General features: G+C 45.4%; 1 protein-coding gene across 1 annotated transcript; it reads right to left on the bottom strand.

Moving 5' to 3' along the window:
* Window positions 1-12,991: 12,991 nt before the first annotated feature.
* Window positions 12,992-35,910, bottom strand: LOC146808964 (putative G protein-coupled receptor 33). The gene is made up of 2 exons (XM_085615764.1): window positions 35,664-35,910; window positions 12,992-16,973 (listed from the first exon to the last, which is right to left on the bottom strand). Exon 2 carries the CDS (start codon window positions 16,952-16,954, stop codon window positions 15,764-15,766), a length of 1,191 nt encoding a protein of 396 aa, XP_085471890.1. The 5' UTR covers window positions 16,955-16,973; window positions 35,664-35,910; the 3' UTR covers window positions 12,992-15,763.
* Between the last annotated feature and the right edge of the window lie 25,038 nt (window positions 35,911-60,948).

Raw genomic sequence — 60,948 nt, 5'->3', positions numbered from 1 at the left:
AAGAACGATGGATTTAGGCACAGATCTCTGTACTGGGGTGAATGTATGACATTGTTCTGCATTCTGTCCATCAATAGTTCATTTTTCAACAATCTTTAAAGGAGAACAGTGGTTGATCACTTTACTATTAGGGCCACATTTATGAAAAGTGATGCATCACTGCGTGAAAGCAGAAATGCGTTACTTTCCATTGCACCCTCCTTGTGACATGCTGAATGCCTCATATTTACAGTATGACGCATCATGTCGCAAGGAGTTACAGATACGTCAGTATTTCTGACGTATCTGTAGGCACAAAAATGACACATTGCTGGAGTGTGTCACAAAAGTGACGCAACCCCAGCAATGTGTCCTTTCACATGGGGCAAGCCCCATGTGAAAGGGCCTGCGTCAGTCTTACGCCTAATGTGAGGCAGGCGTAAGATATTGACACAATGGCGTCCTAGAAGTGACGCAATGAAATCTCATAGATTTCACTGCGTCACTTCGACGAGGCTTACCTGCGTGGGAACGCCCCCTTGCATACATTATACCTGACGCAGGTATAATGTAGCGCAGGGGTTTGCAAAGTGACGCGTCTGCTTAGATGTGTCGCTTTGTAAATAGGACGCAACAGGGGACATTTTTTAAGCCACCGTTGCGTCACAAAAAGTGACGCAACGGCAGCACAAAACTGATGCAAGGCCTCATAAATAAGGTCCTTAGGGGCATGTTATCAAGAAACAGCGTTAAAATTATCGCCGCTTTAGCGGCAGAAACCATGCGCTAAAGCGGTGATAATGGGCTTGATAATATGCCGCAGAGAATTCCCATAGAAGCCCATGTTCTGGAGTCAACATGGGCTTCTCTTGGAATTCTCTGCGGCATATCAAGCCCATTATCACTGCTGTAGTGGCAGTTTTATGCTGCTAAAGCGGCGATAATTTTAACGCTGTGCTTGATAATATGCCCCTTAGTTTTTTTAAAAACGTATTACATTCAGCCATCCACACTTCAGTAAAACCTTCATTCCATGTACTGTAAAAAAAATAGATATTTGTATTAGTTTTATACATTCAACATATCACATGCCGCATGATACAAGGAATAACAAGATTTTCTCTTTTATATTTGAGTTTAGAAGGTACAGTGGGAGACCGTCAGTGCTGCATCCAATCCATCATCTAACTGTCCGGTGGAGGGGGGCAATGACAGTCGTAGGATGTCCTCCATCAGTGTAAACATTCCACATCCATGTCTCTCAGCATTGACCATTCTACATTCCACTCCTTCACTCTGCCACACCGAGCATCAGCATCCCGCATACCCCTCACCAATCTCCCCAGCAGAAGGGATTGGCCCATGATGTCATGACAGCCGATGGCTCGAGGAGTACTTGACTGACGACTGACCACTGCTTCGTTTGCCCAAAAAGCGAAGGTCCTAATTCAGATCTTGCTGAGGGGGAATAATGCATCACATCCATCACCCTTATATCCTATGGCGATCGTAATACGGCCGACGAGATATCCGTCACGTTTGCCATCCCCCGAGGTCTCAATAAAGCCCTGAATACCTATTGTCCTGTAAAGTGGTCTTGTCTCATGACCTGGGCGCAATTTCCTTGTTTATGGGAAGCTGGTGTCAAACAGCACTGTCGGTTATCTTGCCAAAGAAGGGTACCTTCCAAAAGGGATATAATGAGCCCTTGGGGTAGCAGGCTAAGTATCCTATAAAGTTGCATAACTACTGCTCACGTCAGTACTTCTTTATGATCCCTTTCTGTAGTCCCATTTTGGCTGCCACCTGTAACCTGATCTCTATGCGCCTGACGCTGCCATGGACCGCTTTTCCTGTTTTGTGTTGAACTGTTATGAACCTCTCCAGTCACTGATACAAGAATGTGAGTGCACTGCTGATGTGATGTCATACTCAATGATAGTAATATTTCGTAACTAACGCTTAACTCACAACAAACACTAATAAAATGACAATAACCAGCACTGTTGGACCAGGCCCTGAAGGGCAGGGTCACCCCCAAAACCCCTCCTGTTTTTCTGAATTTGTATTTAAGCCTCTGTGCACTTTGCACCTGCTTACCAGAGCTAAAGTGCTCGCGCTTTCTCCCTAAAACATGGTAACATTTGCCCACACTTGAATGCCACAGATTATTTACCTATAAGTCTCTAGTTTAAAGTACTACATGTACCCAGAGCCAGTACATAGAGGGGCCGATTCCGATGTCGGACGGACTCAGGTCCGCCCGACATCGGTCAGGAGCCGTAACCGACCAACCTGCTGTCGTCAGTTATGGCCCTGCTAGTACGATGCGACCGAACAGGGTTCGGTCGCACTCGTATACAAGACAATGCAGGCACGGATTCCGAGCGGAATGCATGCCTGCATCGTTGAAAGCAGGGGTGCAGTTCATCCCTGCACCCTGTGGGTGGCACACCAAGGTGCCTGCCACCGGGTGCAGGGATCCACAGAGGGGCCCCCTACGGCAGCCTTGCACCCATGGGGGCCCTACTGGTGGCCCCCAAAGACAGTTTCCGACTGCCATATGGCAGCCTCCCACCTAGTTTCCGACTGCCTTTTCATGCCGGAAAAAGCGACACGAAAAGTCAGAGAAAAACTGCCATTGTACTCCCTCGGTCGCAAAGAGGCGGCCGGGGGAGTACTGGGAGATTTCCAGACGGCGGACAGGCTCTCGTCTGCAATCTGGAAATCTGTGTCGGATTCCTTTCCGACCGAGCCCATCGGAATGGCTCGGTCGGAAAGGAATCCGGCCGACATGATCCGAATCAGTGGGAAGGGCTCCGACCGTCGGTTAGAGCCATTCCGACCGAAATCGGCCCCCAAGTGTTACTAGTGGGCCTGCAGTACTCATTATGCCACACACTGAAGTAGCACTTCAAAGCAGGTCTCAGGACTGCCATTACAGCCTGTACAGCAGGTTAAGCTGCTATTTTGAGCAGGCAAAAAAAATCTTTCACAGGCCTAAACCTTTTTTTAATATATATGTTATCCCTTAGGAAAGCCCTAGACCCCGTAGGGCATGGTGCCCTGTATTTAAAAATTAAGTCATGTCGGCATACGTTTTACATGTCCTGGTAGCAAAAAACTCCTACATCCGTTTTTCACTACTGTAAGGCCTACCTCTCCCATAGACTTACACTGGGTTGCCTAATTGCATTTAAATGCTAACTTTTGATTACAAACAGTAAGGGATGTCATGTTTACACTCACATTAATAGTCATTTAACATCTTTAATGGTCAAATCTGAAAAATGATACTTTTAAGAAAGTTGGCAGTTTCTTTTCCTAATCATATGAGCCTCTGTCAGTATCCTGGGTCACATGACTGCAAATGGCCCCTCTGTTGTGATTTGTGTATTCAGCCCAGACAGTGAGACAATAGGGAACTTGATGTGGTCAAGATGGGCAATCCTGCCATGATGTTCCCTGCCCCACATGCACTTGAAAGGGCTTGCCTCCAGCACACACAATTCTGGTACCAGCCTTTTGTCACCCCAGACTTCTTGGAGCCTTGGTAGGGGAAGGGAAGAACTTTCCAGAACTAGATGTGAGGATAGTATAGGGCACCCCTCCACTTCAATGGCTAGCAACAAGTATAAATAATAGACCCTTAGAACCACTCTTCAGAACATTCCTGGACCTGTAAACATTGTAAAAGAAGGTCTGCACTGCAATCAGAGGACCGCCCTACTGCTACAAGATGATTGCCCTACTGCTTTAGGACTGCTTGCTCTCTGGGAAGGAACATTGCACTTTCTCCCTTCATCCCAGGCTAACATGAGTGACTTCAAGTGCCAGTTTGCGAACTCCAGACTGTCCAGAATGCTGCAGTCAGACTCATCCTCAGCTTACCACGACACTACCACATCACCCATCACCTCCCTGACCTCCACTGGCTCCGTGTCGAAAATAGAGTTACCTTCAAGCTGCTCACACACGCCTACAAAGCCCTCCACAACTCAGCAACCCAATAACTCAACTAAATAATCTCCTTCCACCTTCCCAAGAGATACCTCTTCTCCACTGACCTAGCCCTTGCCAAATCCCCCGCATCCACAGAGCCAGAACGGGAAGCAGATCCTTCTCCTACATCACAGCCAAGACCTGGAATGAACTGTCCCTCACCATCAGACGAAACCCTACACTGCAAGCTTTCTGAAAAAACTCCAAGACCTTGCTCTCGCATGTCCTCGGAGCTGCCCAAACCGCCCCATAGCTCCTTGAGATCATTATGGGTGAGTAGTGCACTCTATAAATCCCTGATTAATTGACTGATTGAGTTGACTGACCTCCTCTCTGAGATACAGGGCCACAACAAGGTACAGAGGCCTCCCCGCAACTGTGTAGCTGACCCACTGTACTGGACCAGCCTGTATCTGCAACTGGGCTTGCCTGAGCCATGCTGACCTCTGTTGGAGTGAGTTCTGATCCCCAAGAGGTGCCTCCTTACATCTTGTACCCCTGGCTGACATCAATTGAGCTCCTTCTGAAAATAGAGGTGAAATCCTTAACTTGGGGCTTTTTGTAACTGCAAAGGTCTCGTTTGCACCGAGACTCTGCTGCTCCGGATGACTGCCAATACAAACTTCTACCGAACTCGACACTTCACTCTGCAGTCACCGCCAACAACAGCCCGTAATGTGAGATATGCGCTTTGGTCTACAGCAACGTCAGTCCACATTGATAGTCACCCCGAAGATCTAGCAACAGCAACAACAACCCGCGTCGCCTGGCCTGCCGTTCGTAGTACAGCAATACCCATCCTCGATGCTTTACCTGCTTATCGCGGTCTCACCTATCCTGAATGGAGCTCTTTGCACCAGACTTTGAGAGGGTCATTTTTACAGTGAGACTAACCTGGTCCATGAATCCGACCTATGCTCCATTGCGGTCAGTCTGAACTTGTGACTTCTCCCAGCCTAGCATGACGAGATGACCACCAGTGGCGCTTTGTGTTTTTAGACGCTATATCTACTCAAAACCGTTGAATTGCATATCTCAGGTTCTACTAATTGGATTTTTGTTGTTCTGGTAGTTTTTTATTTATTAAATTCACTCTATGTTCCAATATTAGAAAGGGATTTTTGCTGTGTTGTGTTTTAACTTTATTACTGTTTGTGTGCTGCATAAATACTTTACACTATGCCTCTAAGTTAAAGCTGACTACTTTTGTGCCAAGCTACAAGAGGGTTAAGCACAGGCTCTGTAACCTGAGGCCTAGAAAAAACCTGTCGAAACCTGAAAACCATGGAAGCACGGAACGACCACAAGAACGCCCTAAAGGAATATCACCAGCGCATAAGAGACACTAAACGGACCTTCATAAGAGACAAAAGCCAGACCAACGAGACCAACACCAAGGAATTGTTTAACGTCATACAGCAGTTCGCAAAACCCACCTGCGAAGCCACGGAGGTCACGCCTTCCCAGGAACTCAGCAACAGACTCAGCTCCTACTTCCATCTCAAGATCAAGGCTCTCTACGACAAAAGGGTCAGGCTCTGCTGTTACTTCTGGCCTAGCTTTTTAGCGCGTCGCTCCTCAGCGCTGTATTTTAACTAAATGTGCTTTTTATTAGCGTTTATTTTTCTTGTGCTTTGCTGCTTGGCCTGGGGGCAAGGGTCTCCACTTACCTGCATTTAAAGAGTTGATGCACCGCCGTTTTGGCGGGTCCGGGTCCCGAGGGGGCATATCTATTCAACTTTGGCCGCCATTTTGGATTGGGGCTGTTGGCGCTTTTGCGGGCGCCATCTTAGAGCGTCCTGACGCTCGCTTCAGTCCAGGGGACGCCTATTTAAGGCGGACTCGTGGGGTCTGACGGCGGTCAGGCTCTGCTGTTACTTCTGGCCTAGCTTTTTAGCGCGTCGCTCCTCAGCGCTGTATTTTAACTAAATGTGCTTTTTATTAGCGTTTATTTTTCTTGTGCTTTGCTGCTTGGCCTGGGGGCAAGGGTCTCCACTTACCTGCATTTAAAGAGTTGATGCACCGCCGTTTTGGCGGGTCCGGGTCCCGAGGGGGCATATCTATTCAACTTTGGCCGCCATTTTGGATTGGGGCTGTTGGCGCTTTTGCGGGCGCCATCTTAGAGCGTCCTGACGCTCGCTTCAGTCCAGGGGATGCCTATTTAAAGTCGTCCTCTCCGCGCAGCGGGAACGCGCAGCTGGGACGCCGTCGCTTGGCCGGAGTCGTGCCAGAGTCCTGCCCGTCTGCGCCCGTCCGCGCTAAGGACGCGCGGGACTCTGGCCAGGCCCTGCTGGTACGAGGTGCGGTTGGTTATTTCCAGCCATGTTGACATACTCTTGTGACACCCTGCGTGACCTGGGACGCCGGACTGCTGGCTGTAGCTTACCCCTCCTACATCCATTGGACGGTCCCTATCATTGTGCTGGCTGTCAGTGGTTTTTGGGGCAAGCTACTTCTATTGCCCCCACACGTCCGGTGGCAGCCGTTTGCGATACCTGCCCGGAGCATGTTCTCCGCATTTTTAGTTTTAATGCTAGGTCTCTGGTGTCACATTATCAGGCAGTATTTGACCTGTTGCAGGATGAAAGCCCGGACATCGTGGCTATCACCGAGACATGGCTGAAAGACGAGGACGCAGCCATTATTAATCTGGCATTCCCCCCTGACTATACAGTCCGTACCCTTAATCGATCTTCTAGGGGAGGGGGAATTGCCCTGGCTATTCGTTCTAGTCTTACTTGCTCCTGGACCGCACTGACCATTGCGGGATGTGAAAGTGCGTTGTTTAAGATTCTGGTTACTCCTCACTTTTCACTCTCGGGGATGGTGGTCTATCGTCCCCCAGGGAGCGAGGCGGCGTTTCGCGCCGCTTTCCCGGATGTGGTCAGCTCCTTGGTGGTGGGGTGTTCCAATTTTTCGATTCTGGGGGACCTTAATCTCCATCTCGATAGACCCAACCTACCTGCGGTCAGTGGCATTCTCACGGATTTGGAGGCCTTACAGTTGCTGCAGCTTGTTCAGCAGCCCACCCACATCGGTGGCCACACGCTAGATCCCTTCTTCACTAATTTGACAGATGCTTCTGTCACTGCCGTCTCGCCCCTGGGTTGGACTGATCACTCTTTGGTCGCCATTAGTACCCCTTTATCAGGTAGGACTGTCATCCCTCCTGCTAAGCTGATCGTAAGGCGGCATTGGGGCAAATTACGGTTGGAAGATCTGCACCGTGTCCTCGCTGCAGAGCCATTAGATCCGTTTGTAACTGTTGATTCAGGTTACGATGGGTTCTGCGCGTGGATCTCCAAAGCGCTAGATGCGCTCATTCCACTCACCGCCTGTAAGACCAGTGCCAGAGAATCTAGCCCATGGTACGATGGCGCCCTACGTGCGCTCAAGGGCAGTTGCAGGTGCGCAGAGAGGGCTTGGCGGAAGGCGTACGATTCGGGGAAAAAAGCTATCTATCTCGCCTCCGTCAAAGTATACCATCGGGCTGTGTGCCGTGCTCGGGCATTGTATTATACTGCCGAAGTCGGCAACAGCTCTAACCCCTCGAAAACTATCTTCAAATTGATGAAGGATCTTCTAGCTAAGCGCCCCGATGCTCCGACGACGGGCTCTACTGCTCATTGTGAGGCTCTTGCGGTGTTCTTTCAGGAAAAGGTCCAAAACATCTATATGACCTTTCCATCCACAGGACCCCCAGTTGAGTCTCCGATTTCCATCTGTGGAGACACAGCCCTGCACTCGCTTCCCCTGTTGACATTGGAAGGGTTTCACATCTTGGCAAAGCAGGTGAAATCTGGGTCCCCCGCCGACCCTCTCAGTTCGGCTCTCTTTAGAGATGAGTCGTTCGTGGGTCGGACCGTGGTACACTCCCTGATCAACATCTCGTTGGAGTCGGGCACGGTCCCCCGTAGCTGGAAGCGGGCGATGGTTTCCCCCATCCTAAAGAAGCCCTCACTGGACCCAGACAAGCCTGAAAACTATCGGCCTATCTCTTTGCTTCCCTGGCCTACCAAAGTAATGGAGGCCCATGTCAACAAAGTTCTCTCGGCCCACCTCATCCAGTTTAACATCTTGGATCCCACCCAAAATGGCTTCCGTGCTGGTCACAGCACGGAGTCTGCCCTTCTCTCCATGGCTGAACACCTACGCACAGTGATGGATGCGGGGCAGACAGCGGCGCTCGTTTTATTAGATCTGAGCGCCGCGTTCGACACCGTGTCCCATCCTATCCTGTTGCATCGCCTGGAGGAGGTCGGGCTGGGTGGCTCTGCCCTCCAGTGGTTTCGCTCTTTCCTGAACGATCGTTTCTTTAGCGTTGCGCTGCCACCGTACCAGTCCCAATTCCTTCCTCTGAGACAGGGGGTCCCGCAAGGCTCCTCGCTGAGTCCCACGCTTTTCAATCTGTATGTGAGACCGCTGGCTGAGATCGTCAAGCAATGGGACATGACTATGGTCTCGTATGCTGACGATACTCAGCTAGCGGTGACTATCAGCGGGGATGCGGATCGGGATGCCCCCAGGTTTCAGAGTGGACTTAGGGCGGTGGCAAGCTGGATGAAGAACAACTGTCTCCAGCTCAACGCGAAGAAAACCGAGATCATGATCGTTGGCAGGAAGGCGGAACTGTGGGGGGACAAGTGGTGGCCCATTGAACTGGGGCCGGTCCCTCTCCCGGTCACTGAACTTAGGAATCTGGGAGTGTGGATGGATCCCGCTCTCAGTTACGAGGGCCACTCGAAGAAAATCGCGGCCGGCTGTTTTGGCATCTTGCGGTCGCTGAGGCCCATTCTTAAGTTCTTTGACCGTGGTACCAGGCAGCTGATAGTCCAGGCCACGGTATTATCTCGCCTGGACTATGCCAGCTCGCTTTTGGTAGGGACCAACGTGGCGGAGACTACCCGCCTTCAACGAGTGCAGAATGCCGCGGCTAGAGCCATTGTAGGCTTACCCCGAAGGAGCTCTGTCTCAGGTGTCTCGAGATCCTTGCATTGGCTTCCCATTAAATCACGCATCCAGTTCAAGGTGTTGTGCTTGGCGTTTAAGATCTTGAGGGGAGTAGGTCCGCCAATTCTTGCTGACCTCCTGTCGTGGTATGTTCCTTCCCGCGCTTTGAGATCGGGTAGCCAAGCGCTCGCGGTGGTCCCCCGATACAGGTTGTGTCGGGCTGGTGGTCGCTCTTTTCGTGTGAGGGCGGCTGAACTCTGGAATTCCCTCCCAGTGGACTTGCGGCTACTGACTGACCTCTTGGCCTTTCGCAAAGCTCTGAAAACGTTTCTTTTTTAAATAGATCTTTTATCTGTGTTGTGTTTCTGCTATCTGTTGCACATTGCCTGCCATGCGCCAGGACGCCCCTTAGCTGGGGCAGCTGTGCGCAATACAAAAGTGCATAACATAACATAACTTCAGTGAACCTACGACAAGTACCACCCCCTTACCCACCACCGACAATAAGCCGGCCATCACAGCCTGGGATCCCACTACCGTTGAAATCATCACAACGACCATGAAGGAAACCCACTCAGGAGCCCCAACCGGCCCTTGCCCTCCGCACATCTTCCACAGAGCCGCCACCGTCATCGCACCTGAACTAGGACACATCATCAATGCCTTCCTCAGTTCAGGCATCTGCCCAGACGACTGGAAACGGGCAGAGGTAAAACCTCTCCTCAAGAAACCATCGGCCGACCCAACGGACCTGAAAAACTACCGGCCCATCTCTCTCCTCCCTTTTGTGGCCAAAGTCACCGAGCGACTCGTGAACACCCAGATGACAGCCTTCATAGAAGATAACTCCATCCTAGACACCTCCCAATCTGGATTCCGCAGCAACGACAGCACAGAGACCACCTTCCTCACCGCCACTGACGACATCCGCACGCCACTCGACCAGGGACACAGCATGGCTTTAATCCTCCTAGACCTCTCCGCAGCCTGCGACACCGTGTCTCATCGCACTCTCGTGGCCAGACTGCACGACACAGGAATACAGAGAGCAGCCCTAGACTGGATCCAATCCTTCCACTTCGGCACAACCCAGAGGATCCGACTCCCTCCCTTCCTCTCCAAACCCACTGAAATCAACTGCGGAGTACCACAGGGATCATCCCTCAGCCCCACGCTCTTCAACATCTACATAGCCCCCCTCGCCGCCATCGTCAGACAGCATGGGCTCAGCATAGTATCCTATGCCGACGACACCAAGCTCATCCTCTCGCTCATGAATAATCCTGAGGGCACCAGACTCCGTTTCCAGGATGGTATGAAAGACGTGGCAGCCTGGATGAAGCATAGCTGCCTGAAGCTAAACTCAGAGAAGACCGAAGTCCTCATCCTTGGGCCCTGCACCTTCACCTGGGACAACATCTGGTGGCCCTCAGGAACCCACCCACCCTCACAGACCACGCTCGGAACCTCGGCATCATCCTTGACTCCTCACTCTCCATGAACCGCCAGATCCACGCCGTCACCTCCACTAGTTTCAACTGCCTTCGCATCCTCTGGAAGACCTTCAAGTGGATCCCCCAGACAGCAGAAGGACCGTCACCCTCGCACTCATCACTAGCAGGCTGGACTACGGCAATGCCCTCTATGCTGGAATCAACAAGACTCTTCTGCACAGGCTCCAGACCATCCAGAACGCCACAGCCAGACTCGTCCTTGGGACACTGTGCCATGAGCACATGACCCAACCCAACACATACGACACCTTCACTGCCTCCCTGTCAAGAAGAGGGTCACCTTCAAACTCCTCGCCCACGCCTACAAATCCCTCCACAACATCGGACCCATAAACCTCAACGAGCGACTCTCCTTCCACGTACCCAAGAGAAATCTCCGCTCCGCCGAACTCTCCCTGGCAGAGGTCCCCAGCATCCGCAGAAACAGAACCGGCGGAAGGGCTTTTACCTACATCACAGCCAAAACCTGGAATGAGCTCCCAGCGAACATCAGGCGCACCCCGACCCTGCACATGTTTAGGAAGGACCTCAGGACCTGGTTCTTCGACTGATCCAGCGCCACCCCTCCAGCGCCTTGAGACCCTCATGGGTGAATAGCGTGCTTTACAAACCTCTGATTGATTGATTTAGGGGTGAGACTTTCCTACCCCCTGCCCCTCCAACTTGCCCTCTGTTATCTCCTTATTGAAGTTTTATCCCCAGAAACATGAGCTTTCAGGGCGCCCTGGGCGGCTGCCCTGCCCAGTTCTTCTCCTAATGGTGGTAACTCATTTCCCAGAATGGGCCATCTGTGGACTAACTATGACCCACCTCAGGACCTCTTCCCCATACCATTCTAAGGATGCGAGACCCATGGGGCATACACGGTCCTGCCTCAAGGTCTGGTTTACACTTCACACCTGTCTGGTATACTGATCTGGGGAAACCAGACTTTCCACTATCATGTTCTGGCTGGCACTGGTATCCCTCAGAGCATTGACTGAGATATCATTCACATTAATGGATAGAAATGAGGGCTCCGAACCTCAGAGATCACAAGCCTAACCTATGAATCTATCTCCCAACTAAGGAAAACTAGGACATGTTCTCCCTTCTGCCCCTTGATTGTGCTCCAACTGTGAGCAATCAAAGCACTGGAATTGGAGAGGGTATGCCTGGGGCCTCTGCCCATAAGCACCTCTCCCCTGTTTTTTGGAGGGGAATGGAGACTCCCCCACACTATTCTGGGACAGATCTGTGTCATATGAGGACTCCCCTTCACTCTGAGGGGGGGAATCTGAACCGAACCACCCTCTCCAGGAGGAATTACAGGTACCTCCTCAGACACTCTGGTACCAATCCTGATGCCTGCCTTCTTTGCAGGCTCCCTTGGGTCAGTGAAATTGTGGTCAATCGGGTGTTGGCATAGCTCTGGAAAATAATGACTGAACACATGCTCTCGAGCAACTAAATTGTGCAGACCCTCATAAGTGTTTACCTCACATCCCTTCTTCCACCATCCAGTGCCTTACAAAAGTAGTCCATGAATTCCACCCAAGACTGTTAAGACAGCTTCTTACTCTTCCAGAATGTTTGCCTCTACTTTTCTGGGGGCCAGTCCATACTTTGATAAGTGTGTCCCTCATGAGTGGATACTTCTTCCTGTCCCGTTTTCTTAAGGCTCACAGTGCATCCTTCCATTCATTGAGAAAGTACCTCCAGACACTAGCTCACCAATCCTCCTCATACGTCCTGTGCATCTCTAAGGCAACCTCAAAGGCCTCAAACCAATTATCTATTTCACCCCCCACAACAAAGTGAGGTACAAGGTCTTTTGGTGTGGAGACCCTCCTGTCTCCAATGGAAATTGCGTGGCCGCTGCCTCCATTTTTTCTGGACTCTGAGTTTTATTTGACCTTTATGTCCAGCTTCTTGAGACTCACTTCATGAGCCCACAACAGTTTATTTTCCTCTAAGCCAGCTTTATTCCTGCAGGGACCTTTCCTAGTCTGTCTATACCTCAGCCCATTTTGCTTTTGTAGCCAGTTCCATCTGGACCAGCTGCAGCTTGAGCCTCCTTTCAGCTTTCCTGTCCTCCAGTTCCCCAGGAGACGGGGGTTGGTGGAACAAACTGCTTCCTATGTGGGACCCAGTAGGGGGCCTCACTTCTCATGGGCCTCCCACCCTCCTCTGGTTCTGGGGCCAGGGGCAGAAGATTTTCCTCTCTTTCCAGCTCATCCTCTTCATCACCATCCTCCTGCTCCTGTGCTGCAAGTTGCATTCTGTGGACCTCTCAGGCTACCTCATATGCCGGCTTTGGATAGACCATGGCTGGTTTCAGTCCCCTCTCCCTGCACAACCTTTTTCAGCTCAGCCATACTGTAGATTTCAATGTTGTCAAGATCCAACCCTATCTCTGCAGGCAAGAGTCACAGGTTCACAAAAGGTGGAGCAGGATTTACATTTGGAAAAAGGAAAATTATGGTCAATCAAGGAGAATTGGAAGAAAGTTGAATCTGGTATCAAATCATTTATATGGGATTTTAATGTTACACAAAATCACTGTATGGCACTGCACAAACACTGTATCCCACACTGAACACCAATGTGAGAAATTGGGCTGTTGGTTGAGGAGGCTGTGAGCCCTTCCCAGGCAACAGTCACAATCCCTGTGAGGATCAACCAAAAACGTTCTCTAAATAAACATGCGTTTGACCCTCTGGTAGCTTGGCACAAAAGCAGTCTGTCTTAACTTAGAGGAAATGTGTAACGCATTAATGCAACACACAAACAGAAAAAAGAGAAAACAGAACACAAGAAAAATGACAAACAAATTTAGAAAAATAAAGTACATTTAAATAAATTATTTAACACTAAAATGACAAAAATCCAATTTGCAAGCCCGGAGATATGAAACTTTGATGGCTTAGGTAAAAAATACTGCTTAAAAGTGCCAATTGTGGCAATTAGGTCACACGGGGTCAGGTCAATATCCAAAATTCAGGATGGAGCATCATCAGCTATGGGGATCAAGACAGACCTGTTGAGAAATGAACCTTAAGTCCTAGGTGCAGAGAGTGCCATGAAGTGGCAGTCCCAGAGAACGATGCGTGGTAGACATCGAGGATGCTTTGCACAGCAGTGGTTCTGATGGGCTGGGAATGCCATGATGCAGGCTTGCATTGAGGATGCTTCATGCAGTGGAGGTTCTGAAGAGCTGCAAGGGCTGTGTTGCAGGCTTGCTTCTGGGCTGTGTCACACTGCGTTGGTTCAGATAAAAATCTGTGAGATGCTGCATTGGGTTTGTATCCTGTTGTGTTGGTTCTGGTGGACACCACAGCTGGGCTGGCAGAGCACCTTTATCCCTGCTTCCAAGGGTCAAGGACTGGAGGGGCACCACTTGGGGTGTTAGAACCCACAGCAGGCAGAGTCTACGTGTGTGGTTCACGATTGTTGGGTCCTTTTCTGTCCCTGAGTCTTTGATCAGGAGGCCAGACAACTAGTCCTTGGAGTCACTCTGTTGGTACAGGACTCAAGGTGCAGGTCCAGTCCTTCTTACTAAGGCAGCAGAGTAGCAGGGCAGTCCTTATTGCAGCACAGAAATCCTTCTTCTGAGTCTTCCACAGGCTCAGAAATGATGAAAATATTTGGGTTGGAGGTCCACTATTTATACCTGATGCCCTCTGTGAAGTGGGAGAAGCTTTTAGAACCCTCCACCTATCAAGGTGTCTGGAATGTCCTGCCTCCCTGCCCTGACCCCAGCTTGACTGGGGACACGGCAGACCAGACTGAATCCCTTTGTGAGTGTGGTGAGGCAGAGTCTTTGTGATGTGCAAGTGTAGTAGATGACAGCTCTGTCCCACAAGTTAGAGATGGTCCATCCTGCCAACATCAATCCCACCCCCCTTTTGTCTCACTGAGTGAGGGGAATAATACACAAAGAACAACTGCCAGCTACACCTACTAAATTGACTCGGAACACAGGCTGCAGGCACCAAATGGTTGGGTCAAAATCCTAATTTTCTAAAAGTTTTCAGACAAAAGAGGGCAACCTAATATGCCTTTGAGGACTTGGGTCAATGTAATATAACAGGTGAGGGTGTCAAAAAAGGGATTATTTTCAATATGTCAAAGCTTGACATTACAACTTAATTGAAGGTTATTTTCAAACAACATAAACATAAATTAAGTTTCAAAAAGCTGGTGTATATATTCAAACATTGTCTTTATATTGAAAAAGATAAATCATCATATATACAATGACAGAGGTTCCCAAAAATAAATATTATGACACATTGACATTGGTCATTGCTTGATCATATCTAACTTCATATGCCATATAGCAATGTATTAAACAGCCTCTTCGTATATACATGGGTTACGCCCATCAAAAAGTATGGTATATTTAACAGTGACTACAAAGGAAGTTGAAATGTGCATCAGAATTTCGGTCCCGGTCGTTAACAAATCAATGAGACCATCTTCAGGACTGTAGATACCTCAAGATGATAAGGAATCCATCTTACTGGCCCAATTGGAGAAAGTGTGTTAAAGATGACAACAAGCTAATAGGGGCCACGAAAGGCGTGATTTAAATAGTATTTGGGACGCTTACTGTGCACTTTTATGTTCACTGATTTCACAGCAAGCAGCTATCTGTTATTCAGCACCAAGAGACCTAACAGGGTGAATGTGCACTTTACAAATACACGTTAAGTAATTCATCCATTACATATTATATTTAGGCACACATGGTGTACTTAGGTTTCCACTTGTATAATAAGGCAAACAGTTGATTTAGTCAAGGTATTTCAAACAACTTTCCTTTGAAAGAACCCCAGCCCACTCAAACGATGTATTACACCCTCTCTAAAGAAGCCAAGCTGGGTTGACCCCTACCCTAGTCCTCTGTTTGCTTAGCTACTGCCTTCCCTTGTTTGCACAATATGGTTCCTTGTGTGAAGACAAGGTTTGAATCCTTATCTTTGTAAGGTGGCTGCCTAATAATATTGATACGATCATTAAAGAAGTCTAAAGAGTGAGGCTTCATCGCTCAAAAACCAAACCAAACTTTTCAATAACAGATTATTCTCTATAGATGTGTCATTTTCAATATAATGGAATAACGGTTATACAAATAGTGGCATCAGAGACCTTGGATGTCTTCTGCCCTGTCCCATGCTAGCAAATTTAGCACTCCTCGCCAACTTTTCACTTGTGATGGGAAGTACGTCACATGCACAAACAGAGCATGAAATATCTACCTGTATTATACATTTCTAGAATTGTTCAAAACACTTTTCAAGAGAAAAGTCAAGTCAATGTTCATGAGACTCTATCTAAAAGATACTTGTCACAGTACTTTGGTTGGAAGTCTCAGACTCAAAGGGTTTACTTTTGCTGTCCTGTGAATTTAGAATCAGATCCTCGTCAAATATTCTTTTGAACAATGAATGGAGGGATATCCTGAACAGTCCCCTGAATGTTTCACCAATGAACAGGTACAGCATTGGGGTGCAACTAGCATTAATGCAGCACAAGATGATGGACAGGCCCCTCACTATCAGGATGATAAGCTGAGGGAGAGACTCTTGGTAGACGATCAAGCCACTGTATACATGGTAAGGCAACCAGCACACAAAGAAAGAGATGACAGTGGTAGCAATCACCTTGAATGGTTTGTTAGTCTTATTGTGGTGCCCAGCCTTGAGCGTCATGGCCAATTTTACGTAGCTTGCAGTCATAATTGAAAAGGGTATAAGAAAACCCATCATAAGCTGAACGATGAACATTGACAAATGGACTGTTCTCTGTAGGCGTTCTACCTCAGGAGTAATGCTACCATCAGAAAAGGCATAATCGTTGAAGCAGGATGTTTTGTTGTTGATGTCAACAGACGTTGTTGGGAAGGCCAAATAGGGGACACTGAAAACTAGTGCTAGCACCCAAATAGAAAAACACACTACTGACGCCCATTTGGTGTTTCGGTAAGACCTGGTCCACAAAGGATATAGGACAAGCAAACATCGGTCAACACTGATGGTGGTGAGCAAGAACACCGAGGAGTACATGCTTAGAGATATCACAAAGGTGACCAGCTTGCAGAGAGTCAACCCGAATATCCAGTCTTCATCCTTCAGCAGGAAGATGGCATAGAAAGGAATGATCAAGGTGAAGAGCAGGTACGCCCAGATGAGATGATAGAAACAGATGGTGCTGGCTGTCTGGATCATCTTACAGCTCAACACCCACAAATATAAACTGTTCCCCAGAATACCAATGGTGAAAGTAACGAAGAGTAATGCAGAAAGATGAAGAGATATCACGTATTCCATGGTGGAGCCACTGGAAATGGCAGGATCTGCGGCTGTAGGCTGCACACTTCCCAGAAAAGAGAGTATGGTTGAATACTGAGTAGCGATACCACTGCCGTTTGTTGAATTCACTGTTCCCACAAAAGTGTCTTGTGTTGGGCGCTGAGGAATGGTACCATCTCCAATTGGTGTCCCGATAACTGGAAGATGGTTCATAATAACCTGGAGCAGTGTTCTGCAGGGAAGAGATTGAAGAGATGTCAATGAAACTATTTGGTTGTACAAACTTTTCAATATTTTGTGTCAATATTAGTTGTCATTGTTTTCCTTGCATTCTTCTGTTTAAACTTTTAATTATTTTTTGTTTACCACAAATCTAAGAATGATGACTTGTACGGTCAGAGGTCACTGGGGTGTATCCACTGAAGGTGATGTAAATTACAACAGGAGTCCTAGGGCACCTTCCCAATTGTGACTTACCAAAATTATTTGGACTAATTAGTCAAAACTTATTCCTGGAGAAGTTTGCAGATTTTGAGCTGAAATTTAGAATAATAAAAATAATGATTCAAAACAAACTCAATATTCTGATGCAGGTATACCGTCAGAAGATAGCAGGTCCTAATTTACATTAGGAAAGGGAGGCCATTTATATTTAGACAGTAAAAAGAAGGTATTGGAGCTTTGTGAAGCAGAAACATCACCCAAAAACACTAAGGTATTGGAGCTTTGTGAGGCAGAAAGATCACCCAAAAACACTGAACAAGCAGGCAACATATTTTTTAAGCATGTCCAGAATGCCTTAAATTCAAAATAAATTTGCATTTCTGGATCCATAATCAATGCATTGTGTAATAGTGTGACCAATCTATTGGGCAGTCTGTTGAAATTCATGTTTAGATTTTTGGTACAAATTCCATTCTGGTGCTGGAGCAGAGTTTTCATTTGGAAAATTCAGGGGCTTTTGAAGCTCTGGTATGTCTATGCGTTTTATTAATTATTAATAATTAACAATTAATTATTTGTCTTGTGCAAGTGTGTTTTTATTAATCAATCCGTTTGTCTTAACATAAGAGAAAGTTACACGAGGGTTAGCATGCGTGTGCTGTTTCTGTTTCTTAAAAAATAACGTGCAAGTTTTCATGTTTAAACGTTGCTGTGTGCTGTTTATTTTTGAGCACAAAACGCTTTCTGAATTAATGCTTTTTTATGTTGCAAGAGCTAGATAAATACATACACATAAGGGTATTAGTGGGGTTAACACTGTTTAATCACTATGCTGTAGTAACGTTTATTTTGTCTCTTTAATTAAGATGGTCAATTATGGCCTATGGAGGCCTAAACCGAGTTGGCCAAGATTGTGAGCCTGCCCGTGATTTGTAATATGAAAGATGTGACGAGGGAGACCCCTGCTGGAAATGGTCCTGAAGTCAACTGACCATAGTCCTCGCATGAAAACTTTCCATGAGGACAGCAGCAGTTTTGGAGGATCTCCAAAAGAAATGGAACGTCCTTGGTAGCCTTGGGGAAACAAAGGAGTTTTAGAAAAGGACAATGAACTGTGGCTCGGTTGCTGAGGGAAGTTGAACAAATTAGATACTTTAATAGTTTCTTGGTTCCTGTTCCGTAGTCTTCGTTTGTGACTTTTCCTGAGCGGAGATTTTCAGATGTAGCAATGTTACATCCCTTCCTTCTCGCTCTGCTCAGTGATTCAGTGAATATTGCAAACTTTTATGTGTGTTTCCATTGTAATTTTTACTATAAAAATGTTAGCCTAGGGAGGGCTTTTGCCTCTTGCCATTTTGCCTTTGCCGCGTGAATCTGCGTTGCTGAGGATCGATGCTGAAGGGACTTCGTCTTGAGAGACTATTACCGAGAGACTTGTCCTGACCCGTTCTGACACTTAGTTAGAATAGGTAACTATGAGAACTGATTTATTCTGATTGATTTTCTTTGACTAATTTAGATAAAGCAATATAATTTTTAAACATGGTGTTGAATATTCTTTCTTGTCAGTTATTGTGTACATTTTTGATCATTATTGAATAGATTATATAGAGTATGTTTAAGGACAATCACTATAATTAGGTCTTATCGTCCTCGATATAGATGCAGGGTGGTTTAGGAGTTTTCTTCTTCCCACAGGTTTATTGCCAGTAGAGTATTTGAGCGTATGTTAGTGAAATGGGCCCTAGCGTATGATGAATGTATGTGCGTGTAACTGTGAGATTACTCTATCCGTGGTAGTGGGAATAATTTACATACCCTGATCTCTATCAATTTCTCTGGTAGCAGAGGATGGTTTTGATGGTTGTCTTGATCTGATAAGATTGCTTGTACATTAGCTTATTGATTATTGATTTTATTTTGTCGATATTGGTATATGTACTAATACTATATTTTGGAGTAGTCATGTTGAGTTATATGTAGTGCTTCTGGAATTTGGAAGCTGGTAGCAGTTCCGTAGTAGGGCAGAGGAAAGTATATGCTGCTCTCGGGAAAGACGGAATTGTAAGGAATAACGTGTGACAATTGAAGTTGCGCGTCACATTGTCTGGGTTCGGAATCAGTGACATTATTGTATGTTACTATTAGAATATATTTCTGGTATATAAGGAGTGTGTATCGTAGTGAAGGTTATATGTGAAACTCTGGTCTTAGGTCCCAGGGATCCGTAAGGATTTCCGTTAAAGCTTATTGCGGGAGGAATAATAGGTATTCTCTGAGCTTGTTTGAGGAACTGGGCAAAGTTGCTTAGTTAATGTATGTTATAATTCTGTAGTGGGACAGATTGTGCGCTGTTCTCGGGAAGCAGGATTCTGTGTGCATGTACTATATTTCTCTTGTATGAATGTGCGTGAATGCATATACATTTATTGATTGTAAGACTCTTTGGATAAGTCCTAGAGGAAACAGTTATGAGATGTATGAAAGTTTGTTGACTCTTGAGAAATAGACTCTCTTTTACTATTCTGTGGTTAGCGAAGCAGACAATGGAGATGTTTTTATGTTGTAACTAATAGATTTTGTAGAAATCTTGACACGAAGTCTACTGAGAGATTTTGTAAAGGAGGGGTAGACGAGTGACAGAAGACAGCGACTGCAGCGACTGTTGACGTCAGAAAGACCGCGCTCTGATTGGATAGTGGATCAGAATAGGGTTCGCGCTAGGATTGGTGCGTTAGTATAAGTCGCGCAGGGATTGGAAGAGCTGTTAGTGACGTAGACGCTCCAGGATTGGTGCGTTAGTGTGAGTCGCGCTGCTATTGGTTGAAAAACTCGTATTGTATATTTATAATACGGAAAGAGTAGAGAGTTTTGGTAAGCGCTAAAATGTATTACCAAGAAGAGAAAAAGAAAAAGACATTCTTTGGAAAAGTTAAAAAGTGGTTTAGCAAGGATAAAGAGGTTAAAACGAGAGAGGGTGAGTTGCTACCTCCAGCGAAAACACCCGCATCCTTCATGGCTGCGAAATATGGGTATCATACCTGTATATGGTTAGAGAATTGGGTTAGGTATACTAAAGAAGATGGTGTTCTAGCTTTTCCAGAACATGGTTCATTTAATCTGGCCGTGTTGAGAAATTTACGGGAAAAGATGTCATGCTTAGACCCGAAGCCGAGACCTACACAGTTTGAGGCTTTAGTGGAATGGGAAGAGGAAGTTCATGAGCGAGAAAAACAGAGATCTGGAGGGTACTACAGGCATATGTTTGGGAGGAGACATGATCGTGAAACACATCATGATCGAATGAAAAGATGGCGAGATGCTAGTATGTCAGAGGGATTATATCCAATGAGAACAGTTGAAGAAGGAGCAGAAAGGGTTCCTGAGTCAGATATGAGAAGATATGGAGAGTATGAGGATGAGGTCTTGAATGACATGATTTATAAGAGACCACCTCCATATAGACCAGAACCAGACGAGAGTACACCCGTTGTTTCTCCGATAAGAGATACAGTCTGTATTATTGAGAAAGAAAAAGTGACACCTGAATCAAGAGGTAGTAATTCTTTCAGGGAGAGAGAGAATCGAGGTAGTGACGAAAATGCCAGACAATTAGCCAAAACGACAACAGAACTGACTGAGAAAATTAGGGAGTTAACGAAGAATCTGGAAGCTGTTACGGTGCCTGTAACTATAAGTCCGGTTATTCCTATGTTTGACAGACAGAGGACAGGTGAAAATGGACTGGTAGTTCCATATGTTGCGAATGATTTGACAAATTCAGTTGGTCCTTCAGGAGATTCAGATAAAAGAACAGGGAGAAGTGACCTGAGACAAACCAGACATGACACATGTAGCGAAATACTGGATGCTAGTGAACCTAGTTGTTCAGGGATGCCAATTTTAGAACCGCAGAAAAGAGTGGTTCCAGTGAGAAAAACTGCTGAAATAACAGTTGATGATTTAAATGATTGGATGAAAGTTCTTCAGAAGAAGGATAAAAATTCACAAGTTATTGATGTGGCTAGGTTACGGATAGAATTAGAAGAGCTTGTGACAGGAACAGTTCCAACAGAAATCCTGAAGAGTCATCATGATGGTGAGCTGATGTTTATGTGTAAAAGTATCACCTGGAGAGCAAGAAATACACATGATAGACTAAGAGCGATAGCAAATGAGCAGGGAATTGACATTGATAAAGTAAAGGCTTTGCAAAAAACCTACAGGATGGATTTTACTGAAAAGGATATAGAAAATGTGAATACTTCTGGTAGAACAGGACAGATCAAGGAAATGATAGCATTATTGCGAAGATGGGGTGATGTAGAAAAGTGGAAAGATAGGTGGTATAAGAAAAGAGATGAATCTGAAGACAGGACAACTTATTCAGCATTTCCAGTGAGAGAAAAAGAGAAACCAGTGGAGCATTATCCCATGAGAGAAATACCTGGAGGAGGATATGTACATGTTCCATGGACCAGACAGGATATTTTATCATTTACGAATGATTTCCCTCGATTGAGAGAAAAGCCCGTCGAGTGGTATAGGCAGGTAGACAGGTTTGTGAAATTGTCAAAAGTGCTCTGGGTTGACCTGAATAGTCTGTTTGATATAATTGTTCCAGCAGACTTGTGGACTGAGTGTAAAATAGTTGTGAGTTGGCCTACTGAGGAGTATCCAAGAGATCCAAGAACAGGGGCACCAGATCCAGAAGTAATGAGAAAATATGATCAGGTGATGGTATACCTGAAGAGTAAAGTTCCTCCAAAAGAGAAAGACTGGGTTAAGATAGATCGAACACAACAGGAAGCAAAAGAATCAGTTCATGCTTTTTACGAGAGGCTGATACTGGCTTTTAAACAATTCAGTGGAGATGAACACCTGGGTGACAAAGATTTGAGTCATTTTGTATACAGATTTGTATATGGTCTAAGACCTGAAATTGGTGAAAGAATTCGTGAGCACACAGTGGATTGGCAGAGTAAGAAAGTAGATGAGATTCTGAGACATGCAAAATACTTCAGTGATGAAATTGAAGCTAAACAAAGAAAGCTGAAAGAGAAAGCGATGTGGGCACAAGTGAAAGTTGCAGAAAGACAGGAAGCACAGTTGGTGGAACAGGCAAATAATCCAGGAAACAATGCGGGGAATAGACCTAGGTATGCAGGAAAAGGAAAGGGAAGTCTTGAGGAAGCAAAGAAAAAGTTTCCGTGTCACAACTGTGGCCAACTGGGACATTGGAGATCTGAATGTCCTAATCCACCATTAGTGAATAATGAGGGTAAATCCTTAAATCAACAGGTGCAGAATGAAGGAAATAACCAACAGCAACAACAACAGAAAGTTGTGAGACAGCAGAGTCAAGAGCCAAAACCGCCCTTGCCGCAGAATAGAGGGGTACAAAAGTATAATCAGGATTCAGGATTCTACAATGATGAACAGGTAAACAAACCAAGACGTTCTAACAAGGTACAACAGTACTTGTTAAAGAGTGAAGGGAGTGAGTCTGAGGGTGATTATTGACGGTGCCGAAGAGAGGAGGAAGAGTGCATACTTGGTGCAACTCTAGAAATAGACCAGGCAGGACCATTTGTGGATGGGAAAATAAATGAGGAGAGTGTTACTTTTTTAGTAGACACAGGTGCGACAAGATCAACTGTCAGGTCAACAGATGTTAGAAATCTTCCTCTCTCGGATGAAGCAATCCAAGTAGTTGGTGTAGCAAACACACAAATCAGGACACGTCTTACTGAACCAGTAAGAGTACAGATAGGGAAATTTTCAGACATGCACAGATTTATTGTCTGTGACACGAGTCCAGTGAACCTGTTAGGTAGGGACTTGTTGTGCAGGATGAACTGCACAATTTTCTGTACACCGGATGGAATAGCTGTTGAGACACCAGATGATGATGTATTGTACCGAATGACTCTAGAAAATAGAGAAAGTGAGTTAATTGGTGCATTTGCAGTATTTAATCCGGAGGATTTGCCTCAAGAGCTGAGAGACACAGTGAAAAGAGCAGTTTGGGATTTTACTGGAGAGGATGTGGGATTGATGAATAATGTAGATCCAGTGAAAATTGCAGTAAAAGAGGGAATTACATATCCTAACATTCCTCAGTACAAAATGACACCAGAAATAATTGAAGGGATAACTCCTATAATTGAGAAAATGATTCAGCAGGGAGTTCTGAGAGAACTACTGAGTAGCCCGTGTAATTCACCGATAATGGGTCTGAAGAAGCCTAATGGCAAATTTAGGATCGTGCAAGATCTGAGAAAAGTTAATCAAATTGTGGTGGCATGTTGTCCTATTGTGCCAAATCCATCAGTGATTCTGTATCAAATTCCACATGATGCTGAGTGGTATACAGTGATTGATTTGTGTCATGCGTTCTTTTCAATTCCATTGCATCATGACAGCCAGCCGATTTTTGCATTTAGGTTTGGCCAGCGTATTTTAGCATGGTGTCGTATCCCACAGGGGTATACGGAGAGTCCTTCGATATTCAATCAGCTATTGAAAAAATCGTTGGAGAGTTTAATCATGCCTGAGAACTCAGTACTAGTTCAATATATTGATGACCTACTTGTGGCATCAAAGACACGTGAAGCTTGTGAAGTAGATACCATAGCTTTACTGAATCATCTGGGAGATGGAGGGTTAAAGGTATCTCCAGCCAAATTGCAATTTTGCAAGAAAGAGGTGCATTATCTTGGACACAATATTGAAAAAGGTCTGAGAAAAGTGACTAATGACAGGATCAGAATAATCAAAGAAATGAAAGCTCCAAAAACCCAGAGAGAAGTGAGAATGTTCCTGGGTATGGTGGGATATTGTCGTCAGTGGATAATTAATTTTTCGCTGATAGCAAAGCCACTGATTAAATTGACAAAAAGTGAGATGTCAGACCCATTGGATCTGGATGCAGAACAATTGGCAGCATTTGAAGAGCTTAAAAGTAAAATGTGTGAAGCTCCAGCTTTGGGTATGCCTGACTATGAGAAAGAATTCGAGCTGTACTGCAATGAGAGAAATGGATGTGCACTTTCAGTGTTAATCCAGAAACATGGACAGCTGAGGAGGCCTATTGCGTACTTCTCATCGACACTTGACCCTGTAGCTGTGGGTTTACCAGGTTGTCTAAAATCTGTGGCTGCAACATGCAGAAGCCTGGAACAGAGTGAGGGAATCATAATGGGGTATCCTGTAAGGGTATTCGTACCTCACAATGTGGCAATTCTTTTGACGAGAAGCAGAACTCAGTACATGTCACATAGTCGGTTGACTAAATATGAAAAGGTGATTCTGGGAGCATCAAATGTGACTCTTGAGAGATGTGTGAATGTGAATCCAGCGACACTCTTGCCGGATATTGAAAATGTGGGTATAAAGATGGAAGATGATCATGATTGTTTGGATGTGCTTGAGTACTGTACAAAACCGAGACCAGACATAAGGGATCTTCCCTTACCTGAGAATGACCATGTGTTGTTTGTGGATGGATCATGCCTGAGAAATGATAATGGTGTGCTATGTGCAGCATATGCGGTGTGCAAAGTTTCAGAGGTCATGGAAGCATCGCCATTGAAAGGAGTGAAATCTGCGCAAGTTGCTGAATTGGTGGCATTGACAAAAGCTTGTGAAATTGGGAAAGATTTGAGAACGACTGTGATGACTGATAGTCAGTATGGATTTGGAGTGGTGCATGATTTTGGCCAACTTTGGCTACAAAGAGGTTTCTTGACGTCAGGTGGAACTCCAATAAAGAATGCTGAAATGATTGGTAAATTGCTTGAGGTGATACAGCTGCCTAAGGAGTTAGCAGTTGTAAAATGTGCTGCCCATGGTCAGGGGGAGGATTTCATAACGGTTGGAAATAGATACGCGAATGATGTTGCGCAATACTGCGCCAAGACAAATCAGTCCATTAATCGGGACAGAGAGGGGGAAATGTCTTTTCTCTCTGTGATGTTTACTAATGTCTTAGAGACATGGGATGAAGTGAAGCAGTTACAAGATGAGGCAGGAGAAGAAGAGAAAAAAGATTGGATTAAGGCAGGATGTGCTCCAAGAGAAACAGACCATGTTTGGGTCTACAGAGATGGCAGACCAGTAATGCCGAACTCAATCTTGTCGTCAATGGCAAGGATGTATCATGGCCAGGGACATTTGGGGAGGGACGCAATGGTCCGGTCGTTCAAACAAACCTGGTACAATGCAAAGTTCAGGACAATTGCAGAGAGCATCTGTCAAAGGTGTTTAATTTGTCAGCAATTTAACACTGGGAAAAAGACAGTGGTGAGTCTAGGGACAATTGGCAGAGAAGGAGGTCCTTTTACGAGAATGCAAATTGATTTCATTGAAATGCCCCAAGTGAACAGACTGAGGTATGTTCTAGTGGTAGTCTGTTTGTTTTCAAGGTGGGTGGAAGCTTACCCGACTAGAAGAAATGATGGATTAACAGTGGCAAAATTACTGTTGAGGGAGTTGATTCCTAGGTACGGGTTTCCAGTTACAGTTGAGTCTGATAGAGGTAGACACTTTCAAAATGAGCTTATAAGTTTAATTTGTGAAGCATTGAAAATACAGCAGAAGCTACATTGTGCATACCGACCAGAGGCTTCTGGTGTGGTTGAACAGATTAATGGCACAATCAAAAATAGGATTGGAAAAATGTGCTTAGCCACTGGCATGAAATGGCCAGATGTTTTACCTCTAGTTCTGATGACTATGAGATCTACTCCAGATAGAACTACAGGTTTGAGCCCGCATGAGATAATCATGGGACGTGCAATGCGCCATGCATTCGTGCCTGTAAATAAATTGGTGACAATAACTGATGACATGATTTTGGATTACTGTAAAGGCCTGGCTGACGCAGTTCATTCTGTGTTTCACCAGGTTGGAGAAGAAGCTACCACACTTGAGAAGAAGCAAGCCCATGATCTGAGTCCAGGAGACTGGGTGAGGATTAAGGTGCACAGAAGAAGAAATTGCTTGATTCCAAGGTGGGGAAGGCCGAGACAAGTTATTCTGACTACGACGACTGCAGTAAAGTGTGCTGGAGTGAAGCACTGGGTACATGCAAGTCATACTCTGAGAGTTCCAAACCCAAAAGAAGGGACTGGTAAAGAGTATTTTGAAGAGTCAGATTCTAGTGATGGTGAAGATACTGAAGATACGGAATCAGTGAGAAAAGAAGCAGAAAGAACTTCAAGAGAATCACTGCGAGTATCAGAGAGAAGATCGGATTCTGTAAAAGAGCCTGAAGTTTCAAGTAGCAGTGGAGGAAAAAGAAAAGAAAAGAAAAATCACACAGAGACTACTCCTGAATCAGAAGAGGAGGAGTTTGAAGAACCACTTGAGATTATACTTGAAGAAGCAGGGTCAGAAGAAGATAGAAAGGGACAGATTGCGGAAGACCCCCGAGGAGGTGTAGGGAACATTCATGACGAGCTAGGTGAAGGGACAAGTAGACAGCAAGAAGATTGCGTGTCGGAGACTCGAGGAGGGACAGAAGTAGGGAAGTCTCAAATAGTGGTGAAAGAATCTGTGGAAGAAAAGAAAACTGCTAAGAAACGAAAACAGAAGGCACTTGAAACAGAATCGGATGATGAAAATGAACAAACAGAGGGTCGAGTTCTGAGAAAGAGAACTTGGATTGGAGAGAGGAATGATAAAGAATTAAGGCCGAAAAAGGTTGTGAAAGGAGATCGTTGGCCTAACAACCGAGTTAAAAGGCTGAGATACAGAATAATAAGAGCAAATTCATCAAAAGCTGAACAAGTAAATGAAATATCGAGTCAAAGTTCAAAGACTGAAGGGAAAGAATTGAAAGAATCAAGAGGACCAGAAGAAGTCAAAAGAGTGAGAAAACCTAACCAAAAGTATAGGTCGCCGGAATGGATGTATGTGACGCTGCCTGAAGGTGAAGAGGTGGAAAGTCAAGGAAATCCAGAGGAGACCGTACGAGGAGTGGTTGAAAAAGATACTGGTGAAATCCTGAAAGTACTCTTGACTGACATTGGAGAAGAGTCAGATACTGAGGATTTGGATTTGAATGTTGGAGATCTAATACAATTTGATGTTGAAGAAAGTGAAGTGAAGAATGACAAGTATCCAAACTGAATAAAAGAGGATTCACTTGGATTAAGTGAATGGAAAAGATCATTTGAAGAAACTGGAAAGAGAGAAAAGAATTTGAAAAGAATTGCTGAAGATTTTTAAAGTTTCAAATTTCAGTAGTGGAGTAGTGGTTAAGTCAAAGTAGTAAAATGGCTAACATAGAGGATAATCAAAATAGATGTGCCTTCTTTAAAAGGTGGTGTAGGATGTGCTGCTGCTGTACTGGATTATTAATGCTTCTATGGGGTATTTTAGTTTTATTAGTGACTTTTAAGGTTGAATTTGGGATGAATACAGAAAATGTGACAAATATAGAGAAGAGTTCACAAAAAGTAATTCCAATTAGAAGTAGTAGTTACATACACAAAGATAGGTCAATTAATAATTTTTCTAGTAATGTTTTTTCGAAGTTGTTATATGAATATGTGAAAACGATGGAAGTCAGGGATTGCTATGTCTGTATGCAGTTACCTGCATCCGTTTCAGAGGGTGTTACTTATCACCATTTACCAGCTACATATGGTATTTCTTGTAGTGTTTTAAGTAGTGTTTTTTATTTGTTAGGGAAAATAGATTATAAGATGTCTAACAGAGATAGTATTTTTGGGCACTTGCCAATGAACAAAGAGCTGAATCCAGCTAAAGAAGCTAACACTTTTGGTGAGATTTTTATTGAAGAAAAAGGATTAACATTAGATTACATTTTTAAGAATAATTTAACTTGCAGTCTGAAAGAAGAGGAGAAGGCTTTCCTGGATATGGTAGAGGAAAGGAGATTGAACAGGCATGAGAAAGCGGGAAAATATGAAGTGAGTGAGACAATTTGGGACATTGAGATGGGAAAAGAGTTGAAAAATGGGGCTAGTCCAACTTTAGCTCTAGATGTACCGCAGGAGGGTTTCTTTTGGTGAATACGGAATTAAGTGCCGTACGTGCCATGTCTATGCAAAATCGACTTGCCCTTGATATTCTATTGGCCAAGGAGGGTGGAGTCTGTGGAATGCTGAAAGTTCAACATTGTTGCACTTACATTCCTGATGAAAGTAAAGACCTGAAGGTCTATATCAAAAATATTACTGATTTGCATGAAGAATTAGTACCACTTGAAGCTGGGAATTTGTGGACTAAAATAGCTAATAAGATGATAGCTGTTAAGAATTTTATTGCAAAAGTAGGTAGTACTATTATAGGTAGGATATTGTTTCCATTAACTTGTATAATTATTGCTTTATTGATACTGAGATTAGTGTGTGTGTGTTGTAAAAACAGGAGAGGGAGAAAGAAATTGAATAAGGAAAAGAAAAACAAGAGGTCAAAAAGAGAACCACAAGAGATTGAATTAGAAGAATTGAGGGAGAGTGTTTATTTAGAGACAAAGAGAGATGATGAAAGAGTAACTGGTGTGTAATGTTGTGTAAGGGGAAAAGACATTTCTGATTTCTCCTAAAATGGGATTACATTTTCACTAATTTTTTTTTGGGGGGTTTATTTGGTGATAAAATCACCAAAGGGGGGATTGCTGGAGCAGTGTTTTCATTTGGAAAATTCAGGGGCTTTTGAAGCTCTGGTATGTCTATGCGTTTTATTAATTATTAATAATTAACAATTAATTATTTGTCTTGTGCAAGTGTGTTTTTATTAATCAATCCGTTTGTCTTAACATAAGAGAAAGTTACACGAGGGTTAGCATGCGTGTGCTGTTTCTGTTTCTTAAAAAATAACGTGCAAGTTTTCATGTTTAAACGTTGCTGTGTGCTGTTTATTTTTGAGCACAAAACGCTTTCTGAATTAATGCTTTTTTATGTTGCAAGAGCTAGATAAATACATACACATAAGGGTATTAGTGGGGTTAACACTGTTTAATCACTATGCTGTAGTAACGTTTATTTTGTCTCTTTAATTAAGATGGTCAATTATGGCCTATGGAGGCCTAAACCGAGTTGGCCAAGATTGTGAGCCTGCCCGTGATTTGTAATATGAAAGATGTGACGAGGGAGACCCCTGCTGGAAATGGTCCTGAAGTCAACTGACCATAGTCCTCGCATGAAAACTTTCCATGAGGACAGCAGCAGTTTTGGAGGATCTCCAAAAGAAATGGAACGTCCTTGGTAGCCTTGGGGAAACAAAGGAGTTTTAGAAAAGGACAATGAACTGTGGCTCGGTTGCTGAGGGAAGTTGAACAAATTAGATACTTTAATAGTTTCTTGGTTCCTGTTCCGTAGTCTTCGTTTGTGACTTTTCCTGAGCGGAGATTTTCAGATGTAGCAATGTTACATCCCTTCCTTCTCGCTCTGCTCAGTGATTCAGTGAATATTGCAAACTTTTATGTGTGTTTCCATTGTAATTTTTACTATAAAAATGTTAGCCTAGGGAGGGCTTTTGCCTCTTGCCATTTTGCCTTTGCCGCGTGAATCTGCGTTGCTGAGGATCGATGCTGAAGGGACTTCGTCTTGAGAGACTATTACCGAGAGACTTGTCCTGACCCGTTCTGACACTTAGTTAGAATAGGTAACTATGAGAACTGATTTATTCTGATTGATTTTCTTTGACTAATTTAGATAAAGCAATATAATTTTTAAACATGGTGTTGAATATTCTTTCTTGTCAGTTATTGTGTACATTTTTGATCATTATTGAATAGATTATATAGAGTATGTTTAAGGACAATCGCTATAATTAGGTCTTATCGTCCTCGATATAGATGCAGGGTGGTTTAGGAGTTTTCTTCTTCCCACAGGTTTATTGCCAGTAGAGTATTTGAGCGTATGTTAGTGAAATGGGCCCTAGCGTATGATGAATGTATGTGCGTGTAACTGTGAGATTACTCTATCCGTGGTAGTGGGAATAATTTACATACCCTGATCTCTATCACTGGCATATTGAAATGTGTGCATCGTCCAATACACTACACATTTATTTGTTATTGTATTGTCAACTAAACATAGTTGTGAAGCAAAGTTGGGGGACATAATTTGTCAGATCCCTAATGGACAACACACAGGCTCATGCTTGCCTAATGAAATCTGGTTGCAGACCAGTAGAATAATGGTGAAATGATCAAGTCTGTGATTGGGCAGTGTGTTTTTCCAATCACAAGTGGGAGTGGCATAATTATTTCGATAGCTGAAAAGGGCAGTGAGGTAGACCTTGCAAACAGATGCTCTCACTAATATACTCACTCCTATGGGCAATTGTTTAGAAATGCTATTCTTAAAAAGATTAAGCAATGTCTCCTTATTAGCAATTTCCCATCAGAGTGGCAAGTTATCATTTGTTCAAGAATGAGATCAAGGTGTCATAATGATGTGTCTGGTTAACAAACGTTCACTTTAATCAACCTTTATTCCATTTGTATATATAGATTTGCAGTCTGCATTTCACATGGTGAATAGGCTTTACCTTAAGAAAAATTAAAACAAATGGGCATGAGTCAATTTCCATTAGTTCTATTAATATAAGTGCATGCACCATTGAGTTGGGTAATAGACATCTGTTATTCAGCGCTGAGATACCCTTGGGTGAAAGTATGCTTAACAAATACATATGGTATGTTATGTTAATCCCTGGGTTAAGGTAGCAATAGTAGGTAATGTTGAAGCACCACATTATTGTAAGCATTCAAAAGCCTTAATCTGGGCTGTAGCTGAGCTCTTCAACCCATCAGGACCTCATTTATCAAAAATGCAGATGAATAACCACCTAAATTAAGAAAGACTCAGATAGATATAATGCCATACAATTTTATATCACTGGCGTGAACACAGGGTCAGATTTACTGTGGGCTTGCCTTGTGCAAATCCTCAACTTGGATTTACCAAGCCACACATAGTCACCTTCCATAGTAACGCAAGGCTGCACATTTCTGTCCCAAACTTCACCAACTTCACCAGCTAAACTGCAAGCTGTCGGATCACACAAAACTACATCGCATAGTCATAAGAAGAGCAGAGAATTAAGAGTTTTATTGAGGTGAGCTGACAGACGTATTATGCAAACTCCAGAGGCCAAAAGTGCATATCTGAGGTGCATGCCCACAGTTCTATGTGAGCTTAAGTGCTGAGATACTCTTGCAAGCGGCTCCAGGTGCACTAGCTGATGGAGCTTTGCGTGATATTTGGAGGACTCTGCAGGGTGGGGCAGCTCTGTGAGTCTCAGGATTAGGACAGAAGAGCATGATGGAGGGCATGCCGTAGTGGGAAGAGTTTGGTTTGAGTCAAAGCCCTGGAGTAGCAGAGGATCTTGAAAGGCTGGATTGAGGTGCATTGGCAGTAATATGTGGCTAACACTAAAGCTACTACTGCAGGTGAAGTTTGGGGAGTAAGAGCTGTTTTACAGTGAAGCTCAGTAACCGGAAGTGCTTCAGTTCAGAACTGTGGTATTGTTGCCAGGGCAGCTCATTGGACCCCAGAAGTATATCTCAGGAGGAAAGCGAAGCTGTCTCGAGGAGCACAAGAACAGAAGGTGAGAACCGAGACAAGGGAAAGATGGAAATAGCTCAACCAGAGGGAGCGGAAAAAAAAAAGAGAGAAATACCAGCAACATGACGACGGCATGCCAGAAAATCAATATATGTATTAATATTCTGATCATTGGTCACAATATGTTTGATAATCTGGTGGATGAGAAAAAGTGTTGAATCCAAGACTGCGTGCGTGTCTTACTTGGAGTCAGGCCCGGCTCCGGGAATTTTTATTTGGGTGGGCCAACAGCGCATTCGGATGGGCCACTGCGTGCCCAATTTGGCGCTTCTGGAGGTAGCCTACAAGCCCTGATTACATCATATGTACTTGCAAACAGGCAGCATGATACAACGGATTGCTTCTGTGTGTACACAGAGTATGTGGAGAGTTATTTGAAAGTAAGACCAATGTCTGGACCTAACTACAAACCCTCAAATTCCAGCTGGCCAGGCAGTAAGAGCAATGTCTGAACCTAACTGCAAACCCTCCAATTCCAGCTCCCCGGCTTCAACACAAGTCCTTGAATGCTAAGCATATTATAAAGCATTCAAGATTAAGGAAGTCCCTATTACTACACGAAAGACTTGACACCATTGCACTAGAAAGGCTGGCTATTTACTCATTGCAATTTGCCCAACTCATTTCTCTGCACAAATGTAAGTTTATACATTTTATTTTCTTGTCATTTTTGTGCAAAGTACTTTCATAGATAAAAATTCTTGAAAAACAGTAACACATTTGAAAAAAGAGAAAGGAGTATTTTATAAACTGCCAGCAGTTTTCACACCGACCATTTCAAAGTAGCAGTTCCAGTCATAGAGGTAACCTTCAATTGTTCTTTGAAAACTCCCTTACAAACTCATCCATACATAGGTTTGCAGTGAGCTCTTTCTCATGTGCTAAAATGGTCAAATTCGGTTTCCAATCATGATTCCTTGTGCGTCGGAAAGGTGTGAGGACGCGGGATAGGGTTGAAAAGGAGCTCTCACTGGCTGCGGTTGACACCCCTATAACCAGCGCAGATACATACATTTCATGAAGTGCTGGGAAAGCTTCAGCATCATCATGTACCAGTTCACAAATGGTGGCAACAGCTGCACCATCTGGGACTTTTTTGTGACAAAGGTTTTGCAACAGTTAGTTCTGCTGCAAGAGTAGCTTTGATAACATTAGTTAGGTCAAGGAGGGGTTCACACTTGTTCATATCAAGAAAATGAGGTGATGAGGAAACAAAGATAGCAATGGCTTCGATAAGTTCAATGTACTTCTGGGAGAATCTGGTCTCCATTTCAGCTATTGCTCTGTCCAGAATGTTCAAGATGGGCTGCCTGAGCGCTTGCTGCTGAGAAAGTTCTCGGCTTGTTGCCAGGATCTTTGAACCAAGCAAACAGACGGCTCAACTGCCTCGGCTCTTCCTGTTCATTTGTTGTCCCACCCACCACTAGAGATGGGCCCATATATCTAGCAAGGCCTACTTCAGGGCCCTCCTTTATCACTCCTTAGTCTAACATGGCCCAGTAAAACGCATTATTTTCCAAATCTCTTTCTAATCATTAACACTCTCAAAAAGTGTTTCATTCCCCATGTAAGGTCCCTTTGATGGGAAGAGGTTTCTGAGGGGGGAGTATCAGGCAAGTAACACTACTCAGCCTCCCTCGTTGCCAGCCTTCAGAGAGAATCTCTCTTCATTAATGCCTCCAACTGACCCCGGACTCTGCAGCGCACTCCTGTCCAGGCCTGATTATCAATTTTCTACCACCCCTCTACCGTGCACCTTATCTCACGGCTGACCTGGATCCCCAGCCCCATATCAGCCACCATCCAGCTCCACTTTCATTATTCCCGTAAAAAACATTAGTAAAATAACCGTCAAACTCAAAACATTGACTATAGCAGTAAATATAATTGGCACACACTTTAAAATATGTTACACAGTGGCCCTAATGACCCAACTGCTAATTAAATAAGCAAAAACAGAAAGGCCATTACAGGGTCTTTTTTAGTGCTGGTGCGAAAGTATTTATTGCTGTCCCACCACTGACCTCTTGGTCCATAGACACCTTTACTACCACCCTCTAACAGTGCACTTCATCTCTCCGTAGCCCCTTTCAGTCATGACCTTCTCCTCAGACATCCTCCCTACCACCCTCCACCAGTGCTCCTCATCACTCCAAAGCCCCTCCCCATGACCTCCTCCTCAGACACCCTCACAAATACCCTCCACCAGTGCCCCTCATCTCTCCGTATCTCCACCCTCATTACCTCCTCCTCGGATTACCTCATTGCCACCCTCCACCAGTGCCCCTCATCACTCCAAGGCCCCCCATGACCTCCTCTTCAGACTCCCTCACAAATACTGTCCATTAGTGCCCCTCATATCTCCGTAGCTCCTCCCCCATGACCTCCCCCTCATGACCTCCTCCTCGGATTCCCTCATTGCCATCCTCCGACACTGCCCTTCATCTCTCCGTAGTCTCTTCCCCTCATGACCTCCTCCTCAGACTCCCTCCCTGCCACCCTCCACCAGTGCACCTCATTGCACCAAAACCCCTCCCCCATGACCTCCTCCTCAGAGTCCCTCCCTACCACCTTCCACCAGTGCCTCTCATCACTCCAACGCCTCTCCCCCATGACCTCCTCCTCAGACTCCCTCACAAACAACCTCCACCAGTGCCCCTCATCTCTCCGTATCTCCACCCCCCATGACCTCCCCCTCGGAGTCCCTCATTGCCACCCTCCACCAGTGCCCCTCATCGCTCCATAGCCCCTCCCCCATGATGTCCCCCTCGGATTCCCTCATTGCCATCCTCTAACAGTGCCCATCATCTCTCTGTAGCCCCTCTCTCATATGCATTTTATTTGTTGTATAGCGCTACTCGTAGTGTAGGGTGTCACAGTACTGTACATCATGCACACATCATGCAGAGACAATGAATCATACAAGTATGTAAATCAGCCTATAGGGAACGTCACATAAGCTAATGAGGATTACCAGGTGTAGGAGTCACATGTCTACCATGCTGCTGGGCAATATGTTTGAAGAGGGTTGGGTCTGGAGAAGCACAAACACAGGATTTAAAGCATACCCCAGTGGTTGGCTTTACTGATTAGAATGTATATCTGCCAAAACTCTTTATTGCAACATTAGAATAATGAAAGACTGGGAAAATTCAAACTAACTAGCAATACAATACGGAAAAAAAAATCTAATTATACCATTCTGGTTTGTATGCAGGTCTTTGATGACAGTCCATAGGTCACTGTCCTATGTTAGGATTGTAACTTCTGAACTGCAAGTAATCATAGGATCTCTGTGACAAAGGCAGTAACCCACTGAGCTATCCACGTTAACTACAGTTTAACCGCATTTAAACACTACAGACAAAAGATTGCTCTCCACCAGGATCATTAATCTGTCACAGCCCGATCTGATAAACAGCTCAAGGGGTCAGGAAGGTCAGGAAAATGAATCGGCCAAACCAAACTCCACTTCACTAGCTGGAAAGAATGAAATATCCACGCAGCAGGACCGTACACAAAGGCAGCGCCAACAGAAAGATTTCTCCCCTTGCCATGCCCCTATTGTACCTGCACGAGTTGGCGGGGACACAGCCCACCTTTCTAATAGGAGATGCGTGATTGGGGGTGCGAGACCAGGCAACTACTAAAGTAAGAAGAAAAATAACGTTCAGAGAACGTTTTAAATTGCAGTGGCCATTTTCTGCTGGCTCTGCTGACGTCACTGCCAGGGCCAAGGCTCGTGTTTGGGTGGGCCTGGCTCACCCGGCCCACCCGCTAGAACCGGGCCTGCTTGGAGTGTGTGTGTCTGAGCGTGATTGTGTGCTGGTTGCATGAATATCGCCACGCCATCTGTTTCATTTCCTCACCTTTTATTCGGTCTTTATCTTCGATCCGTTCCGTGAGGTTGGGTGTCCTTTCAGGCGGCGCAGACATGTCTTTTGTTGATGAGCCCTCGTTTCCAAGCAGCCCGTGACCACCCGCTCTGGCGACGGATCAGGACTGCCCGAGACCGCCAGTCCACCTGGGATGCTGCCCTGCGGCCCTCTGCTCCGGGCCCAGCCCTCGTGCCTGCTTTTATTGAGGCTCCTGCTTACATCACGCATTCCAGTCCGAGCTCAGCCTGCCACCGAGGAAAGAGAAGTGACGGAAAAGAAATTCTAGATGAGTTCTTGAGACATCCACTGACCCCGGGGGAGAAGGGGTGTCGTGATGGAGTGAGGCAACTCTAGTCAGGGGTGATGGAAAGGGGGGATCGGGTGTGGTCGACAAGTTGTTGGTGGCCCGCGGGCACACAAGACAATCACAAAGACCCAACAGATAAGGAATTAAACGAGTGAGTCTACGGAATAGTTATTGTGAAGCACAACTCTTTGTATGTATTTGTTGAGCAATTTTATACAACTCTAACCACAGCCTGAGATGCATGTCACAAGGCAGAACTTTCACCGCACGGTGACTTATCACAGTTTAAAGCTGACCCCCCCCCCCCCTCTCTCTACCCTGCTTCGCTCTAACTTTCTGTGCTTTGCTCACCACTGTTTTCTGTCGTTCCATCATCTTTCTTGCCATCTATTTTACCATTAAAATTGCCTTGTCTTAGCGCATCTGCCTTTCTCTCGTTTCGTGCCAGTGTTTTTTGCTTTTCATCCGTTTTTCATGCCTTTCTGACTCGTTCTGCGCCCTGGTCTCTGACGTCTCTATTTTTGTGACAGTGAGTTCTTAGTTTTTCACCCGCTTTTCTTTGCCTTTGTGCCCTGTTTTTGTGTCCTGTCTTCATTGCTCCCACCGTCAAAGCGCCCCACTATCTCACTCTCCACTGCTCCTTACCTGGTCTTTTCCCGCGCTGTCCCGTGGCCCTCCCAACCCCACCCACCACCCCCTGTGCCCCTCCCCCTCCCAGGACCTATTTAATGTAGACTAAAGTGTGGGCGCGTGCAGCAGGCATGCCAATGGTGTGCCACAGATAAGCCCTTCTGTGCCTGCTTGTCCCTGACCTGTGTCCAGCGCCAGAAACACTGCTCTTTCCTTGATTTGTCTCTACCCCTCTGCACTCCTCCATGCCTTCAACCCTGGCTGTGCACCACCACCACCACACCCACTGCCCCAACACTCAACACAACCACACCGCTAGCACCCCACCCTTGATATCATGCATGATTCTCAATGCTGGCTCAATCAGCAAACATGCCACAGAGAGATGGACCCTCTGAATGATGCCTCCCCGAATCTCCTTGTCCTCCTTTTCCTCATCAACACCAGAAATCACCACCGCCACCCTGGCTGTCGACAAGATCATAAAACAGGACCGCGAAAACAGACCCCAAGGAGGAATCACCTTTATCAAACTTTCGTCATCAGCTGCAGCACCAACTCCGTAACAGGAACTGACTAAATGGGACACCTCAGTTTCAGACTACAAGTCTCGGCCAACTTCATCCTGAGCAGATCTTTGGTCTTCTGATCCCACGATCTCAAGCCAACTTCATCAGCAATATCTCGGTTTTGATACCCCACTAGTCATCAACGCCAGCACCTGGATCCTCCTGGGACACCTTACCTTTCACCTAGAAGACCTAACGGACCCCAACTCAGTCTCGCTCCTCAAAAGCCTTGGTAACCATGGGCGCATCTAACACGGCTCAACCCTTACTCACAACCCACGACACAACCTGGATCCCGTTTTTACCTCATTCAACAACCTCATGATCAACACATCCACTTCCGTCACCTTGACCAACCACGTCATTCTCAGTTTCTTAGTCGACATTCCCCACCACAGAAGATCGGCTATGAGAAGCCAAGACCGCTGACACCGAAACAAAAGGTAATAGATGGATTGGGCTTTTGCCCTCCACAACAAGAAAACCGGAGCACACAGTGACCTAGCCAGCGACATCAATAACTTCACTGCCAGTGCAAACACCCTGGACCCTCAAAAAACGAATATAAGTAGCACAAGTGCAAATTCATGCCAGCTGATACACACAGTAACTTAGAATGAGCAAATGCCACTGCAAACAACTAGAATGGAGATGGAGGGCAAGCCAGGAATAAACGGACAAGAACATGTTCTATTCTGTCCAGAGACGCTTCCACCAACAAATCTGGAAAACCAAGAGAAAGGCCCTAGCTGATCGCATCAACAACAGCTGAAACAGAAGCAAAGACATTTTTTGCAGTCATCAAAGACTCCACAACTCAAGTAGCAACATCATCACAACCCAAGTGCAATGACCTATCAGACTTTTTCTGCAGAAAAATCACAGCCATCTACAGCAACTTCGACTCACAACTGGAACCCCACGAACCTTGCAATAAGTCTGACAAAGAAAACACCTTAACCCCATGTTACACCATCACTACAGAAGAAACCAGGAGTGGCCGGTGCAGGTGAGCACAGTGGGGCGGGGGCAGTGTTGGTGGGAGTTTACAGACGATGACGTGGGAAAAAAGAAAACGCTTTCTTTGTGCGAGGTGAGTGTGTTTCTTTTTTTAAAATGTCGACCCCCCCCACACACCACGCTTATCTGCACCGGCTGCTCACGGAGGAAACCACACTATATACAAAGACCATCTACTCCGAGACCCATCTGACTTTCCCCTCTCCACCCCTTCCACAAAAGTTAAGCCCCTATTAGCAAAGCGTTCATCCCCATCTTCAAATCCTCTATCCGCATACCCCTTTTCCCAGAAACCTGTAAGTATGCAGTCATCAATGCCTTCCTGGAAAAGCCCTCAGCTGACCTACACATGCTCGGAAACTACCAGCCGATCTCCCTCCTACCATACCCAGGGAAGTTCTTTAACAGACATCTCGCTGACCATCTTGCCAACCACCAGCTCCTTGAGACTGCACTAATCGCAGCTACAGATGACATCTGGATGATCCTCGACAGAGGAGACCCACAGCCCTCATTATACTCAGCCTCTCTGCAACCTTTGACACAGTTTCCCATCTGATCCTGATCACATGGCTCCATGAGACTGGAATCCTTGGACCCTACCTCCAATGAATCGCTCGCTAACAAAGCAAACACAAGGAGATGAAGGGCGGAGTGCTGAAACTTTTCAGACACTCACCCCTATATTTGTATATCAATGGTTCTGAACTGAGGTGGCGACGTAAGCTAAAGAATGATGATGGATTCAACCCAGATCTGTGACTGGGGGTGAGTGTCTGAAAAGTTTCAGCACTCCGTCCATCATCTCCTTGTGTTTGCTTTTTTCACCCTAAGTTGGCAGGGTATGCCCAGACGTGGGTCCCTTGCTCACTTTGCCACTGGATTCACGCTAGACTGGCTGATGAAGGGTGTTACCCAGAAATCGGTCCCAGGGTGCTTGTTTCCGGTTCAGGGAACATCTGGCTTGGCAGTTTGGGCTGGACTGTTCCCAGTCCTCATTGTGCTATAAAACAGGATGAGTTGAGGTAGCAGGATTTTGCGTGGCTAGGGGGCCTTAATTTCCAACCTGCACTGCCCAGGCCCTGTCCCCAGGCACTGCCCAGGCCCTGTCCCCAGGCATACACCTTCAATTGAGGACTTTTTTGTGTATATGGGTGTCCCACCTGCCTAGATGCCCCCTTTCCACACCTCTACCCACTCTTCCTTGTTGGAAGTGATATCTGCGCCAGCAGATTCCCAATGACTCATATTGCTATTTTGCTTAATCATTGGACCTTTTCTTTTTTGTTTTATGTTACAATAATGGGACTTCCCCCGTGACTTTCCCATATATCCCAAAAATCTTGGCTTCTGCTTCGTGTGGCCGCCCGCTCAAGTTTATTTGTCCTGATGACTGATCCCAGCCATTCCGCTAATGTTGGCGGGTTATGGTGAATCCATTTGATACATATTTCCCTCCTCGCTAGTAATATCAGTAGGAAAAGTAAACTGCTCTGTTTTTTATTTGCAAAAACAACAGTTGATGGACAGAATGCAGAACAATGTCATACATTCACCCCAGTACAGAGATCTGGGCCTAAATCCATCGTTTTTTTGCTCACCATGCCATTCCAGTTTGAACCCAGCCATATGCAAATCAGTCTTGACCCAGTGCCTCATGGGAACAGTCCAGCCCGAACTGCCTAGCCAGGTCCTCCCTGGACTGGAAACAAGTATCCTAGGACCGGTTTCGGGGTTTCACCCCTCTTCAGCCAGGATAGCTTGATTCCAGTGGCATGGAGCGCACGGGACTCATGTCAGAGCATACCCGTCCCACTCGGGGTGACAAATGCAAAAACAACAGTTGATGGACAGATCTATTGACTGGGGAGAATGTTTTGATTTGTTCTGCATTCCGTCCATCAATTGTGTTTCTTTTGCTGTTTTTAATTTAAGCTACTTCCTACCCTATAATCATAATTGCTCCTCACCCCAAACATGACTAACCCCAGGCTTACCTCTATCTCCTGCTGTAGAAATTCTGAGAGAATGTTATCCACATCTTCCCAAAAGGCTCATAGTTGGGGGCACCACCTGAACATATGAACATCGTCCGCTCTCTCCTCTCTGCACTTGGGACACTTTTTCACCTCTCCCCTTGACGACTTGGACAGCTTCTTTGGTGTCCAATAAGCTCTATGTAGTGTAAATAAATGATTCTTTTTGAGGGGTGCAGACTTGACTATGTGCCAGCATGTAGATATTGATACTTGCCATAGGCTCAGGGTATCCAGCGTCGGCAGGTCTTTCCTCCAAATCTCTGTGGGTAGACTGAATTCTTCCTCTCCTGCCGATATGAAACACCAGTACCGCTGTGCTACTTCTTTCTTCATTGCATCCCCTTGAATTTTCGTCTCTAGTTCCCAATTTCCTGTGCCGTCTTTCCCTAGAAACTTTGCCCAGCTCATTAGTTGGTATCATTTAAATTTGAAAAGTGTCCCATTAGTCAGTGACCATAGTTGATCCCATCTAACTAATGAATTATCTGGCCCCACTTTGTTAATCCCCCTGTTCTTATGAGAGCGCATCTCTTAAACATTCTGGCGTGCCTGGTGAGTCCCAGACTGGGGAATTGTTGGTATAATAAGGAATTTTCCATGAGCGTCTAGCTTGGTACCGTAGTTTGGCGACAGACACTAATATCTTCAAATTTACTTTCTTAAATCATTTTGGATTGCCAAATTTGTATATGATGTGACTTTCTTCCGGGGTTGTCATAGCTTGCAGGTAGGGTGGGTACAATTGATGTTCTTTAAACATCACTCTGAAAGTGAAAGGCCCTATAGTACTGAAACAGATCCGGGCTAGCAATCCCTCCATGTTCCTCCCTCCTCCTGATCTTTTTCCAGGCTATTCTGACTGCTCTTGAGGCCCAGATGAAGCTGCTAATATCTCCTTGTATCTTCTTAAACCACTCTCTCCTAAATTCTAGAGTTATGGTATTGAAGATGTATGTGAATTAAGGTAGCAGCATCATCATTATTAAATTGGAACGGCCCAGGAAGGATAGCGGTAGGTTTTTCCATGCACTTAGGAGTTTCTTAGATTCTGCTAGAACTTTATTTAGATTTATTTGAGCAATTTTCTCGATCTCGCCCACTACCTGGATGCTCAAGAACCTTAACTGTTGCTTCACCATAGGGACGCTGCACTTAGTGTTCCATTGCATGACTTCTGTTTTCTGTTGATTCATCTGATAACCTGATATTCTCCCAAATTGATCGATTGACTCTGTTATTTCTGGAAGTGAGCCTGCTAAATCGTCCATAAATAGCATTAGGTTATCTGCATAGAGTGCAACCTTCTTAACCCATGTTCTATACCGGAAAGGGGTTATCCGCTGATTATGCCTCAAGGCATTTGCTAAGGGCTCTAATTATAGGTTGAACAACAGTGGGGAGAGGGAGCTTCCCTGTCTAGTACCCCTCCCGATATTTATTTTATCTGTGAGGGCGGGAAGATGAGGATTGGCAGTTCCGGCTGGACTGTTCCCATGAGGCAGAGGGTCAAGACTGATTTGCATATAGCTGGGTCTAAACTGAGGTGGCGAAGCGAGCTAAAGAATGATGATAGATTCAACCCACATCTGTGACTGGGGGTGAGTGTCTGAAAAGATTCATAAGTCCATAATCTCCTTGTGTTTACTATACTTCCAGAAGCATGTAAGCTGAATTTCAGAGACCTGCAGGGTTCCTCGCTCACCTTATCCCCCTTCAACATCTACCTAATTGGTGGACATCCTCTACGCTCAAAACATTGACATATTCACCTATGCAGAAGACAGTCAACTGAAATTGTTCCTCTTGGACAAAACACCCAGCACCACAATCAACTTCAAAGCTTGCATGAAAGATGTGGCACTTTGAATGAAGTCCAACTGCCTGAAGCTGAACAGGGACAAGACCGAAGTGGTGATTATTGGAAGAGATGCCTCACTGTGGGACTCAGTTTAGTGGCCTACAGATCTCGCACCCACTCTCACCCCCAGAACATAAGCATCGCAATCATTATGGAGAAAAAGTTGGACATGTCCACACAAGTTAATGAAGTCACCATATCCTGCTTCCACTGTTTGAGAATGCTAAATAAGATAGTCAAGTGACTATCCAACAACACCAGGAAAACTGTGACCCATGCACTCATCACTAGCAGATTGGACTATGGGAACACACTCTATGCAAGATTAACCAACTAACTCACAAAAAGACTTGAGACCATTCAGAACACAGGAGCCAGACTGGTCCTCAACCTCCCATGACGGTGTCTTGTCACACCACTTCTGAGGGAACTCCACTGGCTCCCAATATATAAGCATTCACAAATGAAGCTCCTCAGTCTCACATACAAAGTATTACACAATACAGGGTAAGCCTACTTGAACAGCCGCATGGAGTTCCACCAAAGATTCAGGCATCTCCACTTATCCAGATTCTCACTAGCACACATGCCATGCATATGCAATGCAGATCAAGAGGTTGTGCATTCTCATACATCACTCCTATAGAGTGGAATGACCTCCCACACCACATTTAAGCCTTCTCCTCCCTTGTAGATTTCCACAAGAAGCTAAAGATAGGGCTCTTTGAATAAGTCCCCAAGACTAGCTTCACATACCTATCAAAGAGCCAGGATACCCTCATGGTGATAGTGTGCTTTAAAAGTATCCATAACATAACATATCACAGTGAGCTGGTTCTACAAACCCTTATATACCCAGGTGTATAGCAGCCTGTAGTGCAAGCATTGTTAGACACTTTTCAATTTCCATGTATACCCACATGTGACCGAGTGTAGTGCGAGCTGTATGAGGCACTCCTGAATGTTGATGCATATCAGTATGAGGAATGCAGTGTGAGCAGTATAAGGCACCTGTAAATATCTATGTTCATCAGCGTGTAAGGGAATGCACTGAGAGCAGTATGAGTGTTAGGAGTAGGAATCACTTATCCTACACATCCATGTACATCAGCATGTAACAACACAAAGGGGTATATTCACAAGGACTTATCTCTGATTTATCTCCACCTTAACGCATCAAAAGTGGAGATAGAATTAACACCCCATTCACAAGCTGGTGCAAACTGCAGACATCGCCAGTATTCCAGCGATAAGTGCCCCAAAATGTATTACCACGGTGGACACCACCAACTAACACTAACGAGATGCAGAGTAGGTGTTTCCATGCAAAAACACTCGTAAAAACCACAGCACCCCATTCACAATGAACTGCCAGATCCGCGATGCAAACCGAAAACAGGCGATAAGCCACAGTAGCACCAGGGATTTTACACCTGCCTTCTGCTGGTGCTAAGCAGGACGACAGCATGAAAGGGAGTCCAACCAAGAGCCACACCTGAAGACCCACAGTCAAGCAACTCAAGACACTGCCAATGGGCATGCAGCACAACTACATCCTACATGACACACAACATGCCAACCGACCAGACACGACAACACAACCTCATTGGGAATCCGGCCTTGCCACACCCACAACCCAGCCACAGCATGGCACCACAGACACACAATAGCAGGATGTGAGGAGAAACATGGAGCAGGCATGTGCGAGAGCGGGAAGTCCCGCATCGCCACGAGAGGCTGCGAATTGCCACCAACGCTGCTGTGTCTGGAGGAGCTGCGGGAGGAACCTGGGTGTTGCCGCAAGGGAGGTCAGGCTGTGCATGGGACTCCACTGACCAGGAGTCCGTGCGTGATCTCAGGTGCGCTGCTGCCCGCCCACCCGCCCACATCCCTTCAAAGAAGCTCGCGGAACCCGCTGGCGCGGGTCCCGCATCGCCACGAGAGGCTGCGAATTGCCACCAATGCTGCTGTGTCTGGAGGAGCTGTGGGAGGAACCTGGGTGTTGCCGCAAGGGAGGTCAGGCTGTGCACGGGACTCCACTGACCAGGAGTCCGTGCGTGATCTCAGGTGCGCTGCTGCCCGCCCACCCACCCACATCCCTTCAAAGAAGCTCACGGAACCCGCTGGCGCGGGTCCCGCATCGCCACGAGAGGCTGCAAATTGCCACCAACGCTGCTGTGTCTGGAGGAGCTGCGGGAGGAACCTGGGTGTTGCCGCAAGGGAGGTCAGGCTGTGCACGGAACTCCACTGACCAGGAGTCCGTGCGTGATCTCAGGTGCGCTGCTGCCCGCCCACCCGCCCACATCCCTTCAAAGAAGCTCGCGGAACCCGCTGGCGCGGGTCCCGCATCGCCACAAGAGGCTGAGAATTGCCACCAACGCTGCTGTGTCTGGAGGAGCTGCGGGAGGAACCTGGGTGTTGCCGCAAGGGAGGTCAGGCTGTGCACGGGACTCCACTGACCAGGAGTCCGTACGTGATCTCAGGTGCGCTGCTGCCCGTCCACCCGCCCACATCCCTTCAAAGAAGCTCGCAGAACCCGCTGGCGCAGGTCCCGCATCGCCACAAGAGGCTGCGAATTGCCACCAACGCTGCTGTGTCTGGAGGAGCTGCGGGAGGAACCTGGGTATTGCCGCAAGGGAGGTCAGGCTGTGCACGGGACTCCACTGACCAGGAGTCCGTGCGTGATCTCAGGTGCGCTGCTGCCCGCCCACCCGCCCACATCCCTTCAAAGAAGCTCGCGGAACCCGCTGGCGCGGGTCCCGCATCGCCGCGAGAGGCTGCGAATTGCCACCAACGCTGCTGTGTCTGGAGGAGCTGCGGGAGGAACCTGGGTGTTGCCGCAAGGGAGGTCAGGCTGTGCACGGGACTCCACTGACCAGGAGTCCGTGCGTGATCTCAGGTGCGCTGCTGCCCACCCACCCGCCCACATCCCTTCAAAGAAGCTCGCGGAACCCGCTGGCGCGGTGTTCTGCTTGGGTTTTCTGATCAGATAGAACTCGCTCATCAGAGCCTCACTAACCCAGCCAGAACGTTACCCCCTCCCTAGAACCTATTTACAATCCTACAACCACATAAATCTATCACCTAAGGACAGGGGATTCCTACTATGCATACCAAGATCTCACAATCGGCGGCCTCGCGATCCCATACGGATCCAGACCTTTCTGCCCATACGACAGTATCACAAGTGGCGGCCTCGCAGTCCCATACGAACCCAGACCTCTCTGCCCATACGACAGTATCACAAATGGCGGCCTCGCGGTCCCATACGAACCCAGACCTCTCTGCCCATACGACAGTATCAGCACAATCGGCGGCCTCGCGATCCCCTACGAATCCAGACCTCTCTGCCCATACGACAGTATCACAAGTGGCGGCCTCGCGGTCCCATACGAACCCAGACCTCTCTGCCCATACGACAGTATCACAAGTGGCGGCCTCGCGGTCCCATACAAACCCAGACCTCTCTGCCCATACGACAGTATCAGCACAATCGGCGGCCTCGCGATCCCCTACGAATCCAGACCTCTCTGCCCATACGACAGTATCACAAGTGGCGGCCTCGCGGTCCCATACGAACCCAGACCTCTCTACCCAGACGGCAGTCTCAGCACAATTGGCGGCCTCGCGATCCCCTACGAATCCAGACCTCTCTGCCCATACGACAGTATCAGCACAATCGGCGGCCTCGCGATCCCCTACGAATCCAGACCTCTCTGCCTATACGACAGTATCACAAGTGGCGGCCTCGCGGTCCCATACGAACCCAGACCTCTCTGCCCATACGACAGTATCACAAGTGGCGGCCTCGCGGTCCCATACGAACCCAGACCTCTCTGCCCATACGACAGTATCAGCACAATCGGCGGCCTCGCGATCCCCTACGAATCCAGACCTCTCTGCCCATACGACAGTATCACAAGTGGCGGCCTCGCGGTCCCATACGAACCCAGACCTCTCTGCCCATACGACAGTATCACAAGTGGCGGCCTCGCGGTCCCATACGAACCCAGACCTCTCTACCCAGACGGCAGTCTCAGCACAATTGGCGGCCTCGCGATCCCCTACGAATCCAGACCTCTCTACCTAGACGGCAGTCTCATACGACAGTTCATCCTATGATCACCATAACATACAAAAAGGGAATCAGTCTCACTATTCATCAGATCACACAAGGGTTGCCAGTTCGGGCATAGCCTGTTCTCAGGTTTGAGGGGCTCCTCTGTCCCTTATTCAGTTACCACTTACCTGATCAGGGTTAACATCTGTTCATGTAGCCGCAGCTGACTAGAAGAATAGGCTACCCTCTTATACAAGAACACACAGCACATGTTGGTTCACTACAAACTGGATACTTTATTACTCATTGCATATACAATCACATAACATTACGATATAACACATAACCTGCAAAGAAAAGTGAAAGATTAAGTTGTACACTCTAATAAGAAAGGGTCGACATCACCTTAGTAGTATGTAGCCTGCACTCAGTGGTCATCTAGGCTCCCTTCTCGTCTGTGTCTCGGCTCGCCTGGAATCACCCTTCTCCGAGTCACTGGGACCTCTTCCTTATCGGCTACTCTCTCCTCTCTGGTTATTCTGTTAGGAAAGCATCTGTCTCTCAGTTCTTCTCCGCCTTCAAGATGGCGTCTGTCTTCCCTGGAATAAGTAGTAGCTTTACTGCTAACGGCTAGATGCCGCCTACGGACTGAACATGTAACTGCCTCAGACTTTCACTAATATAGAGGTGCATTTCCTCATGGAAAATTCCGGCCCGTAACCTGCCGCCCACCAAATTCTTGTACCTCCCCGTACCAAGGACACGTTCCCAGCCGGCCGGCCTGATGTAGTGTCTTCGGCATGAAGAAAAATACAATCCTTCGATAAGGGCCGGCCTGAACCGGTTCTCTCCAAGCGAATAACACCTCATAACTAAAACATTACTCTTGACCTAGAAGAATCCCAAGCTGCCGGAGCAGAAAGAAAGATGGAGTCTCTCCCGTTTGAGGCCTACCAGGCCTGAATTCAGCACAGCTCCATGAAATACCCTCACTACAGGACAGGTTATCCCTAATACTAACAAATCTATCCCCTAGGCTATGTGTGCAAGCCCTGATCTATGGGGAAGAGCACAGAATCATGTCGAAGTGCCTAGTAAATAGGCTCCATTCACTACTCTAACCCTTAGGCTTGAATGGTAAGAGACTGAAGTCACATTCAATCACTTGTTAACACAAGAAGGCCGGGAAAATCGAGCAGAACATTTCACCCTTGACTTCAGTCTATTATACATTCATTAAACAGAACTAATATCTGTGGAAGAATAATATGAAACAAGACTAACTGATCTATGTCTAGTACCAGGTGTGCAGAATTGAAGTAGTGAAGGAATACACTGAATAAAGCAACAGATAGAAATCAAAATGCCGATAGCAATCAGAATACCTCCTAATATTTGACGTAACAAATGCAAATCAGGTAACCAATTAAAGAGCCAGTCAAACCAGCCCTGGTCAATGTGTTTTCTAACTTCTTCTGTCAAGTCATGTAATTTGTCAATGTGAACCTGAATGGATTTTGTATGATCCGACAAGTTAAAACAACAAAGACCCTCAAAATCAGAACAATCGTGTCCATGTTTAAGCAAAAGATAATCAATGGCCGCTCTATTTTGTAAGATAGCCCTTCGTTCACCCTGGGCGTCTAATAGCATGTCAGACAGGATTGTAGAAGTATTATTAATGGATTTTACCATCCAGCAGGCCATTTTCCCAATAGATTTGGCATTATAAACTGCCAAAGCAGGAACACCAACAATTGAAACAGCCAGGCTAAGGTATTCAGACTTGGAATATAAATGCAAAGATGAGTCACAATCCTCCTGTAACCTCACTGTATCTCGGATCACACGAGAGTTGGCATTCGGATGTGACGAGAACATGAGTAGGCTCAGTCTAGTAATGGCACAAGGGCCTCCAGAAATATTTGCGGGGATATATGGCCAGGAAGTATTACCACATGAGAAAAGCCATCCGGCAGGTAGTAACATCGTGCGATAGTGACTGGGGGTAACTACCATACTCTTGCAAGTCATGTTGTTCTGAACAGAAGTACATGTTTTCGGTGTCCTTTGAAAGCACAAAGTTCGTTCATGAGCGGTGAATGAGGTGGCACCTTTCAATTTTAAACGCATACATTCAGAAATCGCACTAGGATCACAAGTAAGGAAAATACATAAATCACCTTGTGTGATATTATAGGTAACTATTTGGGACTGGACAGGCAGTATCGGGTCTGACAGTACAGTACACAAGGGGCAATACTCATGGGCAGCGAAATCGCCCAGAAGAACATTGGGACGAGCATTTGTTATATTAAAAATATTGTGGAAATATGGATTTTTCTGATCAGTTATGTCCCCTATCTTGGACCCCAACGGTTTCATGTATGAATCACAAGTACATGTATGTTCCCTCCAGTTCCAGTTATGAAGACGCAAACACATGTGCGTCCACCGTCAACATGTCCTCTGTCAAATCCGCCATGAATAGGCCGGATATTCCATTCCTAAGTATGAAAGGCCACCGGCTTTATATGGTTCACTTATGCCATTTTACAGTCCAGGCAAGTAGGCCCTGATTCTGTCATCAAACTCTTCTTGCCTTCTGCCTCTGAAAGCTCCAGTCTGAGCCTGCATCTGTGACCATGAACTTTGTCTCACTCTCTGCGCGGCTCACGAAGCCTGACATCAGCCTATTCTCTGCCAAAAACTGTATTTCACCTTCGAAATTATCTGCTCCGTTCCCTGCCCAATGCATTCCTGTCTAGCAGTTTAAGTAAACATTCTTCCAGCTACCGAGCAAAGGCTCGGCTTCTCTGTCCTCATGCAAGTAATTCATAGCCCTGTTACCATGGAATATTCCTACCCCCTCGCATTTAGTGTAGACACTTAGACGCTTGTACACGCACTCACAGTCAGTATAGAATAGATTTTGTTCGAGAGACCTTTCTTTTTGGATAACACAGTTCTTTAAACATAGGATGTTAGATATGATTTGGGATTAGGTTGACATAACCCCAGACATTTGTCTCCACATGTAGAGCTAAATGTCAAGTCCCTTTCTCCCTCTAGTTGCACGTCTATCACACGTCATGCGACTGCGCACGCATCTCTGCCAAATATTTCTGCTGACATTGCAGGATTCTCCAGGTATCCACCCACACATGACAAATTACCCATTATCATCAAGTGGACGCCCACATGGACGCCCACCTTCACGCCTACTTACACGCCCACATGCTCTTATCTCATTCTCTCTTGCTCTTTTGCTTACGTACAATTGAGAAATGTATATATACTGTACTCTGTGAATAATGTTTTGAGAATATTGAGAATACTTTTGAGCCCCTTTCCAGATCCAATTTTGGTGATGGAAATATTCTCCCTTTGACTCGAGTTATTGGAATAAATCCCTTTATGAATCTGATACCACAGACTCAGCCTCTTGCTTTATGCATGATCTTATTTATATACTTAAAAGTCTGAGAGCGTAATATTTTATTTACCACATAATGGCGCCCGAACAGTTTAATCTCTTTCCCCACACGCCGGAGATGAAGGTCCAGTTTTGCCCCCTTCCACAGCCGTGATGGACTTCAAGCGCGCACGTCGCGGGTCTTCCCGCCAACTCCCTCAGGCCAACGAAGGGGACAGACTGCGACCAGGCATCCATACGAGGCGGTGAGGAACGCAGATTGTCCTACCCAGAGCCCACCTGCGAGAGAGCTGTGTCCGAGGTATACAGAGGCCCACCAAGTGTCCAGAGTGTCCGAAGTTTTCGAGTCGAGTCCAGTTCGGTTCAAGTTCAGTTCAGTTTCCGAGGCCTTCCGTTTCCGAGCTACCCGGTGAGTACCATTACCGGGGAGGCGTTCTGACGTGCACATAGGTTGTGCCGGTCAAGACGGGTTTGGGTACACAAATCCGGTCTGCACTGTTTCAGCAGTGTATCTGTACTGTTTAGCAGTATATCTAGTATATCAAGTATATAAATTCAGAATAATTCAGTTAATGCCGAGTATTATGTTTAAGTGATTAAGTTTTCCTTAGATCGTCATCATCATCGTTGCTCAGTTAAATGTTAAATGTTAAATGTTTTAAATACGTCCTGCATATTGTGGTGTGAATGAATGTTCATTATCGTGTTTATTGTATTAAGTTTGTTCAAGATCAAGTATCAGATCAGTTCTCAATATGCCGCTCTTTTCGAAATTAAGACAGATCACAACTAGAAAAGGGGTACTCGAAGAAGCTGTTCCCATTCCACCTAGGGACACTCCAGGGTACTTTATGTATCATAAGCATGGCCTAGATGCCGTATTATTTCTTGATTTATGGGTGAACTACACCAAGGATTTACCAGAAAGTCAGAGGTGGCCCACAGTTGGGACATGGGATGCAGATTGCATCATGAGAGTGGAAGAAGAATTATGGAAAAAGATAGCCAGACAGTAACAGACAGATGCCATTGAATTATGGCGTAAAGAATAGCATAGACGCACAGAGTAAGCGCTCAGAAAAGAAGAGAAAAGTAGGGAGGATTCAGACAAAGCCCGAGAATACGTGTAAGTTGAGGAAGGTATACGAGTAAAAGCAGAACAAGTAGATGGACAACGAAACACTCTTATGAAAGAGAAAATGTAGACCAGCTTGGAAGGATGCCATTGAGTTTTGGCGCAAGGAGTCACATAGTAGGTCAGAGTAAGTGTTTCACGAAGCAGAGAGGAGTAGACTGGAGTCTGGAAAAGCCAAGGAACAGATGTTACAGGAGTAATTGGAGTAGGTAAAATGAGCGCAGGCTGACAGAGAAAGAAATACTGACGTTGCTGGTATTTATCCCGTCCTTTCAGAGGACCTAGCAAGAGTGGCCCCAGTAGAAAGACCAGTTAGAGTGCCACCGCAAGTACCCGAAACATATAATAATGATATAGTAGCCCAAAGGTTCTTGAGCCACCCACCAAATGAACAGCGCATGGCTGGTGTTTACATGGTCCAACATTTGACTACGTTGTCAATAGGAAATTGAGAGGGGTGTAGCTAGAGAAGGAGCAACACCTGTGATTTGATGACACCCCTAATGTACAAAGTGCTAACGAAAAAGTAATTGTTGAAAAGTTTAGCTTGAAAAAAAAAAAAAAAAAAAAAAGAATTGTGGGTATTTCGAATTTGCAAATTGTTCAAGAATACAGGTTTGTGTTCTTGGTGGTCCAGTGAGCCAATGTGCTGGGTCAAGTCGGTGAGATTATGACCCCCTGAGTGCAAATTGTATATAAAAATAATTTTTCAATTGGGCGAATTATTGCAGTTTTTCTGGAATTGAGTAGTCTTTTTGTCTTTGACAGCTTCAGAGTGAGGAGAAGGTGGGGGCTGTGTAGAGCAGTATGTGATACAGAAATCGGAGACAGATTCTGACCTTGTAGCCAGTGTAGGTGGGGGCCGGTGAGAGGAGCAGAACAGAGGCACTGCTTAGACAGCTTCTCTGACATCGCATCTGTGTAATGCCTGCAGCCGGAACAACGAAAAAAAGTTGGCTGGCAGCCCAGGCTCAGGCCGCGCTGAGGGGCTATTTTTAACTTCTCTGATACGACAGGGCAGCTGAGAAATGTAAGTCGAGAAAGATTCCCTTGGTCTATTCTGTGCTAAACAAGTGCCCCGAGGAAATGTCTATGGAGAAGATTTGTTTTATTTTTTAGCAAATGTTATATTGCTTCTGGCCAGAAAGTAAAATGTTGCTCTTGCTTGGAATTTTAAGGGCTATGTGCCTATATAAAAACGATTTTCAAATTCAGACATTTTTGAATTGTGGCCACAAGCTGCCACCAGTTGCATTGGATAAATGATCCAGTGGTTAAAAGTCTGTGAGGAGAGATGAGAGGTGCGTCTTCGTCTGGGACATTAGGGTACATTGTGTTGACGAAGATGCATAGCTCATTTTTATAAAAGAAAACAAACAGGTTCGTGTGTTCTTCGTTTTTGATTATTATTGCTGATTCTGTTTTTATAAAAGAAACCAAACAGGTTCGTGTGTTCTTCGTTTTTGATTATTATTGCTGATTCTGTGTGTCAGACTTGACACGGTGATTTCAGATGGGGGTGTATAGGGCAGGTAAATCAATTATTGATTAAAAGCCTGACAAATTAAGCAGGCCAGTATGTTCGCCTCTGAGCTGTAGGTACTTGAATTGCGCATCGCTGCTCATTTATATATGTTAGTGCAATTGTCTATGCTTTCTGTGCTTGGTATACTGATGGCTTGGCATATGTATTTTATATATGTTTTGTTTTTGTGTTGTATTGACCAGTCTGTTTAGCGTTTAATACCAAGTTCTCCTGTGCAAGTACAGAGATAGTCGTGACGACGGCGATCTTTGCACAGCGCTTGGCTGGAACTTGTTCACAATTACTAAATTTCACAGACGTGATATTACCTTTATCATGCTGTCAAAATAGCAGACAACACGTTATCAGTGTACGTCTAATTGGTGTTGGAGATGAATGAAATAAAAGGAAAAATTATGCAAGACTAAAATATTTTTCACATGACTGCCTTTCTCTTATAGACAGGCAGCCTCGGTCATATGTTTCCAGATTGGACATTGAGGAACAATTATGATCTGTACACTCGCATCTTAACTCTTGAAAGGCCTGTTTTAAATAAGGACTGCCACCACAGAGTGACAAATGAGGCTCGGTATTTAGGGTAATGAGAAAATATCTGACAGGATTTCCTTTTTAATGTTTGCTTTAGTAAGCTCATTCTTGTAAGTGGTGGCCCCAAAAGTTGACTTGTTTTTAAATTAGGCTATTTATTGTATAGGTGGAAATTATTGCAAAATGACTGATTTCTTTAGCAGATAAATTATTAATTATCAACATTAACAACTGTTCTTAAACTTGGTTTTCCGAATATTTAGGTAATTTAGCATTCCTATTAGGGCCTACTAGCATTAATATTGACTTCAGGTTGGTGTAGGTTCATGTAATAGGGACATTTGCATATGAGATGTCATTTGGCCAGCTTATGAGCTAACACAATGAGGTTTGTACATTAATTTGAAGGATTTCTCGCCGTTTCAAATACGCTGTGTATCTCCTATAATTTTGCTTACGCCCAGTAGCTACACACAGGGATTAATAGTGTTGACAAGACACAGGGTTTGATAGTGTTTGACAGCAGTGAAATCTGTTTCAGATTTCCTCCTGTCAAAAAGGGGGGGAAGGAGGAGAATATTGGCTTTCTGCTGGCCCCTGAGGAGGTTCGCTTCCCGCTAGCCCCTTAAGAAATTAAGCCCCTTAGAAATTAGCCCCCTTAGAAATTAAGCCAAGGAAATAGGTATGGTGCTTTCCCCTTTTTCTCATGTTTTATTGTGATCTTTCAGGGGAATTAGTCCAAGCCCCTAATACAGCTTCTACTAAAAGTCCTCCCTTGGACACAAGAACACACTGTGGCATTTGAAGAATTAAAGAGAGCTTTATGTCAAGCACCAGTTTTAGCAAACCCTGATTACAACAAATCGTTTATGTTTTTTGTGACAGAGCGGGATGGAACAGCACTATCTGTCCTAACACAAGATCATGCAGGAAAACACGAGCCCTGTGCTTATTTTTCTAGTACATTAGACCCAGTAGCACAGGCTTTGCCTGCGTGCCTAAAATCAGTTGCAGCAACGGCCTTAGCCATAAGACAAAGTGACTTGATAGTGCTGGGCCACCCTCTGACAGTACAAGTACCACACGCAGTAGAGGTTCTCTTGAACCGGACACAAACACAACACCTGACTGTAGCTAGACTGACAGGCTATGAGCCAACGTTATTTCAACCACACATAGAGATCAGACGATGCAACATACTGAATCCTGCTACCCTTTTGCCCTCCAGTACAGAAAGCGTTTCACCACACGACTGTGTTGAAGTAATACATACCGTGACTAAACCAAGACAAGACTTGACAGACGTTGCACTCCCAGACCCCGACCTAACACTATAAGTTGACGGCTCATGCATGAGGACAGGGGCGGGAGAATTAGTGGCAGCATATGCAGTGACTACTGATACTGTAATAATAGAGACTAAAAGAATAGACATATTGTCAGCACAAGCAGCAGAGCTCATCGCCCTGACACAAGCGTGCATAAGAGCTAAGCACCTGAGAGTAAACATTTACACCGATTCTCTGGCGAGAAAGAGGTTTCTTGACCTCTCATGGGGTCAAGATACAGCATGGCCCCATATTCAAGCCCTACTGGAAGCAATACATTTACCAACAGCCATAGCTATCCTAAAATGTAAAGCACATACTAGAGCCACAGATACCATTTCCCAAGGCAATGATCTGGCAGACCGAACTGCTAAACAGACAGCTCAGACCCCACTAGACATGACAAAGTTACAGGTTCAATAAGTGTCCAAAGCCATGACAGTTAGGGATCCTTCCAAGGATGTACAAGACATACAGACACATGCTACGATGGACGAATTAAAGAAATGGTCGGAACAAGGAGGGGTACTGACTGATCAGGGTTTCTTTCTGATTCAATGGTACAAATAATCATAAATACCGCACATAGTCCTGCACACTTAGGAGAGAAAGCAATGATAGATAGCTTACAGAATATATGGTTCAACAAGCACCTGCGTGCAGCAGCGAAACAAAAGGTCAGAACATGTATGATCTGTTGCCAATTCAATGCAGGTAAAGGCATTCCGATGGAACAAGGTGGATTCCATCCACCTGACCACCCTTTTGAAGTGCTCCAAATGGATTATATCCAAATAAACAGATGTAGAGGTTACAAATATGTCCTGGTACTAATGAAGCAGGTGTCCCTTCTGTTAGGGTATACCTGGAAATTCCATTGTGTGCGACATCCTGAAGCAGCAGGCCTTGTAGAAAGACATAATCAGACATTAAAAATTTGCGCAGACAAAGGTATAGACTGGATGGTAGCCCTGCCGGTTGCCCTCTTTTACATGCGAATTGTAGCTCATTCTAGAACAGGCTTATCTCCCTATGAAGTGGTCTTTGGTAGACCACCAAATATGTGGGGCACTCCAATGCCTAAAAGATAATAACATGCTGACAGATTACCTGGCTTCCTTGATGTCTGCACTACTCTCTTGTTGTTCGCAGGTTGCTGCCGCCTTCCCTGACAACACCCAGGTCAAAGAATACTCCATCGCTCCTGGATGGAAGGCGCCAAAGTCAGTGCTCTGGACCACGGGGACGGCCGTTAAAGTCAAAGTGCACCTTCACCACTCTTTTACAAAGGAAAAAGACTTTGAACTTGAATTTTGGATTTTGAACACCATTTTCTAGAGGAGACTCCCCAGCAGTTTCCACAAAGCTAAACTTAGATCTAAAAAAAGTCAGAACCCGTTTGATCAATTAAGTCCACTAGGTGGTGAAGCGGTTGAACATGTATTCTGGCTTGCATAAGATCTTGGACTATAATATTAAAAACAAAGAGCAAGATGTGCATCACGATAATATGTATCAGCTTAATACTACATGCTATTTTTCCTCCTATTGCCTCACTCTTATACTCCTCCACTAATGATACCATAAAGCACACATTTAGTGATCTGCCATCCTATGAGCTATCATATCGACTTGCCTTACGCAACAATACCTTTATTCAGATGCTGCACCATTCACATCAGACTAGCAATGCTACAGACTGCTGGGTCTGTGGCCGACTCCCCCCCCCTATCAGAACTATAAGGGAGTTTTGCCCCTCTTTCTCTATCCGTTCACACACAATGGCTCCTGTGGAGCATGGTTTAGTTTGATTAATTCCCTAGATTCGAATTCCGCAGTTTATCAAGACAACTGGGTATGGGGAAACCTGAACTTAGTTTTGCTTAAAGTCTGCTACCCTAACAAGGAGGGACTTCCCAAAAGAACAGGAACTGATCTAAGAAATGAAGTATATGGATTAGGTAATTTTACACTTAACCTCATGATCCTGAACGTTGAATCTGAAGCTACACCAATCTTGCCCGCCATGTCCGTATTCCCAGTAAAAGGGGAATTATGTATAAGAAAGAATGGCTCCATACACATGGGCCATAGTAAATGCACCACTGTAATAAAATTCAGTGATCAAGGCAAGTCTACATTTAAGAGCTTCTCGTCATTCCTACTTTATATGTGGCCAGACCGCATATATACGCCTACCTCTAGATTGGGATGGTACCTGTTACATAGCATTCCTCCTACCACCTGTTTTCCTAGCTCCTCCTGATTATCATAGAAATACTCATTTAGTACACAATAGACAGCAGAGAGATCTCCCAATTGTCGATTACACTGAAACAGCATGGGAAAAATACACAGATTTCAATAAAGGTTTCTTTCCCTATATAGGTACAGTTACCAATAGTAAGCTGATACGTAGATTAACCAGAACCCTTGAAGCAGTAGTGAACGAAACTATTTCCGCCTTAGGCAATTTAACAGAAGAGCAGTCTGCTATGCGGATTGTTGTGCTTCAAAATAGTCTTGTCCTTGACGTTATCCTGGCCGATAGGTGCCGGAGCTTGTAGGGTCATCAAATCAAGCTGTTGCATTTTTCATACCAGAAAATTCGCCATCTGTATATAAAGCCATAACTCGCCTTCATAAGATTGTAAGCCAGATACACCAGAATCCAGGCACCTGGACTTGGTCCGGTTGGTTTTGGAGTGTATTATCTACCTTTGGATGGAAGGTCCTATCTTTCCTAGGTATTGGCCTTCTCATACTATTCAGTTGCTGTCTATGTCTACAATGTGGACCAGCGATCTGTGGTCTGTGTGCCACATCGTGTATTCCACCACCAAGATTTCATTCGTCACGGAAGAAGAAAGAAGAACAAATGATGTTATATGAACAGATCAATGGATTGATGAAGATTGATATCTCTTAACGGGCAAGTAGGGGACAAGGAGGGAATGTGGAAATATGGATTTTTCTGATCAGTTATGTCCCCTATCTTGGACCCCAACGGTTTCATGTATGAATCACAAGTACATGTATGTTCCCTCCAGTTCCAGTTATGAAGACGCAAACACATGTGCGTCCACCGTCAACATGTCCTCTGTCAGATCCGCCATGAATAGGCCGGATATTCCATTCCTAAGTATGAAAGGCCACCGGCTTTATATGGTTCACTTATGCCATTTTACAGTCCAGGCAAGTAGGCCCTGATTCTGTCATCAAACTCTTCTTGCCTTCTGCCTCTGAAAGCTCCAGTCTGAGCCTGCATCTGTGACCATGAACTTTGTCTCACTCTCTGCGCGGCTCACGAAGCCTGACATCAGCCTATTCTCTGCCAAAAACTGTATTTCACCTTCGAAATTATCTGCTCCGTTCCCTGCCCAATGCATTCCTGTCTAGCAGTTTAAGTAAACATTCTTCCAGCTACCGAGCAAAGGCTCGGCTTCTCTGTCCTCATGCAAGTAATTCATAGCCCTGTTACCATGGAATATTCCTACCCCCTCGCATTTAGTGTAGACACTTAGACGCTTGTACACGCACTCACAGTCAGTATAGAATAGATTTTGTTCGAGAGACCTTTCTTTTTGGATAACACAGTTCTTTAAACATAGGATGTTAGATATGATTTGGGATTAGGTTGACATAACCCCAGACTTTTGTCTCCACATGTAGAGCTAAATGTCAAGTCCCTTTCTCCCTCTAGTTGCACGTCTATCACACGTCATGCGACTGCGCACGCATCTCTGCCAAATATTTCTGCTGACATTGCAGGATTCTCCAGGTATCCACCCACACATGACAAATTACCCATTATCATCAAGTGGACGCCCACATGGACGCCCACCTTCACGCCTACTTACACGCCCACATGCTCTTATCTCATTCTCTCTTGCTCTTTTGCTTACGTACAATTGAGAAATGTATATATACTGTACTCTGTGAATAATGTTTTGAGAATATTGAGAATACTTTTGAGCCCCTTTCCAGATCCAATTTTGGTGATGGAAATATTCTCCCTTTGACTCGAGTTATTGGAATAAATCCCTTTATGAATCTGATACCACAGACTCAGCCTCTTGCTTTATGCATGATCTTATTTATATACTTAAAAGTCTGAGAGCGTAATATTTTATTTACCACAATATGAGTCAGGGTCTCCAATGAAGCAGGGACAGCAACTAAACAAGTTGCCAATATATCAGTTACCGATCTCATCGGTGTCAAGCAGAAATGAGGGGTCTTCGTTACTTGCTTGGCCAATGTAACCCAAAAGTTTGGCGACGAATCCCACGCAGCGAAGGAACGCGACACTCGGGTTCTCAACTCAGCCCGGTTTGATGGGATCCCTCTTCTCTCATCGTACCATCCCAAAAGGAGTCCAATGCCGACACATCCTGCAGCAACAGTCCAAAGAATGATCTGAAAAAGAATCAAATACAGGCATTATTCATTCTCGTAAGTAACATTTGTCAGCCGGGACTGCTTCCCAGCTATCTTTCCCTGGTCTCATAACTAAAATGGTGTTGTCTTGACCGGTTGCAATCACCTCTGCTTGTTCAGGGGGATTCTTAGGCGACTGCACCCAAACTCTGGCCCCAGGATTATCTGTGGAGCCAAAACCTTTCTGGCCTCGTACCGTTAGCAACGTTGGGGCAGTGCCTTTTGTGATCTCACCGCTGAACACAGGCATTATTAGCAATTGAGCCACTCGGTCAGTTTTATGTATCAGTAAGTCAACCTCACTGCTATTCAGCAGGAGCACCTTTCTCTCCCTGATAATCACTATCAATGATTCCTCCAAGCACCTGAATGCCTTTTACAGCCAGCCCCGATCTAGGGGCAATTAATCCGAAATTTCCAGGTGGTATCTGAACACCAACACCTGTTTCAAGGATGACTCGATCTTTACTTTTTATAATGGTGTCATCCATGGCATGCAAGTCTAAACCTGCCGACCCTGGGGTCGCTCTGCATGGAGCCAAAGCTCCGGGAGTAATCTCCCAGTACATCACAGTCTCTCTGATCTCATTAGGTTTAGCATCAACATTCGGAGGAAACAAACGCATAAGTGGGGATTCAGCATTTAGAAAAGGACGGTTATTCAAAATCAATAGCGCTTGAGGCAAAAAATCTCGCCAATTCTTATACTTGTCATCTGTTAATTTGCGAAGTTGGTCTTTTAGCAGGCCATTCAACCTCTCCACAAGACCCGAGGCCTGTGGATAATATGGTATATGAAATACCCATTCAATATTGTTTTCCACACAGAATTCCTGTACCAATCTTCCACGAAAATGGGATGCATTATCAGATTGAATTTGGAATGGCACACCATAATACATCATAATCAATTCCAATGTTTTAATAGTATTCAATTGGGTAGCTTGCTTACAGGGAAGGGCCACCAACAGGCCACTGTATGTATCAACAATAGTGCAAACATATTGACAATTCCTACTCATAGGAAGTGGACCAATGTAATCAATCTGTCAAATTTGAGCGGGCAATTTCCCGCGATGTAAATGACCTTTAACAATTTGGGGCACTTTGCGCTGCCTGATATGCTGACAAATGGGACAATGTAGAATAACATTTTTAATTAAATCTAGGGGAATATAAATTCCTCGATCAGCAGCCCACCTGCTAGTGGCTTTTTCTCCAAAGTGTCCTGCTTTCTGGTGGGCCCATTTCGCCAATCCCGCAATATCAGAATCTTGCGTGTCCACCACTGCCTCAGCAATTTTAGATTTCTCATCTGCAATGTTATGAAAGAATTTGTCAAGAGAGTCTATCGGGGTATGAGCATCCACATGGAAGATTGTAACAGTACTCTGTGGGAGCATTTCCCAAATCTCCTGCCATAATTCTTTTCCCCACAATTCTTTGGAATGGATTTTCCAACTATGGGAATGCCAAGTCGGTAACCAAACTGCCAGTCCATTGGCAGTAGACCAAGAATCGGTAAAAATATGACATGTGCCAGGTAACTCTTGTTTCAGAACTTGATAAACAGCATAGAGTTCAGCAAATTGACTGCTCTTACCCTCACCAGTTGTACTCAGCAATTGTTGTGTGATCGGATTATAGGACACTGCCTTCCAATGCCGTTTCGTCCCTATGAACCTTGCTGAACCATCCGTAAACCAGACATGGTTTCTGTCCTCTGCGGACAAATCATCAAAAGGTTTACCCCACTTAACAGGAGATTCCTGTACTAAAGGTACGGAACATTCACTCTCAGTTTCAGTTGATGGCGCCCGTGCCACCTGCTCATGCAAAGATGCAACTCCTTTTTGTCCCACACGTGCCCTGTCTTGTATATACCATTTCCATTTAATCACACTCGCCTCTTGAGCGTGTCCAATTCGGTGAGTTTTCGGCGAACTCATAACCCACTGCATGATAGGAATTTCAGGTCGCAAAACTATATCATGTCCCAAAGTCAACTGCTCGGTATCCACCAGAGCCCAATAACATGCAAGTAGCTGTTTCTCAAAAGGTGTATAACGCTCACCAGCATCAGGTAACTTTTTGGTCCAGAAACCTAACGGTACTCTACTCTTGCCTTGTTTCTGCCACAAACTCCAATTCGCATAAAGGCCTTGTACAGACACATTCAAATCCACATCACCATCACATACAGGCCATAAATCCAGAGCATGCTGAATTGCTTCTTTAGCCAGACTGAACGCATCGTGCTGTGGTTTACCCCATTCAAATGCATTCTTTTTACGAGTGACCTGGTACAAAGGGGCCAATATTTGACTCAAATGAGGAATATGCTGGCGCCAAAATCCAAACAAACCAATGAAGCTTT

This window comes from Triturus cristatus, chromosome 7 (assembly GCF_964204655.1).
Source record: "Triturus cristatus chromosome 7, aTriCri1.1, whole genome shotgun sequence".
Lineage (NCBI taxonomy): Eukaryota > Metazoa > Chordata > Amphibia > Caudata > Salamandridae > Triturus > Triturus cristatus.
Note: the sequence above shows the minus strand (reverse complement) of the source record. Positions and strands in the feature narration are given on the sequence as shown.

What these genes read in the sequence shown, in the direction of transcription:
- LOC146808964 (XM_085615764.1), bottom strand. Translation starts at nt 16,954, where the DNA reads ATGAACCATCTTCCAGTTATCGGGACACCAATTGGAGATGGTACCATT.